Source organism: Trachemys scripta, chromosome 11 (assembly GCF_013100865.1).
Source record: "Trachemys scripta elegans isolate TJP31775 chromosome 11, CAS_Tse_1.0, whole genome shotgun sequence".
Lineage (NCBI taxonomy): Eukaryota > Metazoa > Chordata > Testudines > Emydidae > Trachemys > Trachemys scripta.
Window position 1 is genome coordinate 49,129,241 of NC_048308.1, and position 72,089 is coordinate 49,201,329.

The following is a 72,089-nucleotide window of genomic DNA, read 5'->3' on the forward strand; positions in this document are numbered from 1 at the left end:
CCCCAACAATTCACTTGAGTTCTCCATGTACAAGGACAAAAAAAAAAAAAGATTCCTTCTGTAACATGCTATGCTTACATTATTTGGGGTGTGTGTGTGTAAAACTATGCATAATTTAATTCTTTCATAAATGGAACGTAAGTGTCTTTCTGAATCAAGAACTCAGTACGATTCAAGCTACTTCTTATTCAACTTTCACTTACAATTGTATGTAGGTGGTCACTGAACCCTAAATTCTGGCTAACCTGTTTGATTGTTCATTCAAATAGAAATTTAATTCAGGAGAAAGCACTACTTTCATAATGATGCAGGCCTGATATACTTCTATTCCTGCATCAAAGTTTTAGTTGTTGAACTTGATTAAATAAAAAGGAGCTTTATGGAACCCCCATCCACATGCACCCTGACGGCTATTACTCTCAAGGTAAAATCTTGGCCTCACTGAAGTCAATGGCAAACTCCAGTTGACTTAAACGTGCTCAAGATTTCTCTCTCAGTATCTGCAGGCCAAGATCTTGCTACTGGAGACTAAAAACGCAAATACATATTAAGCGTAGCCTTCTCTTGGTTCCCTATGCCTGTACTACATTGTATGAAACATGGACATTACTCTTTAGTTTTTATTAATGCAAAAAAGTTTAAAAAGCAGTTTTGTCTTGTTTAGAAGATTCTGTAGCAGTAGCTTTGAGCAGTATCAGCAGTTTAGGAGTTCATTAACTGGGCAATTTCATCCATTGTGTTCACTCACAGTACTTTCATGCTACTCCACATTGTCTCAACTTCTCCAAAGCTAGCTGTTTTCAACAGCAGAAGCATACTGGTTTTTGTTTTGAGGTTGTATTTTTAAAATCAACTTAAGAAAAAAAAAAGTCAGAGATCAATTAATGGCACAGAACAACAGTGAATTGAAAATTAAGCAGCACAAACAGAAAGTAACAACCCAGTTATTCATTTTTAAACTACAGCCAGGACTCAGGGAATTTTGATAATAAATTTAGCCTTAATGCAGGGGTGCTGGAACAATTTTTATAGTGGGAGTGCTTGAGAGCCTTATTGAACCAAACTGTAAGCCCTGTATATAAGGGAAACCACTTCAAGTCAGGGAGTGCTGCAGCACCTCCCGCACCGCTAGTTCCAGGACCTATGCCTTACTGAAAAGGCAGAAGCACATAACAGGCTTAATCCTGCTATTCTTGAGATCTTCTAATCATTCATAGCATGGATATTAAACCCTATTTCTGTAGGAATGACAGCTATTATCCTAACCATTCCTCTTTTAATGGCAGTTCGATGATTTTAGCACCGTATTATACTAGTACTGTATACAGCTGATAAAATAAGGTTTAAGGCCCAGATCGCCAGAGGTATTTAGGTGCCTAACTTCCATGGATTTCAAAATACCTGTGGAGCTAGGCATAAGGCACCAGCTCAGTAGAGCACTTGGCTTGTCCTTGACTTCTACAGTACTTAAGCACATGTAGTTAAGAGCAGGTGCTTAACAACATGGAAGCTGATTACATTTTCCCAACTAGAGTGAAAGGTTTAGCTATACAAGATTATGTATTTTGAATACATATCACTGATATTTCAGAATGAAAACTATACAAAAGCCATTTCAGAGGTCTGGGTTGATGTGTTTCCATCCTGAGGGGCAGAGAAAGATCAAACAAAAATAACTTTCCTCTTCTCTCCTCCTCCCTTGCTCTATTATTGAAAGTAATATTTTAGGCTCCAAAGAGGAATTATTGTGGGTTAAAGAATTTTAGACAAGTGCAGGACTGAGCCTTAAAAGTTAGACTAAACATCTGTTGCTTAAATAGGAGTTTTCCTGATTAAAGACAGTGGATTTAGACCCTCAATTGGGTTTTTGAAATCAATAAAGATGTATAGTGTTTAATATTTCTATATGCTGACATTTTTCACTCAACTGTTTGCAGTAGTCCAGATTATTATCCTAAATTCCGAGTCAGTCACCCTTATTCATGTTGAATGATACCTTACCTTAATCTGCAAGTAGCCCCACTGATGGATTTCAGTGGGACCAATCACATAGTAAGGTGCCACTCTGTTAGTAGCAATAGCAGAATCAGGCTCAATGTGTGTTTTGTTGACTGAACATACTACTTCTCATAACAGTAGTAGCACCAACAAAGTCTTTGGACTAAAATAATTCATTGCTATATTGCACCTGTTTGAACCAAAAGTGGACTCTCTCTCCAGGCCTTCTTAGGAGGAAGACAACTGTAATCCTTTACATTAATGAAAGTGAGGCACAAACTTGTAGTCCTAGAACAGTGTGCTCACTGCTGTACAAAGTACATACCAAGCCAGTCCCTCCCTCAAAGATTTTACAAATTAGAACAGACATAGAAAGACAAGGCAGGTATTCAAGAGGAACAAGTTACTTTAAAAGAGTGCTTTTATTCATCTTCTTAATACTGGTCATTCAGTTGCAAGATACTGGATTAAAATTCTATTAAACAATGTAGCATTTCTCAGGCTAGATTTTGCCATTTCATATGATTTTAATGAACTGGGAGATACATTTCATCCAAATCAATTTCTAGATCTCCTTCATTCACCTTGAAGCACTGTAAATTGCTAACAAAGGTTGGTTTAGATACAGGTGAAATTGTTTCACTAGACAGACACTGTTACAGGTAAGGATGTTACAGTTTCAGAAAAACAGAGGTTTGTTAATAAGTACTGATGACTAGGAAATCTATTGTGCAACATTCAGTAATTTACATTGGTGAGCAGGTATACAAACCCTTCAAATTATAAAAAAAATCAAGGACAAAGCAGTACAAAATATACTTTGATCAGTAGGGCTCAGTTTTATTGTTATCCTCCACCCACTTTGAGTAGTATTTACTCTAACAAGCCTTACTGGTTTCAATGACATTCCTCACGCAGTAAGGTATCACTCAGTGTGAGTGAGGGTAGTGAATCAGGCCCTTAGACAATTGTGAGCACGGCACTTTTATTTATTAGAATATTAGCAAATATACTGTACCATATCATGTGAAGATTATGAAGACTTAGTGAGATCTCACCACAACACTTTGCAATTAAGTCTTTGCCAAAGACCACCTTCTGTATATAAATATACAGTGTGCAGTACAGACTAGTCAAAAGCAGATTAAGGAGGTTCCACTGCATGATGTTTGTTTGTGCATTAATATATACACACATACACACTTACCCACGTGGAGAGTGCATGTCCAAGATAAAGAAGAAACTTTGCAGATGTAAAATAATTGACACAGGATCCTAAAAATAAAAGTGAGAGAAATGCTAAAGAGGATTCAGATGCATTTTGCCTATTTATTTGGCATCTTCCTTGGTTGCTTTTAAGTTTTATTCATTTTAAAGTCAGCAATCTCTACACTGGAAAAGTCTTATCGCAAAAATAAGCTATGATTTTTGCTATACATGTTTTAATTCAACACACTGGAATAGCCACAGCATAGTAGTTGTGCAAGAGAAAAAACATTATACTAAATGAAGAAACACTGAATATATCTCAACATGTCTTACTAGCTAAATATGCAAAGTTTTGCAGCATATTTACATTATGCCACCTGATTGTATCCCATCCAACTCATCCCACATGCAATACCAGACAGTGTTTCTCAATGATCAGTCTGCAGACTAACACCAATCCCTGAGATCTCTCTGACAGAGTTTAGGAAGGCAGCAAGCCAGTCCCTGGTATCAAAAAGGTTGAGAAACACTGCACTACACCACCTATGTGTGCAATTTTTCCATACAACACTCCACACACACACACACACACACACCTAAGGCTAGGTCTACACTATGGGGGGGGGGAGAATCAACCTAAGATACGCAACTTCAGCTACATGAATAGCGTAGCTGAAGTTGCGTATTTTAGGTCGACTTTACTGGCTGTGAGGACGGCAGCGAGTCGACTGCTGCCACGCCGCCATCAACTCTGCTTCCGCCTCTTGCCACAGTGGATTTCCAGAGTCAGCGGCAGAGCCACTGGGGATCAATTTTATCGTGTCTTCACTATTGGGGATTGACTTATCACGTCTAGTGAAGACGTGCCCTTAGACTCTAGTTCAACCACAAGTCACTAGACTTGATGCAAGAAATACAGAATGTAATTCTATGGCCTGTGTTACAGAATCACAGAAAAGTAGGGTAGGAGCTCACACTACATGAGGGGTTCTCAAACTTCATTGCACCACAACCCCCTTTGGGCAATAAAAATTACTATGCAACCCCAGGAGGGGGGGACTGAAGCCTGAGCCAGCCCAAACCCCCTAGTGGGTTAGGGGGGCCAAAGCCCAAGGGCTTCAGCCTCAGGCAGGGGGCCTGTAACCCGACTCCCAATGCCCAGGTCTGAAGCCATTGGGCTCTGGTCACAGGCCCCAACAAGTCTAAGCCAGCCCTGGCAACCCCATTAAAATGGGGTCCTGACTCACTTTGGGGTCCCAACCCACAGTTTGAGAACCGCTGCACTACATGATCAATAGAAACCTTTCTGGCCTTAAAATCTCTGTATACCTACTGCACAGCCCACTGCAGCTGAACCGCACGATGCCATGCCATGCCCCCGTCCCCGTAACCCACACATGTAATGTCACACATCTGAGCGGCATGGGGTGAAGTGCTTGTCAGTGCCGCCCCCGTGCACACTCGCACTCCTTCCGAGGCAGCGTACCCCACAAACGTGCTGCGTCCCTTCTCTACCAGCCCCCTCCGGGTCAGCAGCCCCCCGGGCTCCCCGCACGATACTGACCACAGGATCCTCCGCCGCTTGTCTGCTCTGCTGCCCGAGTCATGTCCGCTTGCGCCCCGATTCCTGCTCGCTCTGCTGCGCTGCCAGTCCTGTACCCCAGCCGCGGGCGCAGAGGAGGGGACGCACGGGGAGCAGGGGGGGACACGGCTTCTCTGAATGTTTCTTTCCCAACTTAGCTATCACTGTAGCTGAAGTTGGGAAGCGATAGCCTTATGCGCAGGGGCTGGAGGGGCTGCGCTCCACCGGGAAGGGGGCCCAGCCAGGCACCCAGCTCCTGCGGCCGCTGCTACGGCTGCCTAGCGGCTCGCCACCCTTTATAGCCAGGCTGGGCCGAAGGCGGGGATGCGGCCCCAGGGTCAGCCTATCAGCGTCCGCCTGATCTGCATGTCTCCGCCCAGCACGTGTAGTACGGCGAACTGCTCCCTCTGGGACTATGCTGTTTATGGCGTACGGAGCATGCGCACAAGAACTGCGTATGCTCAGTAACCGCTGCTGAAGCCACTGCCCTCCGACGTGCCCTTATTAGCGGAAGGTTCTAGTGCCTGCTTTTTTACAGGGGCTAAAAAGGGGCAAAGGGGGCAAATCGGGGGAGGGGAATGGCCAGGGACTGAGCAGGAGGTGAAAAAGACCTGCCAAGCCTCGCCCAGTCTATGGCCGGGGGGCGCGGAGGGATAAAGGAGCGATGCAGCAGGGACGTTAGACGGTTGTGGAGGGGAGTTGAGCCGGCTGTGGGTGTCGCGCAGGATGGACGAGGAGGGGCTGGAGGGGCAACAGAGCAGGTGTAGGGATCTGGTGGGGCGCCTCACAGGCTCCAGGATCTGTGTCCCCGCCCGAGGGGCAAATCTTCACATCTTAAAATGTTGTAACCTGCTTCGCAGAGTCACACCCTGGGCTTTCCGCGTGTTAATGAAGTAGGTGGTGTCTCGGAACAGTCAGGCTTTGTCCCGTCCCTCGCCTAGACTCCTGAAGGTTGTAAGCAGGCAGTACTTTAACAACCTGTCTCATGTATTGACTGCTGCAGGGATCCCCAACGCAGTGCCCGCGGGCGCCATGGCGTCTAAGTGTGCCCGTGTACTGGCCGGCAGACAAGCATCCGCCTGTTGACGTCACTAGGCCTCACCCTAGGTAACTTGGGAGGGTGGAAGGCCACTAAGTGTCAATGAAGCCATCCTGCACTAGGCCTAAGTGAACCAAACTCTGTCCTTCCATGTTTAAACTCTAATCAACCTCAAAAGCCAGGTGTAATTGGAATATGTAAGCAACCAGTTATCTGTGTGCAACCCCCTGCTCAAGCGGTAATAATGAGGCCTGCATGTTTCTGGCTGAAGGGAAAAAGGACAAGATAACGGTTTAAAGAAGTTACTAACAAGGTAGGCTTATAGCTGCCAAGAATGATTTAACTGCTTAAATGTAATCGTTATTTGCTTAGTAACTATTACCAGGGACGGGAGGGGTAGAGGGAGGAATGGGGGGGGGAAGAAAGGGAGGGCTAGAGGAGAAAGGGGGGGGTGAGGCTTAACTGCAAAATGTATAAAAGAAGAAAAACTGTTCCTGTTAGTGTGCTTGATCTGAGACGTGCCTGTCTCCTAGCACCGCTTTGGGATCCCAAATAAACTTTGTTTGCTTCTCCCCCTGGTGTGTTTATTGGCGCAAAGCACACCGGGCAACGAACCCCTCTGTTGCTTTGCCTCGGGCACTCTGTGCTGGCAACATGCCGAAATGCCGCCAAGAAGCAGCAGCATCCAGAGGCTGGATTTTTGGTGGCATTTCGGCGGCGACGCCTCTGGATGACGCTGCTTGTCGGCGGCATTTCGGCGGCGACACCTCTGGATGATGCTGCTTGGCGGCATTTCGGCGGCGACGCCTATTGACGTTGCCGCTTGTCAGCGGCATTTCGGTGGATGCTTATCCACCGCCACGGTCCTCTATAGCTCGTCGTCTGGCGCCCGCCAGACAAAAAAGGTTGAAGACCACTGGACTCCTGCTTTCCCCCACTTGAAAACCTACTGACGTTTGAGATTAGGAAGCCTTTGCTGTAACTCACATTTATTAAGAGGGGACACTAATATTAAGTAATAAGGTAAAGGAAAAGAAAAAGGAAAAAGTTCTGCTACTACGCTGGTATATATATATAAATATGTAAGTCAGATCTCATAAGTCCGTGTTGCCAACCCCAAACAATCATGAGATTGATTTAGAAAAATCATCAATTAAAAAAATTATTTTGGGGTTCTTATTTCCCTTTTGGGTTTTAAGCCTTTAGGGTTCTCAAGCTTTTCTGAACCATGAGGTCTAAAAATTTATTTTAAAAATCAAGCTGAGATTATCGCGTAATCAAATGACTCAAGAAATTGGGACTTCAGAGAAAACACCAAATGTAAGACCCATGCTAAAATCACAAGGGTTGGCAGTACTGTGAGTCCTAGTTTTCAAAGTGCATATATAGTCAAAGCTCCTTTGGAGTATGAAGCAAGGGACCAACAAAAAATTGGTTGCTTAACGAAGTTGTAATTGTCTAATAAATATGGAGCAGAACTGTACTCAGCACATTCACAGATAGTTGAGGGCAATGGTTTTCAAACTTTTTTTCTGGAGACCCAGTTGAAGAAAATTGTTGATGCCTGCGACCCAACAGAGCTGGGGATGAGGGGTTTAGGGTGTGGGAGGGACTCAGAGCTGGGGAAGAGGGTGGGCGTGAGGGCTGTGGGGTGGGGCTGGAAATGAGGGGTTCAGGATGTGGGAGGGGGCTCTGGGCTGGGGCAGGGGAGTGGAGTGCAGGAGGGGCTCTGGGCTGGGAGTGCAGGCTCGGGGGTGGGGTCAGGGATGAGGGGTTTGGGGTGAAGGGGGGCTCAGGGCTGTGGCAGGGGGTTGGGGTGCAGAAGGGGGTCAGGGCTCTGGGATGGGGGTGCAGGATCTGGGGTGGGGCCAGGAATGAGGGACTTGGGGTGCAGGAAGAGGTTCTGGGTTTGCGGGGGCTCAGGGCTGCAGCAGGGGATGGGGGTGTGGGGTTGGGCGTGTGGATTTACCTCCGGTGGCTCCCAGTCAGTGGCACAGCTGGGGTGCAGAGGCAGGCTTCCTGCTTGTCCTGGCACCCCGGCCTGCGCTGCGCCTGAAGCGGCCAGCAGCAGGTCCAGCTCCTAGATGGAGGTGCACAAGCAGCTCTATGTGGCTCTCACCCGCAGGCACCGCCTTCTCCAGCTCCCATTGGCCGGGAACCGGCCAATGGGAGTTTGGAGCCAGTGCTTGGGCGGGGGGCGGCGTGCAGTGCCCTGTGGCCCCCCTGCCTAGAAGCCGGACCCACTGCTAGCCACTTCTGGGGAGCAGCGTGGTGTCAGAGCAGGTAGGCACTAGCCTGCCTTAGTTGGGCAGCATCACTAATGGGACTTTTAACGTCCCGGTCAGCAGTGCTGAACAGAGCAACCCAGTGCCTTACCTGCCGCAACCCAATCCCAACTTTGAAAAACGTTGTTTTAGTGTGATCTTTTAAGACCAGAGATAGCCCAGTAAAGATGGTCTCTAGTACAGGTTTCACTGTACTTCTTTCCGCTCCATATGGGCAATCTGCAGCATTCACCGTGAGTGGAAATTACAGAAACAAATAATTTTGTAGAATTTTTAAATGGTAGATACACCTCTACCCCGATATAACGCTGTCCTCGGGAGTCAAAAAATCTTACTGCGTTATAGGTGAAACCGCGTTATATCAAACTTGCTTTGATCTGCCGGAGTGTGTAGTCCTGCCCCCGGAGCACTGCTTTACCGCGTTATATCCAAATTCGTGTTATATCGGGTTTATATATGGAGTTTTTCTGGCTAGGATGTCATGCAGATATTTTAAGGTACATCAAATCTTGTGCTACATAGTTCATGGTGATTGCTCCTGATGGCACCATGTGGGAGATATATCTTCTCATTGCAGAGCAGCAGTTTTCAAACTGTGGGTTGGGACCCCAAAGTGGGTCATGACCCCGTTTTAATGGAGTCGCCAGAGCTGGCGTTAGACTTGCTGGGACTCAGGGCCGAAGCCGAAGCCCAAGCACCACAGGACTGTGGGCTCAAGCTTTGTCTTCAGCCCTGGGTAGCAGGGCTCAGGCTTCGGCTTCAGCCCAGGGTGGCGGGGCTCAAGCTACAGGACCCTCCTGGGGCTGACGCCCTTGGGCTTCGACTTCCCCCTGCCCAGGGCAGCAGGGCTGGTGGGGGGGCTTGGGCTTTGGCCCCCCCACCTGAGCTGCAGTGCTCGGGCAGGTTCGAGCTTGGGTGGGTTCAGGCTTTGGTCCCCTCTCCTGTGGACGTGTAGTAATTTTTGTCATCAGAATTGGGTCGTGGTGCAATGAAGTTTGAGAAACCCTGTGCATTGCAAAATTGGCCTGGTGAATTTATGGGAGAGGGTTTTCTTCCCCAGAAATATTAGGTATATAGGTCATTGTTGGAGGCAAGATACCAAACTCTATGGACCAGTAATCGATTCTGGTATGGTCACGCTTGTGATCCTGTTCAAAGTATTTCTCTATTAAAGAGGTGGCTACATTTTTTATCAATGAATCACAGTTTATTCTTTGTATAAAAAGAACACTCCCCTTGGAAAAAGTAATACACCTGCACATAAAAAAGGAGGGCTACAATTACTGTTTTTATGGGGAGACTGTATATCCTGAAATTAGTTTAGAAGTTTTTCCACAGTGTATATTAACTAGAAAATACACCAAATCTTTCTCTCAGGTTGGGATCAAAGACAGAGGAAGTTTGGGACTGCCCATATTACAAAGCCTAAGTGCCTTCATTGTACTGTACTTCATCAGCAGGTAAAATTTCTTTGTTACTATTATGATATATTAAATAAATATCATATATAAAAAATTAACCAATATTTAGTTGATGATTAGACCTATTTACTAAAGGCTTGATTCTGCATCCTTTACTCACAAAGAATAGTACTTTACTCTTTGAGTAGTCCCATTGATTTCATGGGGAGTACCTGTAGAGTAAGACATTACTCAAGGGATATTAAACCTTGTGCTTCAGTGTTTAAACCAATCTCTAGCTATATGATGCCAGGTCAGACCTATGTGAAAGGCAGATTATCCCACATCTGGTTTCTAACACTCTCACCTCTGCAGCATTTAGTTCTGACCACTGTCAGAGAGAGGATACTGTCCTCAAAGGAGGGTGGTTCTGATCCAGTATGTCAATTTCAATGTTTCTGTGTTTGAGAGGCAGAACTGGGCCCTAAATAGTTTTCTATTAAATTGCTATGATCCTTCAAATACCTTTGATGCCAAAGAACCATGTCAGGAAAACACTACTAAACCAGAGTTTTGTTCATGCTTTTTTTCTTTCCTGAGCTTCCCATGATGAAAGCTGGATGAATTAAAATACAAAAACACAAATACAATAAAAATACAAAATACAATATAAAGAATACAAATAACAACTGGAATGACTCCATACACATTACAAATGGTGCATTATATTGTAAGATTGAAAACAATGTCCTCGTTGTTTCTTCTGCACCTTTACTGCACTGATGACCCCCCCCCCTTCCCCTCTCAATTTTGTGGTGGTTAGAATATGAAATTTGGATTCAGAAAGCCTAGTTTCTGTTCCTGGATCATGTATATGTGTTTACCTGGGGCCCAGAGCCAGTGCAGAGATATGGGCCCTCCTTGCAGATGGCCCTGGCCTCCCACAGATCACCTGGCATATGTATATTTATGAGCAAACTCCACCCTCCAAGATAATAATCCAGATATTTCCTCCCCTTTACTCCATCATGTGGGTTTTCCCATAGGAAGGGTTGATCAGGCCCTTTCCTTTTAATTAAACCAAAACTGATACCATCATGTAGATATTTCTTCACCTGAAAAAAAAATCCTTTGGAGTCTCTGCTTAATACCTACATGTAGATTATGCAGGGGGAAATTTAAAATGCTGTCCTTTGTTTTGAAAGCTCTCTTAATTCTACACAGCTATCTCCTAACAGGCACAGGAATAAACACAAATAAATTGTGGACACATTATAATCTTCCTAGACAAATTGTTTATTGGATCAACAGTTCTAAAAGCTCTCAGGCTTTATTTAACAAACAGTTAAAGTTGTTTTCTCAGTTATAGCCTAAGTGAAGAAATACAACTATTGAAATGGTTTTGGATTTTTAAACTACAGATTAATAACTAAAACAATTTGCAGTTCACACAAGCTAGAAAGGACTTCTCTAATGAGCAGAAAGAGCAGATGATATAAAACAGGAAAAACTGTGGCATATCCAAACTGTCTCTGATTAACAGTTTGTTGTAACAATAACATTGCAAAGGTGCAACAGCAGAAAGTGTTTTAATTATTAGTATATGTGTAATTGTAACATAAACTGGATTAAAGGGATATTGAAATATATTTCCTGGAAAAATAATGACATAAAAAGTATTTGGGGATAGTATGTGCTTTTGAGCCATTGCCCACATCGGTGGCAGTATCTAGAAGCACTGAGGCTGTAGCAGAGATGCTGCAACCAGAGCCCTATCCATGCTAGGGAATTTTACAAAATTATTCCCACCAGTTCTACCACTGATTCAGAAGAAGTGTTAGTGTCAGCGTGAGACTTCATGTAGAATAAGATCCTCTGTCCAGATTACTTAAAGATTTTAGTAAATTTAATTAACATGATGGTAAAAAGCACCAGAGGCTGCTGGAGCCCTTCCTGTATTAGGGTTCCCATTCTGATGTGAGTTTTTCTGTGAGTGGGCAAATCTACGGTGGGGGCTGCTGTGATCCAAGTTGCCAGGGCAATGAAAGACCTGGTGATATCAAGGGTAGTGACTCTGGGCAACGTGCAGGCAATAGTGGATGGTTTTGCTGAAATGGGATTCCCAAACTGTGGTGGGGCCATAGACGGAACCCATATTCCTATCTTGGCACCGGAGCACCAAGCCACCGACTACATAAACCGCAAGGGGTACTTTTCAATGCTGCTGCAAGCCCTGGTGGATCACAAGGGACGTTTCACCAACATCAACGTGGGATGGCCGGGAAAGGTACATGATGCTCGTGTCTTCAGGAACTCTGGTCTGTCGAACGCTGGAGGAAGGGACTTTCTTCCCGGACCAGAAAGTAACCGTTGGGGATGTTGAAATGCCTATCGTGATCCTTGGGGACCCAGACTACCCCTTAATGCCATGGCTCATGAAGCCGTACACAGGCAGCCTGGACAGTAGTCAGGACCTGTTCAACTATAGGCTGAGCAAGTGCCGAATGGTGGTGGAATGTGCATTTGGACGTTTAAAAGCACGCTGGCGCAGCTTACTGACTCGCTCAGACCTCAGCGAAAAGAATATCCCCATTGTTATTGCTGCTTGCTGTGCGCTCCACAATATCTGTGAGAGTAAGGGGGAGACATTTATGGCGGGGTGGGAGGTTGAGGCAACTCGCCTGGCTGCTGATTACGCGCAGCCAGACACCAGGGCGGTTAGAGGAGCACAGCAGGGCGTGGTGCGCATCAGAGAAGCTTTGAAAACGAGTTTTGTGACTGGCCAGGCTACTGTGTGAAACTTCTGTTTGTTTCTCCTTGATGAACCCTCCAACCCCCCCCCCCCCGACCCGGTTCACTCTACTTCCCTGTAAACCAACCACCCCACCCCACCCTCCCCTCCCCACTTCAAGCACCGCTTGCAGAGGCAATAAAGTCATTGTTTTTTCACATTCATGCATTCTTTATTAATTCCTCACACAAGTAGGGGGATAATTGCCAAGGTAGCCTGGGATGGGTGGGGGAGGAGGGATGGAAAAGGACACACTGCATTTTAAAACTTTAACTCTTATTGAAGGCCAGCCTTCTGATGCTTGGGCGATCATCTGGGGTGGAGTGACTGGGTGGCCGGAGGCCCCCCCACCATGTTCTTGGGCGTCTGGGTGAGGAGGCTATGGAACTTGGGGAGGAGGGCTGTTGGTTAAACAGGGGCTGTAGCGGCGGTCTCTGCTCCTGCTGCCTTTCCTGCAGCTCAACCATACGCTGGAGCGTATCAGTTTGATGCTCCAGCAGACGGAGCATTGACTCTTGCCGTCTGTCTGCAAGCTGACGCCACCTATCATCTTCAGCCCGCCACTTGCTCTTTTCATCCCGCCATTCAGCCCGCCACCTCTCCTCTCGTTCATATTGTGCTTTTCTCATGTCTGACATTGACTGCCTCCACGCATTCTGCTGTGTTCTATCAGCGTGGGAGGACATCTGGAGCTCCGTGAACATATCGTCCCGCGTCCTCCGTTTTCTCTTTCTAATGTTCACTAGCCTCTGCGAAGGAGAAACATTTGCAGCTGGTGGAGGAGAAGGGAGAGGTGGTTAAAAAAGACACATTTTAGAGAACAATGGGTACACTCTTTCATTACAAGGTCGCATTTTTCCTCTGCCTGCTGGTTTGGTATGAGAGATCACTCATGCAGTGCCCCAGGCAACATATTTCGGCTTGCAGGCAGCCATAGTAAGCCACAGTCTTTTGGCTTTTTTAACCTTCTTAACATGTGGGAATGGTTTCAAACAGCAGCGCATTTCCCATATCAAGGATGAATTGGGTTGGCCATTTAAAATGGGTTTTCAATGTAAAAGGAGGGGCTGCAGTTTCCGGGTTAACATGCAGCACAAACCCAAGTAAACCTCCCACCCCCACACACACACGATTCCCTAGGATGATCACTTCACCCCTCCCCCCACCGCGTGGTTAACAGCGGGGAACATTTCTGTTCAGAAGAGCAGGAACGGGCACCTCTGAATGTCCCCTTAATAAAATCACCCCATTTCAACCAGGTGACCGTGAATGATATCACTCTCCTGAGGATAACAAAGAGAGATAAGGAATGGATATTGTCTGCATGCCAGCAAACACCGGGACCGTACGCTGCCATGCTTTGTTATGCAATGATTCCAGACTATTTGCTACTGGCCTGGCGTGGTAAAGTGTCCTACCATGGCGGACGGGATAAGGCAGCCCTCCCCAGAAACCTTTTGCAAAGGCTTTGGGAGTACATGAAGGAGAGCTTTCTGGAGATGTCCCTGGAGGATTTCCACTCCATCCTCATACACGTTAACAGACTTTTCCAGTAGATGTACTGGCCGCGATTGCCAGGGCAAATTAATCATTAATCATTAAAAACGCTTGCTTTTAAACCATGTGTAATATTTACAAAGGTATACTCACCAGAGGTCTCCTGTGTGCCCTGAGGGTCTTGGGTGAGTTCGGGGGTTACTGGTTCCAGGTCCAGGTTGACAAACATATCCTGGCTGTTGGGGAAACCGGTTTCTCCGCTTCCTTGCTGCTGTGAGCTACCTACAGTACCTCCATCCTCATCTTCCTCGTTCCCCGAACCGTCTTCCCTGTGTGTTTCTCCATTGATGGAGTCATAGCACACGGTTGGGGTAGTGGTGGCTGCACCCCCTAGAATGGCATGCAGCTCCGCGTAGAAGCGGCAAGTTTGCGGCTCTGCCCCGGACCTTCCGTTTGCTTCTCTGGCTTTGTGGTAGGCTTGCCGTAGCTCCTTAATTTTCACGCGGCACTGCTGTGTGTCCCTGTTATGGCCCCGGTCCTTCATGGCCTTGGAGACCTTTTCTAATGCTTTGCCATTTCTTTTACTGCTACGGAGTTCAGCTAGCACTGATTCATCTCCCCATATGGCGAGCAGATCCGTACCTCCCGTTCAGGCCATGCTGGAGCTCTTTTGCGATCCTGGGACTCCATCACGGTTACCTGTGCTGATGAGCTCTGCGTGGTCACCTGTGCTCTCCACGCTGGGCAAACAGGAAATGAAATTCAAACGTTCGCGGGTCTTTTCCTGTCTACCTGGTCAGTGCATCTGAGTTGAGATCTGCTGTCCAGAGCGGTCACAATGAAGCACTGTGGGATAGCTCCCGGAGGCCAATAACGTCGAATTCCGTCCACACTACCCCAATTTCGACCCGCAAAGGCCGATTTTATCGCTAATCCCCTCGTCGAAGGTGGTGTAAAGAAACCGGTTTAAAGGGCCCTTTAAGTCGAAAGAAAGGGCTTCGTCGTGTGAACGTGTCCAGACTTAATTCGATTTAACGCTGCTAAAGTCGACCTAAACCCGTAGTGTAGACCAGGCCTAAAACAGACGTTATAATGGGCATATTCAAGTTTGTCACCACCAAGATAGACTACAGTGATACACTCAATAGGAAGACCATTCAGAAGCTCCAGTAAGTGCAAAATACAATGGTTTGCCTGAATTGAGTAGACCTCTCCAAGCACCTATTAACCCTGTACTAATGTGTCTGCATTGGCTCCCTGTTTGCTTCTGTGTGCAGTTCAAGGTGTTGTTGGGTGAGAAGTGTTTAATGCTCAGATTGGAGTGAAATTTGATTACCTAAGACTGTCTCTATAGGTGGCTGTTCATATCAGCTGGAAGGCTCTTGCTGTCAGCTCCCGATACTGTACCTTCCAGGTCCTCCAGCAGGCTTTCTCAATTAAAAGTCTTTGACTTTGGAATTCACTCCCTTTGGTAGTCTGCCAAAGCACAGTACTAGCAGTCTTCAGAATATCAGGCAAGTTGCATTTATTTGGTATAACTTTGGGTTGATGTTCCTTTCCGTTAAAATATGGTTGCTACTATTCTGACTGCTGAAGCAGTGGTTTCTATGAATGCTACCACCACGAGTAGCTTTAGTTAATGTGTTTGAAAATGTTGTAAATAAGTGACTAGTTGTGCTGGCAACAGGTGCTCTAGAAACCATGAAAATAAATAAATAACAGAAGGGACAGGAGTAGCAGATGGTACAAAAAAATAGAAGGTACAGAATGTTTTGGAATGATATATAAGCATACAAAATACTGCTTATTAATTTAAAAATACACATTGTGAATAAAAAGAACACACTAGTGTCCAGTATAATGTAATGAACAAGGTTTTTCTTTGAAATTTCACGAAATTAAAGAATGGAATATACAAAGGGTGGCATCAGTGGCATAAATCTGTGTCCATGACAGTGTGTGACAACGGAGGATGCTTCTCTGAGGAAAAAATTATTGCAGGAAAAAGGATTTGGTTGCAATTTGACTACTGACCATATATTCATTCATAAAAAAAAGAAGGCACTGTGCATTAAACAGGTGCAATTTAAGATTCTTGTACCGAGCGTAAAAGAGTGAATAAAAAGAAAGTAAAATGTCACATTTTGTTAACAGTAATGAGTGGACATGCCATATACAAATGACAACAATGATATTTCTGCAAACAGCTCCCTACATCACACTGTAAACATTTGCTCTCCAGAGTCTGAAAGTAATTGCTTGAATTGGAACACTATGTTTGGAGGAAGCAATTAAAATCACTCTTCAGCATTCAATGACAGGCTACCTGTAATTCAAGCTTGTTTTGTTTAGTTTTCTTCTTTACTGCTTACAGCAATTTGTCCACTCCAGGGCATTACTGTTCCCTATGACTAAGCAATGCAAAATGTTTAATGATCAGGATTTTATTGACTGGATATATTTTGACCTGCAAAAAGAAAACATTTGGATTTATCACTCATTTCTCCCCACAACTTTTACCCCTCCCTCCTCCAAAAATACATTTTTCTACATTTATGTCTGAAACAGTTGTTCAGGAGTTTTACTGCAAATGATAACATCAAATACAAGTACAAACCAGACAAGATTTTTATTACTTTTGGAAAATGCCTTTCTTGCAAATAATGCATTCTACTTGCTTGAAGATCACCCAGAAGTTTAAATTAGTGCAAATCATGTCTGCCTGCTTACTCAGCCAGATTCTGATGTTCCCACTTAATCTCCAGTATTACCTTATTCTTACCTTGATTCAGGAAAACACTAAAGGATGTTCTTAACTTTAGTCTCATGTTAAATCCCACTGACTTCATTGAGGCTTAGGCACATGCCTGAAATTAAGCACATGCTAAAGGGTTTTTCTGAATAGAGATGGACTGCTGCTTTGGGGCCTCTGTACTTAGCCCCATTGGTTTGAATGGAACTTCTTGTAGTGTAAGGGACTACTCGACAGGAACAATGCAGTAAAATCTAGCCTTTAGAGGCGGCTCCTGTTTGGGGCGTAATTCAGCTGTGGTCTTTAGACTGCACTGGCTATCAGTTTGTTTCTGGGTCTAATTCAAGGTGTGGCTTTTTATCTATAAGGTTGATTTAGGGACTAAAAGTCCAATAAATTTAAATTAAATTAAAATTTAAAGGAACTTCTCAGAAGACTGTCTTGCTACATTTAAAGCCCATTTGTACTCGTGCACTTTTATGATAAAGAATTTGACTTCATAAGTGCTGTTTGTAAACCAAGTCCCTTTTTCTTACTACTAGCTAAATAGTGAGCGACAACAACACATAACCCAACATTAATGTTTGTGGTTGAACAGCAGCTCCATACCCTGCATTCCATGGTAACCACTCGCATTTCTTTTTATAGGAGCAGTAAATTTTCACCAATGATTCAAGCACAGCATAAAGCAACAGAGACGTAAATAAGCTTGTATAGAATTTCTAAAGGAAACAATGATATGTCAGCAAATATTCATCTTAATTTAAATTAAGCAATCACTTTCTGTGCCTATGAGGGCAACAATGTTAACCTCATTTTGGTGGCAGGATGCGCTTACAGGAATCAGACAACAGCAGCTTCAGTGCTGGTATCATTGGCACTGATTTTGCAAGCTGCTCAGTGTGGGTGAACCCCTGTGTTCATGCAGAGCCCCACTGAAGGTGATGGGGCTCCCCAGAAGAGCAGCTTGCAAGATCAAGGCCTTAGGTCTTCACAGCGTACAACTTCAGCAAGGCAGGTTCTGGAGCTGCTTGATGTTATGTTAGTTTATGGGTGTGAGTATGTCAGAAATAGTCTCTTTCTAGTCTCTTACTTTGTAAGAGACCAGACCATGTTCTGTATTCAATGATGACTGGTGATCATCTGTGCTGTACAGCTTCTCATCTTCCTCTGGGCTGGGCTGTGGCTGTCAGCCTTGCTTCAGGTCTGCTCAGTCATGTTATCTCTGCTTGTTTTTTATTAGGGTCTAGTCAGTCATGTCATCTCAAGAATTAACAAACCCCCTCCCCACTCTCCACTCCTTCCTTCGCTTGGGGCATCATTATTTGTAATCCTTTAGAGACAGGGATGGTTCCACTAGTATAGCCAATCTAGTCGCTAGCTCTTTCCCTATATTACTGAGTTCTCAGTTCTCATACTTAGCTGCCTAAGTCTTCAAAGAGCACTTCGCAGTTTTGCACATCAGTATCTGCCTGCCACTCTTCCCGCTTAAAGCTAGCAGACGGTAAATAACTATTTGTTGTTTCAGTCTTTATCTCTCTGACTTGAATTTCTCACTCTTAAAAATAAAAAATAACATGGAAATTATAAATACTGCTGCTATCAAATATGTTGTCTGTCTTTAGGCTACTTTCATTAAGTATTAGCAAGATTTAGGAAGATAACTACTAAGTTGTATATTTAGGAAGGAGCTTTTGTTTGCAAGCTTCTTCTAAAAAAGAATGCAAGTTAATACTTGTGTTAATATTGCAATTACTCTAAAAAAATAAAATAAAATTACTGTAAAGAAGGAAGCAATGGCTATTCCTTTCCCATTCTAATTACGTGTCAGTTAGTGATATCTGTGGCCTAGATGGTGCTATGAGGACAGTCCATATTAAAAGACAGTGCATAGCAATGTCACTCCAGAGGCATCCTGGGGAGTTGGCTGGAGTGTCCCTGTGTGCTGGTGATCTCCAGCTGCCAGAATGGCCTCCAGAGTCTTTTGGCAGCTGCCACAATTTAGAACTGCCTCTGAGCCGCTCCATTCTGTACCAGGAGATCAGCCTTGCTGGCTACATTTGCTTTCCCCTTCAGCACTGTGCCAAGCATAGTTCTGCAAAATAGAGAATCTGGCTTGTAAGGTTTGTAGTTTTCAGTGATTCACTGTATTATGTACAAACCTATTCACTACCTATAGTACAAAAAAACACAAATATGACTAATGGCTTCCTGCTTCCTTGCCATAATACTTATCCACCCTATCATTAGGGTAAATGCAAATAGAAGGCCTGAGCTGTGATCCTAACCTACGTAGCTAGACAAGGTAAAACTTTTGATGGAATAATTAATGTATGCGATGCTGTTTAATCATTCATTTAGGACGACTACATTTAAGCACAAGTACCCACCAAGGATTCCAAAAGAAGAGCTGACAGTGAAAGCTTTGTAATTTATAGCACTGGATCTTTCTTAATCTGTGGTCTATGGACCCAGGGCCGGTGCAAGGAAGTTTCGCGCCCTAGGCGAAACTTCCATCTTGTGCCCCCCCCCCCCCCAGCCCTGCGGCAGCTCCCCGCCCCCCTGAGGCACCCCCCGCCCCGCGGCAGCTCCCCACCCCCTGGCCCGGGGATCCTGCCAGCGGCTCAGACTCCCTCTCCCTTCCAGCGCAGCGGCTGCTGTGAAAAAAAAATTGGGGGCACCGCTTTTTGGCGCCCCCAAATCTTGGCGCCCTAGGCAACTGCCTAGTTGGCCTAAATGGTAGCACCGGCCCTGTACGGACCAGCCCTTCCTGGTGAGCTGCAAAATGAATTGTTTTGAGAGCCACTCAGTAAAGAACTGGGGTGCTTGAAGAGGAAATGATCTATGATAATTATCTTTCTTTCATGGAGAGGTCCAACAATGAAAAAGCACCTGTTTACAGTGTTTTATGATTATAGACTAGTCTTGTAAAAAAAAAAATCTAGCAAATTATCTAGTCCATCGTCCAAGTCTCTACATCAGGACAAGGCTGATTTAATATTTCCTGGACCATCCTTTAAAAATGGCCTTGCCACTTTCACCCCTCAATGAGCTGGATTTTTGAATTGGCCCAGGGATTAAAATAGCTAGTTTTGTCAATTAGAATACCTGAATTCTTTTCTTTGATCCTGGATTTTCGTGAAACTTCCCAAGCTAGTATGACAATGTGTTCTGAGAGACTTAGCATTCAATGAGATGGGTACTTGACTTTCAATCAGACTTAGGCTCTTCTGAAGTCCTTTTGAAAATGGGATTTAGCCATCTAAGTTACATAAACATTGCAATACTGAGCAAAGCAACACATAAATATCTTTACAAATCTGGACAAAAGTCCAGATACAGATGACAAGTTACATTTGTTTGTTTGTTTGTTTGTTTATTTCTGGAGGATCCTATGTTATCAGTGTTAGGAAAAATCAGCAACATCTTTATTTGTAACATCTTGCCTGGTATGATATAGGAGTAAAACCTTATGATCTAAGGTTCTGTGTCGCACACAAGTTGGAATGAATAGTTGTGTATTAGCAACATTCTTACAGAATGTGTCCATGGTTCTACCCTAGTGTAAGATCAGAATCAGGTCAATGGACTTTACATTGAGACCCAGTCCTGTTCCTATTAAAATCAATGATTGGTTTGCTACTGACTTTAATTGGGGCTGAAGCACGACCCTGCTTTGCTGTAAGTGTAATTTATTTCCATTGCTTTTTTGGATGAGTTTTTAAAAGACTCCTCTACATCTATGGACGGTTTACTAATTATGGGTTCAATCCTGCAAACACTTTTGCACATGCATAATTTTACATTGGGAATAGTCTTATATTGAAAGTATGTGCGTGTGCCCAAGTGTTTGCAGTCTCAGAGTCTATACCTATGCTAAATAGATGTGGGAAAGCCAAAAAATGTGACATTATATAGGATGAACAAGTAGAGAATGTTTATCAGATGAAATCGCAACCAGATATGTCAGATAGGCATTGTTGTGAGGTATTTAACCTCAAGCAAACTAAAAGTTCAAAGCAACATATAATTATAAAGGAAAATATTTATACAACTGATTCTCTTAAAGTTAATTCCTATTTACAGACTATTAAAACCCATTGTGAAGAATGAAGTTTTATTATTCATCAATTCCCACTTTCTCCTCCAGTTTGATCAGGTCTGTTACCATCAGTGATAGAGTCTATACCTGCTGTCTTGAAATAAATATTTAGTTTACTCCACTACCTATCACTAATTTCAAAATGATGTTTTCAATATGTTGCTTAGTGGCTGCAAATCATACAGAGTCTGCTAAAGGAATATCTCCTATATTTTACAGATATTAAAGTTGTTATATGTCACTACATATTTAATTATATAATCAATTGTGCTTCTATAGCACCATTACCCAAGAACCTCAGAGCACTTTGCAAACATTACTATTCTAAGCTTCACAACACGCTTTTGAGCTAGGCATTATACCTATGCTGTAGGTAGGGAAATTGAGGTTCAGAGGAATTAAGTGACTTGCCCAATATCACGTGAGGCTGTACAAACCATTCTAAGTCCGGGTTGAAATGGATTCAATTGTTTCACAATTGGTTTGCTTGGTGCAACACTCTGAATCTCAAAAAGGAAAGCGTTTTGAGTGTTTCACTCACTAATTCATGTTGTTGAATTCAGTCTTCTGTGTGTTTGGTCAGGAAGTTCAGTTTAATTAGTAAATCATTTAATTATGCTCTGATATATCAACTTAAACAATATATTATGCATTACAGTTGATTACTAATATTGAAATACACTGGCCAAGGACAGAACCATGGGGAGCAAAAACCTGGAAGAGGAGAAGGAAGAGTATCTACTGAAGGAAATGCTAAAGGAGCGATCAGCAAAGCTAGTGTCACAGAACCCTCAAGGAACACACTATCTCAGGGAGAAGTTAGGTTAGGTTAGGTTTATAGTGGCAAAGGCAGTGGAAAGACAGAGAATGAACATGGAGACAAGACCTTTACATCTGGGAAAGAAGATATAATTAGAGTTTTTGCCAGGGTGATTTCAGTGGAGTTGAGTGGGCAGAAATCGAACTGGAAGGAAATGAGGAGGGAGTTAGAGAAGAAAAAGTTAAGACACTGCTGAGAAAGAGGTGTGGTTTAGTGACTTAGCAGAGAGCTGGGAGTCAGGAAGTCTTGAATTCTAAGGCTAGATCTGTCACTATCTCACTGTGTAACCTTAAGCAAATCTTTTCATCTCTCTTTCTCTCTCTCAGTTTCTCAATCTATAAGCAGTCGATATTCACTTACCAATCTCATAGGGTGTTTACAAATATTAATTAATATTTGTAAAGTGCTTTGAAGATAGACTAATTTCATGATAATGGCTAGGCAGGTGCCAAGTTGATTTGCTTATTTCTGTCCATCAACAAACAATAAATGCTGTATACTTATAAAATGTGCACACAACTAATCCATGTCAAAACATGGTCCTGTTACTATTATCCCTTTTCTCCACTGCCTTGTTTCACCTTCCTGTCTTAGTCTTTAACTAAGCCCCAATCCTGCTCATACTTATGTATATAAGACTGTTTATATGCTTAAAGTTAACCACATGCATAACTGTCTGTATGATTGGACCTAAGATGGTAAACGCTATGGAGAAGGAGTAATTGTTTATTGCATGTCTGTACAGAGCTTAAAACAATGGGTCCCCCTCTTGGTTGAAGCTTCTACACATTACTCTAATACAAATAATAATGAGTGAGTGATTGAGTAGTGAATGAGTAAGAAAGTGCTACATAAATGTATTTTGTTGTAAGCTCTTTGGGGCATGGACCATCTTTTTGTTCTGTGTTTGGATGGCGCCTAGCACAATGAGCTCCTGCCCAATGCCTGGGACTTTTGTGTGGCACTGCAGTATTATTATTACTATTTTATTTATAATGTTTTTGTATTTATGCATTTATTATTTTAGCTCATATCAGAAGCCTAGTGCGTTGTGGTACAGTATGGCAGTGTTGTTTACTTGCTTAGAATTAGGCCAGAGTTGAACTAGTATGGAATTACTTATCTTCCCTTGTGATGCTTCTATTCTAGGCTGAGGTAATTCAGGAAGGCTAAATAGTGTAGTTAGCTACACCATCTGTGTCCTGTAGATAGCTAGACCACGTCAGCCTTGGGTTACGCCCAATTTAACAAGACTACCCATTGTAAGAGCATATTCTCATCTGGATATGTCAGGATTTACCCATATAACTGTGCAATCACGCAACTCGCTAGCAAGTCCATAATTCTGAAGAGCTGAATAAATACAGTACTCACTGCAGGCAGTTCACAGTAGTGTGTAGGCTGAAATTTGTTCATGATCCACTCGGCAAAAAACTCTGAATAGCAAACAAGTTTGTAAGAGCTATGAACTGTTTGTAGACGAAGAGAAAAAAGGGCTAATAATTTTACCAGCTCTCCTTGCATACATAAAAATCACAGAATCTTAGAGTTTAAGTCCAGATGGGACAACGAGATCACCTCCTGCATATTATAGGACATTAAACCCCACCCAGCAGTTATCCTTGTACTGAGCCCAATAACCCAGATTAGATGAAAATATTACAGCCCTAAGGAGACTAAACTATTGTGTGCAACAAGCAGAGAATAGAAGTGACTGAGGTGCACCAGTGCCTGCATGGCCTTTGAAATGGCAGGGAATTGATTTGGTGAGCTATACTCAGATGGATCTATGAATTCATTAATAACCCAACATGCTACAGTAGTCTTCAAAAATTAGCCTAATTTCTGCTTCTTTTAGCCTCTCCATCTAATTAATTTTCATTTCAGGGGAAAAACAAACACTACCTTATGAATCATAGCATCAAGAATGGTCATAATTAAAGACCAAAACTATTAGCGAATGCAAAGAACCAAGATTTGTTTTGTTCTGAAGGAAAACAGCTTACCTGTCTATACAAGCCAAGAGGCCTGTGGTGAGCATTATTAAATATGGCCAAGAGGCTGACCAACTGGAAAGCAAACCTGTGTTTATTGAGCCCATTTCCAAGCCAGGAAGTAAACGAGTGATTTTTTTCTACGCGCAGTATGTACACACTTCTTACAAAAGGACAGCATATTACAAATTATTTTAATTTTCAGAACTTGTTTTCTTAAACAAGAACCCTTCTCTGTTTATGCACTGCTGTTTTATTTTTATATATTAGACAAAGTAACATTTTGCTGGTTTTCATGGTTTGAATTTTGAATTGTGGCTGCTGATAATTCCATCTTTCTTTCTGCCTCGTGGATGCCAAAAGGGAGGGTGATTTAGAGTTTAGTAGTTTGGTACATAAGAGTCCTGGACTCTGCCCCTGGTTCTGCCACTGACACACTACGTTACTTTACCCTCTGTGTTTCATAAGCACCCTTGAATCACTGGATCATGCTGGACTGGAAATCTGGATACCTGAAGTCTATTTTTGGCTCTGCCACACACTTGTGTGATCTTGAGCAAGTCACTGAACCCGTGTGCCTCAGTTTTTCTCTCTGTAACAGGCAGATATTGACTTGTTATGCCTTTTGAAATCTGCAAGTGAGAAGTGTCACGTAAAGTGCATTCACAGTATTATTGTCATTAGTATTATTTATATTTATTTCAGTGTTCTCATCTGTAAAATGGGAATAATAATTACTTGTGAGTAACTACAGGGGTTTTCAGAGGTTAGATTCATTAATGTCTGTAAAGTGCTTTGAGACCCTGGGAAGGCAGGCACTATAAACATGCAAATAATTATTTATGTTTAATTTTATCACATGCATGTCACATAAAGCTCATCTCTAAAGGGTGGCCACAGAGCAGAAGGAAAAAGGAAGATAGTGATGTTATTGTATCCATGAGCGATGTTAGAACAACAGCCATTATAACCAGGCACAAGTATAATAACCAAATGGATCAACAGTTGAAACTCTGCATCATACAATACTGTACTGTATAAATTATCAAAGCCGTATTAGTCTGGATCTGTAAAAGCAGCAAAGAGTCCTGTGCCACAGGACTCTTTGCTGCTTTTACTGTATGAATGGTGACTATAAACCAGGGATGTTAAAATGAGGTTCGATTCTGTGTTAGTTCAAATGTCTACTTTCAGCATAAGCTCTGAAAGATACAGTCACTTGGTACTCCCTCCTAATTAAAAGGCAGATTGTGCCATTAGGTCATTAAGGTTGTTGTTTCTTTGTTTGCCTGTGTTTGTTTGGGAATTCCCCATCCAGATCAATGGGCAGTTCTGCTTAAAAATGGAGTGTGCTAAGCCTGGGAATTTTGAAAGTGCTCTATGTTGGACAGGGATGATATCCCTAGCCTCTGTTTGCCAGAAGCTGGGAATGGGTGACGGGATGGATCACTTGATGATTACCTGTTCTGTTCATTCCCAGAGGTGTAGCAAGCACCCTCCGAACCCTCCGACCGGAGGGGGCCCCACAAGGAAGGGGGCCCCTAAAAGTGGCAAAATAAATACCGCATTCCAGTTTCTGCATTGTAAGGGGCCCCGCCCGGACATATGTTTGGAGGGGGCCACTGTTCAGAGGGGACCACGCTCTTTGTTGCTACGGCCCTGTTCATTCCCTCTGGGGCACCTGGCATTGGCTAGGATACTGGGCTAGATGGACCTTTGGTTTGACCCAGTATGACCGTTCTTCTGTTCAGTGTTGGCTTAGCTTTGTCCCCATTTATGTCAAAAGGAGTTTTACCATTGATTTCAATAGGAGCAGAGTCAGACCAAGGCTGAGACCTTTCTAAAGTCCCCATCTAAACTGGTGCACACTCATGTTTTGTCCCTTATAAAGAAGAGCTACTAACATTGCTATTTACACAGTGCCCACAGAACAGGGAGCTCTCCTGTGCACAAAGTATCTAGGTTGGGTGTGGAAGATCTGGCCCTCTATGTTTAGCCTAAGCTATTCAGAAATATTAATTAATATTGGGTATTTAAGTACCAACATTTCTAATGGCTATTTATTATTTTTCAGCACCAGAGACCTCAGAGTATAAACGAGTCAGATGTGTTCTCCAAGGAGCTTGCTGCAATCTAATTTCAGACATGACACAAGATAGGGAGTTACAAAACTGAAGGGAAGAGTTGCAAGAGGAAGGACAGAGTGAAAGCACTAAGATTACGTGGTTACTCAACAAAGGTTAGTGCACATCACCAGGAAGCAAAATGTGTGTGTGGGGGGGCGGGGAATTAGTATAACTAAAGATTGAAATGTCGTTGCTGACTCATTTCTTGCAGACAAATGTGAGCTAAAAGGAAAGATTTGAATTTAAAAGGTCTTGGCAGACCAACTTAGAGAGAGCAATCCATAGAGGAAAGCATGGACAAAAACACAGCCATGGCTGTGGGAGAAGTCGATAAACGAGGTGTCACGTATGGCATCATTGTCAGACTGGAGTGGGCAGGAATTCTGTGATAGGAGACTAGATTCAATAATGGGCGACACTCAAGAACATTAAGAGTAAAATGTAATGGAAACACGTGAAAAAAAAACCTACATTTAATTTGGTAAAGATCCGTGGGTAAATTTGGAAAAGTAAAGACATATCCTGTGCGTGGAGTGTGATTCATACAGTATTCAGATCAGAGTGGGACGCAGGGCAGCGATTCCACAGGGCATTGTGGGGATTGAGCAGTCCTGCAGGAGGCAGGGGGTAATTCAGGGACCCCATAGAGGTATGTTTCAGGTGAATCAGTGAGGTGAAGTTCTGGGCCAGATCCTAGCAAGTTCTGAGCATCTCCTGCAAGGTGCTGCATACCCTCAAATACCATTTAACCTTGCAGAATCAAGCTTTCCAATTAGGCAATATGCTAGAGAAAACCTGCAAGCTGATCCATCTAACAACCCCCATCACCTCCATCTGCCAACCAAAACAAAAGTATAACTGTCTTAATTGTGTTAATACTTAATTTGTGTGAGTTTCCCTACACTAAACTTCCAGAAAGGTGATAGTCAAGAGCAGCACTGAGCAGTATTAGCCATGCTGTTTCTACATCTGTCTCACCTGCAAATACGTGCATTCTTCTTCGTGTTTGCTCATATCCATACCAATTAGGTGTGTGCATGCATCGTGCACAGTCATCAGAAAGTTTTCCCTTAGCAGCACCCATCGGGTCGGCTGTGGAGCCCCCTGGAGTGGCGCCTCCATGGCCGTGAATATAGGTCCCTGCTGACCTGCTGCCTCCTCAGTTCCTTCTTGCCGCCAGTGACGGTTGTTGGAACTGCGGTCGCTTGCTTCGCAAGTGCTTCCCTTAGCTTGTTATTTGTTATAGCTCATAGTTCTTAGTTTATAATTGTTAAGTAGTTAGTTGAATTAGTTAGTTAGTGATAGGAATAGTTGGAGTGTTGTGTTCCCACACACCTCCACCCACCCCCCATATCCTTCCTCTGGGCTACGGGGCATGCCTCTGTCCCACGGGTTTAAGCCCTGCGGAACCTGCCACAAGCCCATGCCAACGGGTGACCCCCACGACTCTTGCCTTAAATGTCTGTGGGAGGCACACCAGACAGAGAGGTGCAAAATTTGCAGGGTGTTCCACCCAAGGACAATGAAAGAGCGAGACTTCACTCTCAAGCAGATCCTGATGGAGGCAGCTCTTCGTCCTCAGCCAGCCCTGGGCCAATAGGATCCGGCACCGAGCACGTCTATGTGGAGTGCTCTGGCCTCTGTGCGTGATATGGGGCTGAGGAAGGATTCTGGCCAAAGAGACTGTTGACACCGGTGCTCCCTGGCATCGAAGTCCATGGAGGCAACTTGGCACCGCTCCCACTCCCCGGTGCTGCACAAGCAGTACAGGAAGACGGACAGGGGCTGCTCCCCTGCGCCAAAGACAGCAGTGCCGGCTGGTGCAACCAGAGTGCATCCAATGCAGGAGCACCCGGTGCCGGAGTTACAGGAGACGGCACCGTCAACTTCAGTCCCTCAAAAGAGTCCGTTGAGTCCGGTGCCCATAGACTCTCCTGATCAGGAGTGCCAGGTGGAGGAGTTGGAGCTCCCCTCCACCCAAGACACTTTTAAGACCATGACGGCACCTCAGTTCCTGACTGGCAGAAACAGGCCTCTGGCACCGCAGCAAGCGGCACTGTCTAGAATAAAACTTGCCATGATGAGGTGGTGACCTTCATCAACATGGCACTGCCCCCCATGGCACCTCTCCTTGACACCACCATCGTGGCACCATTCTCCGGCACCGGCTTCCAGATGGGGTTCCCCGGTTCTATTTAGGTATCGCTCCCCATCACTGGCACCGAAACACCGGTTCCCAGAGCAGATGGAGCAGCACCGGTCTCCAGCTCCGGCTGAGTGGCACCGGTTCCCAGCACCGGCCGAGCAGCGCTGATCCCTGGCACCTGCTGAGAGGATCGGCACCGAGAGCCACAGTGGCAAACAGGACAACACCAGAGAGCAGGAAGGACAGGAGGGCCTGGCGCCACCTCTGGCTTTGTCATCTTAATCGCCGGATGAAGCGCTGGCAGGGGCTTCAGCCTCAGGATCGCCCCCCATTGATAGCAGGGCCCATCAGGACCTGCTACGCAGGATGCCTGCAACATGGGGTTGGAGGCAGAGGAGGTGGTTGAATCTGAGGACCCCATTGTCAACATTTTGACACTGGAAGGGCCATCCAGGTTCGCTCTGCCCCTTATAAAAACAATCCAAAATAACATCAAAACTCTGTGGCAAACCCCTGCATCCATTCCCTCGACAGCCCTCGAAGGAGTACGAAGGGTACCCTGCTTGTTAGTGGTGTCTGCCGTGAACAAGAAGGAGAGACGGGGCAACAGGGACCGACTCCAAAGTCTAAGGAGTCGAAAAAGACGGACCTTTTTGGTCAAAAGGTCCATTCAACTGGGAGGCTGCAGCTGAGGATAGCTAACCAGCAAGCTATCCTCAGCAGGTACAACTTCAATTCATGGACCTCCATGTTGAAGTTTAAAGTATTGGTGCCACCGGACTCGAGATGAGAGTTTGTGGCAATAGTGGAGAAGGGCAAGGCAGTGGCATAGACCTCTTTACAGGCCTCACTGGATGCTGCGGACTCTGCCGAACGAACCCTGTCCTTGGGCATCACTATGAGAAGAAGCTCATGGCTTCAGGCATCCAGGCTTCCCCCGGAAGTGCAGCAAACACTATAGGACCTGCTGTTTGACAGTGCAGGCCTTTTCGCGGAGCGAACGGACTACAGGCTGCACAGCCTTAAAGCCTCCTGGGCTACTATGAAGTCATTGGGCATGCACACAGCAGCAACCCACGGTAAACATTTTAAACCCCAGCTGCAACAGTGCTCCTATCCCCGACGACTGAAGCAGGATTTCTACAGAAAGCGGGGCAGGAATAGCAGGCACAAGCCGTCCCATCCTCCGCCTGGCCAGGGCCAGGGCCAGGGCCCGACTACACCATTGTCGGGCTCAAAGCAGGCCTTTTGAAGGTGTGCCTGAGGACGGTGCATCAGCCACAGCACCAGATCCTTACCCTTGTTTTCTCAACCGTTTGTCCCACTTTTACCATGCTTGGTCCCAAAATAACATTGGACTGCTGGGTTCTCCACATGGTAGAAGTGCACAGACGCTCTTCACCTCGGGGGCAGTGGAGGAGGTTCCTCAGGAGCTATGGAGCAAGGGATTCTACTCCCGATATTTCCTAATTTCCAAAGCCAAGGGCGGGGGGGATCTCAGACCCCTTTTAGACCTGCGAGGCCTCAACAGATTCATGAAAAAGTTGAAGTCCTGCATGGTCTCCCTAAGTGCGATTATTCCCTTTCAGGATCCAGGAGACTGGTACACCACCCTCGAACTCAAGGATGCGTACTCCACATCCATACAGCCTGCTCACAGACAATTCCTCCGGTTTGTGGTCAACCACAACCATTACTAGTTCATGGTCCTCCCCTTCGGCCTGTCAACAGCCCCCTGAGTGTTCACCAAGTGCATGTCGGTCGCAGCAGCCTTCCTCCATCGGAGGCAGGTGCAGATATACCCATACCTTCATTACTGGCTGCTCAGGGGTCGTTCGAGGGAACAGGTGGAGTCTCAGCTATGCTTCGTCAGATCAGCCTTCAACAGGTTGGGTCTCCTTCTCAACATGAACAAGTCAACCCTGCTACCGACCCAAAGAATAGAGTTTATCGGTGCAGTGTTGGACTCAATCTGGCTGGGGCATTCCTGCCAGAGGCTCACTTCCAGTGATGACTGACATCATACAAGGCCTCAGACGGTACCCTCTCACTACAGCAAGGGGGTACCTGAGTCTTCTTGGCCACATGGCAGCATGCATATATGTGGTACAGGATGCCAGACTGAGACTCAGACCTCTCCAAGTTTGCCTTGCTGTCTGAGGTGCGACAGCCTAGACTCTGTGGTCACCATTCCAGTGCAAGTCCTCGAGTCCCTCTGATGGTGGCTTGACTCTCAAAAGGTGTACTAGGGAGTCCCCTTCAACAGACCTCAGCCCTCTCTGCAGGGCCGGCTTTAACTTTTTTGCCGCCCCAGGCAAAAAAGAAGAGCGCCACCCCGGCGTAACACCCCCCCAGCACCGCGCCGACGACCCCCCAGCGCTGCGCCACGCCGGGCTGCCCAAACCACTGGAGCGCCGGGCCGCTCAACGCCTCCTCCCCCCCGAGCTCCGGGCCACCGAAACCCCCTCCCCCCCACCGAGCGCCTCAACAGGCTGCCCAAACCCCAAGAGCGCCGTGCCGGCCAAACCCCGGCTCCGGCCCCGAGCGCCATGCCGGCAACCCCCCCCCCATGTGCGCCTTGCCGGCCAAACCTCCCGCCCCCCCCTCCCCCACGAGCGCTGCGCTGGCCCGGCCAAACCCCTGCCCCCCACCCGCCCGAGCGCGGCGCCGCCCAAACCCCTGCCCCCGCCGAGCGCGGCGCCGCCCAAACCCCAGCCCCCACCCGAGCGCAGCGCCGGGCTGCCCAAACCCCCGCCACCTGGAGCGCCACACCGGGCCGCCCAAACCCCCAAGCGCCGCGCCTTGCCGGGCCGCTCAAACCCCTGCCCCCGAAGCGCCACGCTGCCCAAACCCCCCGAGCGCCATGCCGCGCCGCTGAATCCCCCGCCCCTCACCCCCAGTGTCGCGCCGCCAAAACACCCCCCGCGCTGCCCAGCCGAAACAAAACAAAAAAAACCCCTCGAGCGCCGTTCTGCTGAACAACAAAAAAAAAACAACACCGCAAGCGCCCCATGCCACTCCAACATTGGCCGCCCCTTCTAAGGTGCCGCCCCAAGCACGTGCTTGGTCAGCTGGTGCCTGGAGGCGGCCCTGCCTCTCTGTCCCCGGTAACAGACATGTCAATGCTGGGATGGGGCGCGCACCTGGGAGATGTTCAGATATAGGGCTCTAGTCTAAGGACGGGCCCTCGCTTCATATCAACATCAAAGAGTTGAGGGTGGTCCGACTAGCGTGCCAAACCTTCCAGGCCCAGCTGTAAGGCCAGTGCGTGGCGGTTATGACGGACAATACAACTGCGGTGTTTTACATCAGCAAGCAGGGTGGAGCCCGTTCCTCTCCCCTGTGCAGGGAAGCCCTTCTGTTGTGGGAGTTCTGCCTAGCCATTCCATTCACCTGGAAGCGTCCTACCTCCCAGATGCCCAGAATGAGCTAGTGGACTGCCTCAGCAGATCCTTCCACAACCATGAATTGTCTATCCACCCGGACATCATACACAACATTTTCCAGAGGTGGGGAGCTCCCCAGGTCGATCTGTTCACCACACGAGGCAACAGAAAGTACCTGTAATTCTGCTCTTTTTAGAAGCGCAACGCGGGCTCACTTGCGGACATGTTCCTCCTCCCCTGGATGGGACGTCTGCTGTATGCATTCCCACCGTTCCCACTCGTACACTAGGTCCTGCTCAAGATTCGCAGAGACAAGGCGGCCGCTATACTGGTGGTACCAGTGTGGCCTCGCCAACACTGATACACCTCGCTCCTGGAGCTGTCAGTGGATGCCCCGATCACCCTGGCCCTGTTCCTTGATCACCCAAGACCATGGTTGCCTTCACCACCCCAACCTCCAGTCTCTCCATCTCACAGCCTGGAATTTTTTCATGGCTAAACCCAATAGAGCTCATGTGCTTGGAGCCAGGGAGGGAGATCTTACTTGGTAGCAGAAAACCCTCCACTAGGACTACCTACCTGGCTAAGTGGAAGAGGTTTACATTCTGGTGTACTCAGGGCCGCACACCCCCACTACAGGCGCCCATACCGCTCATCCTGGAGCACCTGAAACAGCAGGGTCTAGCACCATCATCCATCAACGTGCACCTGGAAGCCATTTTGACCTTCCACCCAGGAGCAGCCAGGCATTCCTTTGCCAACCCCATGGTTGGCCGTTTCCTTAAGGGTCTGGAAAATCTGTACCCGCAAGTTAGACAACTGGTTCCGGCATGGGACCTTAACCTGGTCCTCTCCAGACTAATGGGGCCCCCATTTGAACCACTGGCGACTTGTTCGCTCCTCTGCCTACCATGGAAGGTAGATTTCCTGGTCACCATTAGCTCAGCAAGGACAGTGTCTGAGTTAAAGGCCCTCACCTCTGACCCCCCCCCCCACACACACACACAGTTTTCTTTAAGGACAAGGTCAAACTCAGACCTCACCCGGCCTTTCTTCCAAATTGGTGTCCCAATTCCACACCACACAGGACATTTTTTTACCAGTATTCTATCCTAAGCCTCACAATAGCCTAGACCAGAGGCTCTACGCACTGGATGTTTGTCGAGCGCACAAAGCTATTTCGGAAGTCGAACCAGCTGTTCGTAGTGGTGGCAGACCAGATGAAAGGACTCCCGGTCTCATCACAGAGGATCTCATTGTGGCTCACGTCTTGCATCTAGATGCGTTATGAGTTAGCCAAGGTTCCAGCCCCAGCACTAATGACGCATTCCACAAGGGTGCAGGCCTCATCGATGGCGTTCCTGGCCCAGGTCCCTATTCAAGAGATTTGAAGGGCGACAACGTGGTTCTTGGTTCATACGTTCACCTCTCATTATGCCATCACCCAGCATGCCCGAGATGATGCAGCATTCGGCAGAGCAGTGCTTCACTCAGCGATTCCATAATTCCAACCCCACCTCCGGGGTAGGGTTTGGGAGTCACCTAATTGGGATCGATATGAGCAAACACTCAAAGAAGAAAAAACGGTTACTCACCTTCTCGTAACTGTTGTTCTTTGAGATGTATTGCTCATATCCATTCCAAACCCACCCTCCTTCCCCTCTGTCAGAGTAGCCAGCAAGAAGGAACTGGGGGAGGCAGCAGGTTGGTAGGTACCTATATTCACCGCCATGGAGGTGCCTCTCCAGGGGGCTCCACAGCCGACTCGACGGGTGCTGCTAAGGGAAAAACATTCTGACGACTGTGCACACGGCACACACACCTAATTGGAATGGATATGGCAAAATATCTCTAAGAACAACAGTTACAAGAAGGTGAGTAACCGTTTTTTCAACTTGGAAGCCAGTGGCAATGTCTGCTTCTCCACCCACTCGCAGTCATGTTAGTAGCCTGTGCCTGCTTTTCTGTCCTGTCAATGGGCTATAATTGGCTGAGATTGGCTGAGTGTTCAGATTCTGCATGTGATAGGTGGAATGGGATATAGCAATGTGACACATAAGAACAAAATGAAAGTATGAAGCAGCAACATTTTAAAGTGACTTTTAAAAACCTTTGTTCTTGAAATTGTAAAGCAATAGCATATGGCACTGCCACCCCACAAAGCTAAACCATTTCTGTGGAGTACATGACTCTTCAAGTCTCTTGGCTACCAATCACCTGGGTAGGGGCTGAGCTCATCACCCTCAGCTCCCCCTGACTCCACTGAGTAGGAATCAAAAGTATTCTGATCCTCTTGAAGAATCAGTACTTTGGTCTCCAGGGTCATTTGATGGATGGAGGGGAAGCAGCTGTGGGAGCATTCCTGCCAGAATAATAAGCACTAACAGGAACTCTGGAATAAGAGGTCATGTAAAGTAACGCACATTGGAAACCATAATCTCAACTACATCTATAAGATGGTGTGGTCTAAATTAGCTGTTACCACTCAAGAAAGAGATCTTGGAGTCATTGTGGATAGTTCTCTGAAAACATCCACTCAGTGTGCAGCAGCAGTCAAAAAAGCAAACAGAATGTTGGGGATCATTAAGAAAGGGATAGATAATAAGAGAGCAAATATCATATTGCCTCTCTATAAATCTATGGTACGCCCACCTCTTGAATACTGTATGCAGATCTGTTTGCCCCATCTCAAAAAAGATATATTGGAATTGGAAAGGGTACAGAAAAGGGCAACAAAAATGATTAGGGGTATGGAAAAGCTTCCATATGAGGAGAGCTTAGTAAGACTGGGACTTTTCAGCTTGGAAAAGAGACAACTAAGGGGGGATATGACAGATGTCTATAAAATCATGACTGGTGTGGAGAAAGTAAATAGGAAGTGTTATTACTCCTTATAACACAAGAACTAGAGGTCACCAAATGAAATTAATAGGCAGCAGGTTTAAAATAAACAAAAGGAAGTATTTCTTCACACAACACATAGTGAACCTGTGGAACTCTTTGCTAGGAGATGTTGTGAAGGCCAAGACTATAACAGGGTTCAAAAAAGAACTAGATAAATTCATGGAGGATAGGTCCATCATTGGCTTTTAGTCAGGATGGCAGGGATGCAAAACCATGCTCTGAAGTGTCCCTAGCCTCTGTTTGCCAGAATGTGCAACAGGGGATAGATCACTTGATTACCTGTTCTGTTTATTCCCTCTGAAACCCCTGGCACTGGCCACTGTTGGAAGACAGGATACTGGGCTAGATGGACCATTGGTCTGACCTAGTATGGCCATTCTTAGGTTTTTATGTCATGCATTTTGCTTTCTGAGCAGCAGGAGAAACTGAATAAAACAGGAGTAGCAGCTGGGGAAGGACTCAGGGAAATATATAAGGACTATAAGGAACTATACCATGTGTATTTTAATTAAATGTAGACAAAATTTTCCCCATAGTATAATTTACATAGCCTTTAACAAAATAACTCAAATACTTAAAGTTAAAAACTGCCCAAGTATTTTCTTGATTGTGGCCAGAGTTTCACCTCCCTTAAAAACTTCTTGCTTACAAAATCAGACATAAAAATACAAAAGTGTCACAGCACACTATTACTGAAAAATTGCTTGCTTTCTCATTTTTACCATATAATTATAACATAAATCAATTGGAATATAAATATTGTTCTTACATTTCAGTGTATAGAATATAGAGCAGTATAAACAAATCATTGTATGAAATTTTAGTTTGTATTGACTTTGCTAATACTTATTATGTGGCTTGTTGTAAAACTAGGCAAATATCTAGATGAACTGATGTACTCCCTGGAATACCTCTGCATATTCCCAGGGGTACATGTACCACTGGTTGAGAACCACCAGCTTACAGTTACTCCCTGGGAAGAGGGAGTTGTGAGGCTGGCAAACCCAGAGGTGGGGGGAGAGCTAGAAGGTAAGGAAAGGGCTCAGGGAAAGGTAATAAAGTCAAGGAGGGAACAGACATTGGCTGCTGATTAAAGGGTCCGAGCTGAAACCTGGAGTAGAGGGTGGGCCTGTGTTCCCCTGCCAACCACTGAGGGGATGGCATGGGGGCAGTGAATGGGAAGATGGCCAGAGACTGATAGTGAGGAAAGACTTTGATACCCCAGATTGAAGAAATATGTAGAGTGACCTGGCTGGAGGGTCAAGGCTCGAAGATGATGGAGTTGCTGTGAGAGATCATACAGCAAGAAGCGGAAGGGGGCATTGGAACTGAACAGAGCTGATTCCCAGACCGACCAGGAGGAGATACCACCTGCAGTGAGTGGACCCCATGACACTCACTTTTACTTCTTTTTCCAGGATTTCAAGCTCTCGGTCAGGACATATTGGAAATGTTACGAAGTATCTTGGTGCAATGCTGTGGTACCATTTTATATTGTAAGATTAGCTGCAAGAGAATAATCATATCATACCATTGTATTATACAGCATTACTAGATCTGAGGCTGACTGATTTTAGAGGAGTTCTCAATGCAGTGTCAGAATATGTCCTGTCCAAAAAAGGCAGATTCATGCTGTCCCCCTCTTCTGCCAGTGGTTTAAATAGTATGAAGGTATATGGGCTCAGCAGAGAGAGCCATCAAGATGTGTTCTCCTTCAGTGAATAGAAAAGAGTATTGAAGGCAGACAGTCCACATCCTTCTTTCTTGCCGTCACACCTATCTTGAGGTGAAAGCCACCACAAGGGAATTGTGCTCAGGAAAAAACCACCAAATAGTGTTTAAATTCAGTAGGTACCCTCGTTTGTTCAACCAGATGGGACAACAGAAAACAAGGAGCCTTTCCTGTAGCGAGCCTGGCACTGAAAGGAAGACTCTTAAAACACACACTTTGATAGAAGTGTTGTATATTTTCACTTTTAAGAAACTACCGTTCTAATTCCAACTCCATCAAAAGAGTGAGGAAAGAGGATGATCCTGTTTTACCAACACCTAATGATGCTGATCTCAGGGCATGGAAGTCAGTCTTAAGGACTTTGGTTGCCTCCTTCAAGAATTTTTATTACTTGGGCTTAAAAATATGTACAGTACATTGTGTTACAGCTAATACTGATTGCCATGTGACCACTTTTACTAAGAAAGATTTTTCAATCTAAGTTATTCTTGGCAATAATTTCACAGCTACTAGGATACTAAAGAGAACATAATACCATAGGTAAAAGAATTAATATAAGAATTAATAAATATGTACTATATGCTATACGCCAATTTTTCATATGTACCTATCTATAATATTTATATATTATATCCAAAAACACTGGGCTAAACAAACATTATTAAGGTTGCAAAATCACTCACTCAAAAGTTAGGAAAAGTCAGAATTCAGGTTGCCTGTGCAACCATAATTCAGTCTCTTTCTTCATATGCATTATGATAGTTTTTAATTATATGACCACAGGACCACTGCCTTATGCAGGTTTGGAGATTAAAAAGACTTTGTGTTGAAAATTTTTAACCAGCTATATTACCAACCTCATAAAGCCAAACATTCTTGGAATGACTTACCTCTGCTATCCTCTTATTCCATTAACTCAAGGCATATGCATATTGAAGTTACACAGAAGCACTAGCTCAAGAAGACTGCAGCTTTATGTAAATGGAAATCAATAGAAAATATGTGACTAAATATTTTGACTCGTCAGAATCACCCATAGGAAGACTGATTCATAACAGAGCCATTGATAGAAGATCATAAATCTTATAACAAAAAACTTCTAATGACAAACTTGTCCATGGCTATGTCCTCCCATATATGATTAGAGATACCACATGGGTGGGGGGAGTCCTGCACTTCATTGAGCATAATGCTGTGAGTGGTACAGACTGAAATAAACATATCCTATTACTCTGAATAAGGGTGGAGTATCATCTTACTGAGCAGAAATTTGATTACTCTTATACCACAGATCAATTAATTGTTGCTTGATTTCATGACTTACACTTGGAAGAGAAAGCATCTTCTAGCATTTTTTGCCTATGAAAATTAAAAATACTTGACAGTTTCCAACAAACTCCATGCAATTGGAACAGACCAGAGTAATCCCAGGAAGTTAGATCATGCTTTGCAACCAGAATGCCAAGAAAAGTGCAATATTATGCCACCTGGTGATTGAGTTATCTTCTTTGTCTAGTCTATTGCGTTAGGCAGTCTGGCTCTTCTCCACGCCCACATTGGCAGTAGTGCCACTTGACTCTGTGAAACATTATTGTACAGCAACACCTCTGTAGATTTTAGCAAATGATCCAAATCTAGCTTTATGAACCAGGGTGTTTCCTCAACTGTATCATAAGAGCTGTTTGGAGCTAGGCTTCTTTGGGTACCTTTTGTAGAGGTTTGTGATTGGATGGATATAGAATCATAGAAGATTAGGGTTAGAAGAGACCTCAGGAGGTCATCTAGTCCAATCCCCTGCTCAAAGCAGGACCAACACCAATTAAATCATCCCAGCCAGGGCTTTGTCAAGCCGGACCTTAAAAACCTCTAAGGATGGAGATTCCACCACTTCCCTAGGTAACCCATTCCAATGCTTCACCACTCTCCTAGTGAAATAGTTTTTCCTAATATCCACCCTAGACCTCCCCCACTGCAACTTGAGACCATTGCTCCTTGTTCTGTCATCTGCCACCACTGAGAACAGCCTAGCTCGATCCTCTTTGGAACCCCCCCTTCAGGTAGTTGAAGGCTACTATCAAAGCCTCATTCACTCTTCTCTTCTGCAGACTAAATAAGCCCAGTTCCCTCAGCCTCTCCTCATAAGTCACGTGCCCCAGCCCCCTAATAATTTTCGTTGACCTCTGCTGGACTTGCTCCAATTTGTCCACATCCTTTCTGTAGTGGGGAGCCCAAAACTGGACGCAATACTCCAGATGTGGCCTCACCAGTGCCGAATAGAGGGGAATAATCACTTCCCTCGATCTGCTGGCAGTGCTCCTACTAATGCAGCCCAATATGCCATTAGCCTTCTTGGCAACAAGGGCACAGTGTTGACTCAAATCCAGCTTCTCGTCCACTGTAATCCCCAGGTCCTTTTCTGCAGACTGTCACTTAGCCAGTTGGTCCCCAGCCTATAGCAGTGCATGGGATTCTTCCGTCCTAAGTGCAGGACTCTGCACTTGTCCTTGTTGAACCCCATCAGATTTCTTTTAGCCCAATCCTCCAATTTATCCAGGTCACTCTGGACTCTATCCCTACCCTTGAGCGTATCTACCTGTTCCCCCCGCTTAGTTCATCTGTGAACTTGCTGAGGGTGCAATCCATCCCATCATTCAGATAATTAATGAAGATGTTGAACAAACCCAGCCCCAGGACTGACCCCTGGGGCACTCCGCTTGATACCGGATGCAAACTAGACATGGAGCCATTGATCACTACCCGTTGAGCCTGACAATTTAGGCAGCTTTCTATCCACCTTTTAGTCCATTCATCCAATCCATACTTTTCTAACTTGCTGGCAAGAATACTGTGGGAGACCATATGAAAAGCTTAGCTAAAGTCAAGATGTAGCATGTCCACCGCTTTCCATATCCACAGAGCCAGTTATCTCATCATAGAAGGCAATCAGGTTGGTCAGGCATGACTTGCCCTTGGTGAATCCATGTGGACTGTTCCTGATCACCTTACTCTCCTTCAGGGCAGTGTACCCCAGGACAGAATTTAGCTCTATTTGCATATAGGAATCACTTCATCCACAAGCAAAATGCAGCCATTCTGGGATGGAATGTAGCAGCTGTTCAACAGTGCACATCAATACTACCCAATAGTTTAGGACAGGAAATGAAGATTTCTACATAAGAGATGCAGTGCTAGATTAAATTTTCCATTTAATTCTCTGGGATGAGGTTTTATTTCACAACTTAATAATGTAGAGCAGTAACTCCAATATCAAAAAATAAGAAGCCTGCTTAATATATGAAAAATATTTTTAAAAAATGAAATATTATATAAAATAACTTTAATACAACAGACCAAAATTCAACCCTGATATAACATTAAATTCAACCACTGAGTTCAACCATTTTCAATAGCGTTACACTAAAGATGAACCTGGCTCATGGAATCATTCATTTACCATACAGACTGATGAGTAAGCAATGATTTCATTAACAAAAAAATTACTGTCTGGATGAAAAAATGTAAGAATTATAGAATAAAATATCAGTGAATCACTTTTATTTCCAGATCACCTTTCCATACATGAGATAAGGCAAATGCCATTTCAAGCCAGCTTTACAGCTATTCCAAACACCAGAAATTAAGTAGGAAACTGCACCCCACTGCTCGTTTGAAAATTGAACTATTGTGTACAGTATGATAGAATCTTATTTCTGAATATGAATTAGTGAGGGATTCATGAGACATGTGAATGATTAAAACTCCTCCAGGCTTCATTTTTAATATCTCTGTTGCTAAAGAGTGCACATTAAATGTTTCAGTAACAAAAAAAGAAAAGAAACAAGGAAACTCTTTAACCTCAAAATTGGATTGCAAAAGAACACTGATTTGAATCCAGTTATTTTGTAATCACTCTGTTTAGTGCCAACAAGTGCCAATCTTTTTATGTGAAAAGAAAGAACTGTCATTTATTAAAATATTTCATTGCATTTACTTAAGAATTAGCTGTATGTAGGTCCAGCCCAAGTCCACAAGACACAATATAGGATTGTCCCCTTCTGTTTCCTTTGCTTTTTTGCCCTTTTAATAGAAACATTAGCTACTGGAGCATAGTGGATCAGAACACATGTACATAGAGTCTGGCATCCAGGCTCCAGACCGGCCCATAGCTGATGCTACAGAAGCAGACGGAAACTTCTGTTAGTGCCAACTATGAAATTCAATATTTTTACATGCATGTATCCGTGCAGAGGGAGGCCCAGGGGATTAAAAAATTCCTTCCTGACCCCCACAGCTGATCAGCTTATACTGTATCATGAAGCATTACATTATTTTATCCTTATTTTAGCCTACAGAATGAAAAAATGTTGGTAATGCTTATAAAATTAATTAGCTTATATATTTTTAATCCATGCCTCACCATCTTCTTTGCTACTTATACCCATGCTGGGGGGCAATGTGTGTATGCATGCTATGCGCTGCCAAAAAAAAAAACCCTGCAGTGTAGATGCACCCATAAAGTCATCTGCAGATTTTGCAATTTTTCTCCTTTAAATCATTAATAAATATTTTATATAATATTGGTCCTAATACCAACCTCAGGCTTATTTCATAAATAACTTCTAGATTCTTCACTCTGAAGACCAGCTATTCACAACAGTGGTTTCATATCATTAGGACCTGATCCTGCAAGGAGCATCACATAGACAGAGCCCCAATAACTTCAGTGTACTGTACTGTTAATGCAAAATTGTACACAGCCTTGCATTACTTTATGTTGTTTCAGTGTTGCAGGAAGAATGGGAAGAGAAACAAAGCTATCACATGGCGTGGTTCCTCAGATGTCTTGGGGCTGATAACATTGCTTATAACACCTACCTTTTTGCAGTAATCTCTTTATCAAGCTACTAGCACAAAATACAACATTGTTTAAGGATTTCCTTGAAACCCAGGAGTCAGAACTTCTCAATCCACCACTCCCAGGCGATGAAAAAAGATTCTTTTAAAGTGCTCTTCTGTGTGTCAGAAAACTTGTGGGTCTCATGGGGATATGGAAGGTAGGTTTTACAAGGTAGCTAAATATATTTAGGAATCTCCATACTCAAGTAAAAATACCCTCATATCAGATACAGATTTAGTTAGGGTTTGAACCACAGCCCATTCAAGTCAGAAGGTGTCTTTCTATTGGCTGCCCTGGTCTCTGGATCAGGACCTAACTGAAAGCACAAAAGGTTTGGAATAGGGTTGAGTTTGAAACATAGATTCTAATCTGTTCTGATTTTTATCTGAGCAGGTTTGTCCATCCTTAATCTAAATATTACGTAAATAGAGATGTTGCCCTACAATCAGGCTCAATATCTCTATCACATAATCAGCTATATTTTAATTCCTAATGATTCTCCTGGGGCTCTTCTTAATGTATAATTTTATTGCAAAATTTACAACTCCCACATTATCTTCCATCACTTTAATGTGCAGTGTTCTGTGTTGTCCTTGCTGCTGGATGTTCATTAATGATTTCATAGGGCAGAACACCGGAGTGATTTAAGGAAAATGAATGCATCTAAACCAGAGAAAAAAGAAGAACAGGAGTACTTGTGGCACCTTAGAGACTAACAAATTTATTAGAGCATAAGCTTTCGTGGACTACAGCCCACAATTTGTTAGTCTCTAAGGTGCCACAAGTACTCCTGTTCTTCTTTTTGCGGATACAGACTAACACGGCTGTTACTCTGAATCTAAACCAGAGCTCAGCCCTAACTCATTCCTGTTTTTCTGCTTCCCTGTAAGGTTAAACAACAGTTGACACCTTGTGAAAAAGATTGAAAAACAACCTACTGAGAAATGCTGCAGTCTACATATCTGGTATTTATCTTCCTCTGTGTTTCTCTTTACTAGTATGAGTGATATTAACCTGGAAATGGATCTTGTTTCTTTAGAGTTTAACTGTGGATACCTCACCTGAATCTGCAACAAACAAAACCCCCACTCCAGTGTATTCTGCAACAAAGATCCAAAATGCTACAGCTTCAAATAGTATTACTGCAGGGTCTGGGACAATTACTGTAGAATACAGCACTATGTTCTAAAACGGGGATCCATAGTTGCCCATATATTCTGTTGAAACCAGTGGGAGTTCTGCCTGCATGAGGCTTGCAGGATGGGGCTCTCTATGATCCTTATGGAAATCATACATTGAAACCAAAAAGTTCTTTTGGAGCTAAACCTTAATCCCTTTGCTCTTGTAAGCAGTAGTCACCAAAGACACTTCAATGAGATTACTGGCATGAGTAAGGATAGCAGAATTTGGACCCTGATGATTATTAGTCATTAGCAAAGCAAATGGGACACTGATTTCCAGGCTCTCACTGAGCTCTTGTACTGCTATGTCCTTAATTTACAAGAAGGCAGCAGCTTCCACTATGCTCGGAAATACCAAATGTGATTTCAAGTTATAAATAAAACTGATTTCTCAGTACATTCAGGGAAGTGTGTCTTAATTGTCACAATTCTGGTATGAGCAAAATAAGTGCAGTTGTTCATTAAAGTGTTTAGCTTTTATTAACTGTGAACTAATCTACCAAAACTGCAGAGGGTCTACTGCCAACTCCAAACTCAGCCAGCAAGTTTCTTATGAATCTGGCAGATGTTTCCTTGAAACTAATTTTGTCCAGTCCCCTTCAGACCTTCCAAAGAACTAATGAACACAAACTGTGATTTAGATTCTCAGTTAGAGCATGCTCCTGCAAACTGATTCATGCGAGTAGCTGTTACACAGGGCCAGTTTTATGAGTGGGTGAGCAGGGCAGTGGCCCTGGGTGCCAGCTTCCATGGGGTGCCATATTGCTGCACTTCTCTGTTTGTTTGTTTGTTTGTTGCACTTCTCTGATCAGGTGGCCATTTTTGCTCTGCTGATTGGCCAGCCTTCCCCCTACTCCTGGTTGCTCACGGGGGGAGGAGGAGAGCGTGAAAAACTTTTTCTGCCCTGGCTGGCAAAACAGCAAAGACAGCTGCAGTCCTTGTTTATGCATATAGACCCACTGAAGTCAATGGGACTACTCACATGAGTAAGGGTTCTCAAAATCTGGCCCATAGTTAACATCAAGAAAAATCTCATAGGAAAATGGAATACTGGTTCTTTAGGCATAAACTGAAGTTTCAAGATGTCTGAAAGATTAATTGCTAGATTTGAATTGCTTTATAATAATATATTGTATTTTATGTCAGTTGATCTTTGAAGCTGAATAATCCAGACCAATTTAATTTCCAAGGGTTTTTTCTGAATGCAGATAGTCAAGATTTGCAAAAGTGCCTACTAATTTGGGATACCTCATTTTTGGGTGTCCAACTTGAGACCCTCTTAAAGGGGACTGATTTTTCAGCAAGAACTGAGCATCCACCCACTGAGAATCAAGCCACTTTAAGGGGTATCAACTCAGACACCCAAAAATGAGGTACCCAAAATTACTAGTCACTTTTGAAAATCTTGCCCTACGTAGGCCTTACCTTTTAATTCCAGCTTCAGAAATGGATTATCATTACTCCAGTGTCAAACTATCGTAATGTATGTAGTGTCTCTCTCTCAAATTCATGTTCATTTGCCTAGCAATCCTTACCTCTTATACATCACGATTAGACACCTCTGAAGTTTTGTATATTTGAATGTAGGATATGCACTTGCCTGTGTGAAAGCTGCCACTCCATATTTCCCTGCTTTCTATAAATCACAATGACAAGTTCCTAATGACAAAACAACCTCTCAGAGAAGTGCTAAAATCATTCCAATATCACTTACAATACATTATTGTGGTAATTGGATTGGGGGGGTAGATAAGACATAAAATCAAGCTCCTTTTCAACTGAAAAGTTTCCATGACTCTTTGTGCGAGTGTAGGAGTGTTAACCCTGGTGTTCTGACCAAATACCAACTCAGGAGATTACATTCTGCCTTCCTAAATTCCCCTTAGTATGTTATGTTTTTTCCATACACAAAGAGCAACCATACATAGATACACTTTTTATATTACCTTTTCTTTTGTAGTAAAAGAACAAAAGTAAGTCCTCCAAGAGAGAATACACAGTGTGTGAGTTTCTTGTCTAGCAGACTGCATCTACACACACTAAATGACTGCAGCAAGGCAGGGTATTTCACTCCATTTAAAGTTATACCACACAAGACAAGTCAATAGGTACAGGTTACATACAGCACAAATTGGATATAGCATTCTTCTTCACTTCTTATCCTAAATTATTTTTAGTTTATTGTTAAATAGCTGTTGCACTCCACTCCAGAAGTGGATGCATTTTGGTAGTGGATGATCCACATATAGCTATATGTTTATGGAATATTGTGATACTTTGGAGATCGATGAATTGAGTTGCAATAAAAGTCCACTTATTAATGATCATCACCACTTAAAGTTTGAAAGGATCATGAAGCCTTCTGTTTAAGATATTGTTTTCTAAAATCATACTCTTCTATGCAATTCCTGCAGTAATTGTTCACTAATAGCTGCGTCAACAGTAGCTGTGGGGTTTTTTTGTTCTTTCTTTTTGTTTCAAACACAAGACACAACATGAGGTATTTGTTTGTCAGACGTGGTTATTTTGCCCATTAATCCTATTGTATGCTCTTCAGTTTCTTCAAGAAGGAGCATGACACATTTTTTACTGTAATTCTGTTCACCAGTAAACCCCTGAGTCAGTGACTGTGCTCTTTTGCGGTTTGGGTGTGTTTGTTTTTGTCTGGGACAAATAGCTAGAGAATCCTCAGAGGCTGAAGCTGATATTTGGAACGTCACTGGACATTTCAGATAGTGAGCCTGAAGTTCACTGAAGTTCAGGGTCAGTATTCAGAGGGGTCGCCGTGTTAGTCTGTATCAGTAAAAACAATGAGGAGTCCTTGTGGCACCTTAGAGACTAACGAATGTATTTGAGCATAAACTTTCGTGGGATATAACCCACTTCATCAGATGCATGGAGTGGAAAATACAGTAAGCAAGTATAAATATACAGCACATGAAAAGATGGGAGTTGCTTTACCAAGTGAGGGAGGGGGGGCGTCAGTGCTAACAAGGCCAATTCAATTGGGGTAGATGTAGCCCATTCCGAACAGTTGACAAGAAAGAATAAATATCAACAGAAGAAAAGTATCAGAGGGGTAGCTGATGAAGTGGGCATTCACCCACGAAAGCTTATGCTCTAATATGTCTGTTAGTCTTAAAGCTGCCACAGGACTCCCTGTTGCTTTTAACAGAGGGAAAATTACTTTTTGTAGTGCTAATGAGGCCAATTCAATCATGGTGGATGTGGCCCATTCCCGGCAGTTGACAAGAAGGTCTGAGTATCAACAGAGAGAAAATTATTTTTTGTAGTGACCCAGCCACTCCCAGTCTTTATTTAGGCCTAATTTGATGGTGTCAAGTTTGCAAATTAATTCCAGTTCTGCAGTTTCTCGTTGAAGTCTGTTTTTGAAGTTTTTTTGTTGAAGAATGGCGACTTTTAAGTCTGTTATTGAGTGTCCAGGGAGATTGAAGTGTTCTCCTACTGGTTTTTGAATGTTACAATTCTTGATGTCTGATTTGTGTCCATTTATTCTTTTGCATAGAGACTGTCCAGTTTGGCCAATGTACATGGCTGAGGGGCATTGCTGGCACATGATGGCATATATATCACATTAGTAGACGTGCAGGTGAACGAGCCCTTGATGGTGTGGCTGATGTGGTTGGGTCCTATGGGAGTGTCCCTTGAATAGATACGCAAACAGAGTTGGCAATGGGGTTTGTTGCAGGGTTGGTTCCTGGGTTAGTGTTTCTGTTGTGTGCTGGTGAGTATTTGTTTCAGGTTGGGGGGCTGTCTGTAAGTGAGGACTGGTCTGTGAGAGTGAAGGATCGTCCTTCAGGATAGGTTGTAAATCCTTGATGATGCACTGGAGAGGTTTTAGTTGGGGGATGTAGGTGATGGCTAGTGGTGTTCTGTTACTTTCTTTGTTGGGCCTGTCCTGTAGTAGGTGACTTCTGGGTACCCTTCTGACTCTGTCAATCTGTTTCTTCACTTCCCCAGGTGGGTATTGTAATTTTAAGAAAGCCTGATAGAGATCCTGTAGGTATTTGTCTCTGTCTGAGGGCAGTGATGAGCTCCCAAAATCCTAAGAACTGGTTCCCTTCCGGGTCCACTCGCTCCGGGTTTTCGGCAGCGAGTGAAGGAGCCGCCGCCGAAGTGTCGCCAAAGACCCGGTAGGGAACCGTGCAGTGAGTACAAGCCCCACGTGCCTGTCTCCTCCCCACCCACCCACCCATCTGACCCCAACCCATGTCCTGCCCCCGACTGCCCCCTTCAGAATCGGCAAGTTTCTCCTCCCCCCCTCCACCACCATGGTAGTTGCCGCAGCCCCAGGCTCGATTTAAAGGACCGGGGCGGCAGAGGCAGCTGGAGCCCCGGCCCTTTAAATAGTCACCGGAGCCCCCCGCTACCCTAGGGCTCTGGAGGCTATTTAAAGGGCTGGGGCTCCCCTGCTTCTACCGCCCCAGTCCTTTAAATAGCCGCCAGAGCCCTGGGGAAGCAGTGGGGCTCTGGCGGCTATTTAAAGGGCCGGGGTGGTAAAAGCAGCGGGAGCCCTGGACTTTTTAAATTGCCCCCAGAGGCCCGCAGCCCTACCCCAGGCTCCAGCAGTGGGGCTCTGGTGGCAATTTAAAGGGCCTGTGGCAGATGCATGCGGTCGGTGGCCCCTGTGCGCCTCCTGGCTCCCCCCTCGCCACGTTCGGGCTTTGCGGCTCCTGGGCATGTGAGCCGCCAGGGCATGGGGCCCTGAGCCTGCTCCGGGAGGGGCAGCGGCGGTGGTGGCTCACACTCCCGGGAGCCGCAGAGCCTGAGCATGGCGAGGGGGGCAGCCGAGAGGTCCATGGAGGGCCGACGCCAAAATGCATCCGCTGCAGCTTGCAGGAGCCCCAAGGAGCGGCCGTGCCGGGCCGCAGCCTGGGCAGGATGGTGGGGGGTGTGGCTGCTCCCCGCTAGCCGCACTGCCACCTTTGCAGGGCTGCTGCCCCCCTGCACCATGCTGGCTCCTCCATGGCTGGGGCTTGCCGCCACAAGCGGGACACTCTGGCTCTCTGGTGCCTCCGGAAGGCAGCTCCTCCCTGACAAGCTGCTGCAACGGCCCAAGCCCGGCAAAGCCAGTGAGTGGACTCAGGGTGGGAACCGCCGGAGTGAGGTGGGGAGGGGAGGGCTGCGGGGGGGCTGTGCACCTTCCAGGAGTTCAGGGGGCGGGGGGAAACCTGGTCTGAGGAGCAGCCCCTGGGCACGGCTGGTCCCTGGGCAGGCTGGCCCCTGGGGTCTATAAAGGCTCGTTGGGATTTGCCCCTCAATTAACTGATGTGCTGGGGGGGAGGGGGAGTGTGACATTATTGATATAATCTGGGACCATATAGAACATGATTGCAACCAAGTTCCTGTAGTGGCACCAAATTTTGTATAAAGGGGGTCAAATGAGGTGTCTTAGACAAGGTTAGGGTTTGCTGGTTATGATTATGCTGTCTATATGTGTGTATCAGTTTTGTAGTTGAAGTTATGAATATTGGCTCTATACTGTCTGTATTTCAAACTTATGCTATGCTTCTGGGAAACATCCCAGACAAGTTGGTGTTAGCTTTGCCTAGCCTGCTTGCTGGCCCATTAAGGACCATCAGCTATACAATTGACCCATGGAGAGAAGGCAGATACGCCTTGCAACTCAGCAAAGTATGCAGGGACTGGCCCATGTGACTCCAGACTCCATTTTGCTGTAATTTTCCACAGTAAGGACAAAGAGGTCTTCTTACACCTGGAAAAGACTATAAAAGGCTGATGCCTGATCTTCATTTTGTCTTCAATCCTGCTTCTTACCTTTGGAGGGACTTTGCTACAAACTGAAGCTCTGAACAAAGGACTGAGGACCCATCCCAGCGGGGGATGTACTCCAGAGACTTGATTTGAACCTGCAGTTTATTCTATCACTGCTACAAGCCTGAACTAAGAACTTTGCCATTACTGTATGTAATTGATTCCATTTAACCAATTCTAGCTCTCATCTCTCTTTTTCCTTTTATAAATAAACCTTTAGATTTTAGATTCTAAAGGATTGGCAACAGCGTGATTTGTGGGTAAGATCTGATTTGTATATTGACCTGGGTCTGGGGCTTAGTCCTTTGGGATCGAGAGAACCTTTTTTCTTTTATTGGGGTATTGGTTTTCATAACCATTTGTCCCCATAACGAGTGGCACTGGTGGTGATACTGGGAAACTGGAGTGTCTAAGGGAATTGCTTGTGTGACTTGTGGTTAGCCAGTGGGGTGAGACCAAAGTCCTCTTAGTCTAGCTGGTTTGGTTTATCTTAGAGGTGGAAAAACCCCAGCCTTGGGCTGTAATTGCCCTGTTTTAGCAATTTGTCCTAAATTGGTACTCTCAGTTGGGTCCCGCCAGAACCGCATCGTCACAGGGAGGGTGTTGTGTTTCGGAGGGGCTCGGGTGTGTGTGTTTCGGCGGCGCTGGAGGAGCGGGGTTTCGGCCCTCAGCTGTTTTCTTTGGAGTAATATGACCCTCGCCGCTTTATGAATTGTGCAGGCCTGGAATATAGTATTCTTGAAGGGGATGCAGCATTGTCTTGTGGACTCATCATGAGATTGGGAATTAGGAACTGCCAATATCCAATCCTGGCTCTGGCATTGACAATATGCCTTTGTGCAAATCAGTTAACCACTCTGTGCCTGTGTTTAAGCATCTATAAAATGGGAACAGTACTAAATTACATGCCTCTTAGGCGTGTTCTGAGAGTTAATTAGTTAATGTTTATTCCATGCTCTGAAGATATAATGTGCTATACATATTATTAATTTTAGTGGTGAACTTCCTCCAAAAAGAACCTTTTTTACAGAGCATAACTAAAGCCTTGAGGGAAGTATTGGGTGGAAACTGTGGCTTCCTTTCTGGCATGTTTTGGGGTTACAGAATTGCAGCAATACTAAATTCATGATAATAAGAAGGGCCAAGTTAAAATTAAACACTAGCATTTCTTGTTCAGGAGTACCTGGATAAAACTAAAGCAACAGTTATTCCTGAGAAAAATCCTCTCCTGTGCATCTGGGCTGCTTGAAACAAGTTCCAAAGGCAGATTCCAAACCACATTTGCACTCTCCACTCTGAAAAAAAGTACACACCCACCTCCTTCTTTATCAGCAACTGGAAAACAGTAGCAGACATGGTGAACTAAACAAACAAAAAACACTCTAGCTTGTTAAAGGAACCAATGGGATTTCAAAGTTAAAAAGCACTTGACATATTTTGACATTTTGGTAAATACATGAGCATTTAAAAACACAAAATATTTTTGCTTATCCTTCTTGTTTGCTATTACAGGGACATTTATTTCTGTTTTTCATGTGAAGTATATTAGAGTGGCAGGATTTTTATGGTATGGTAATTCAGTTATAAATTTAACTGAGATAGAGATAACACCATTACGGATTGCTTTTTGTCGGAAGTGTAAGGAGGCTCTAGGACTATACATACAATGTGACCTACACTAGAAAATCCTGCCACATGTGACAAATAAAAACCTCTCCCAGCTTCCCCAATAAGTGTTGAAAGTAACTGCCATTTACATCACTGGTTGTCAAAATGGAATAACTCCAATAATTTCAATGATGTTACTCCAAACTTACAACAATGTAAATAAAAGCAAAATTTCATCCAGTAATGACCAAGCATGTAGGACTAAGCTACGGACTGTGACCTTCTGGTAGTAAAACATAGAACAGCTGTTGTAGAGAGTTGAGAAATTTTATGAAGGAATTTGCTGAGAGGATACAGAGGTGGGGAAACTCAGCTGCCAAATATGGCAAGCACTTTTAATACAAACACAGCCTTCTTTTGAGAGACCTTGGTGTCCCTTTGAAATGGAATAATGCTAGAGATTTCTGCTCACCAGTTTGTTTCCCATATCTGTTCTCTGGGCTGGTACAGCCAAGAGCAAATTCCATCGCGTGTTTCTCAACTCTCTACAATAGTTGTTCTATGTTTACCAGCAGGTCACAGTCTGTAGCTTAGTTCTACATGCTGGGTCAGTACTTGGATAAATTCTCCTTTCATTGACACTGGTGTGAATTGGGAGAGTAACACCATTGAAATCATTGGCATTATTTTATTTTTACAGCACCATGAACAGAATGTGGCATAGTCAGATTGATTCTTCTACTTAGCACAGCTTTATGCCAGTGTAACTTTAATGGTGTTACTTCCACTGGTGAATGGGAGAATCAGGCCACTGCTGCTAAATATCTCTACCAACCAAGTTATATGGATATATTAGTACTCTTTAAACAAAAACAAGTGTGGCCTGACTGTTCTGATTGAGGTCATAATATGTACTAGGTGAGATTTTAAGCATATAGGAGCCTAAATGTAGGCACCTTTATGTTATTTCGGCACCTAAATAAATGGCCTGACTTTCAAAGGTGCTGAGCACCCAGGGGCTCTCATTAAAGTAATGAATATATATGTACAAGTGGTTTGCTGTTCCGTCTAATTTTAAATGTTGCAAAGTGATGAGGCCTCTATCACTCACATAGCATATGGAATAATCTTCTAAAGGACCTTACTGTCAAGAATCATAGGACTGGAAGGGACCACGGATGGAGGAGCCCCAGCCCACCTGTCCTAGCCACCCCAAGCTACCAGTTGGCCCACTCCAGTCACACCTACCAGCACCAGGCCCAGCACCAGGCCTGCCCAAGACGCTGGCCCCAGCGCCAAGCCAGCCTGAACCACTGGCCCAACCTCCAGGCCAGCTGTAGCACTTCCCTGGGCCGCCTCGAGCTCCCCAGGCAACGGGCTGGAGCTGAGCCCCTGCTGGCTTCAGGGACGAGAGGAGGGGTCTGGGGGTGAAACATGGGCAAGGCCACAGCCTGAGTCAGAGGAGGCTTCGCCTGCCCTGGGCTTTGATATCCGCCACCCATGCTCTCTAGGAACGGTTTTCCAACCAGTTATGCACCCACCTTATAGTAGCTCTATCTAGGTTGCATTTCCCTAGTTTGTTTATGAGAAGGTCATGTGAGACAGTATCAAAAGCTTTACTAAAGTCAAGATATACCACATCTACCACTTTCCTCCTATCCACAAAGCTTGTGACCCTGTCAAAGAAAGCTATCAAGTTGGTTTGACATGATTTGTTCTTGACAAATCCATGCTGACTGTTACTTATCACCTTATGATCTTCTAGATGTTTGCAAATTGATTGCTTAATTATTTGCTTCATTATCTTTCTGGATACAAAAGTTAAGATGACTGGTCTGTAATTCCCCGGGTTATCCTTATTTGCCTATTTATAGATTGGCACTATATTCACCCTTTTCCAGTGTCCCTTCTATTCAGATTAATTTTTCTATTTCCTAATTTCATTCTTTCTGTTTCAGAGATCTTAGCTGTTATGCTAAATAACTCTGTACTAAAATGCATTATAGGAATTATATGCTAAACAATTCTTCCTTTTGTGTGTTTGTGTCTTTGCTCTTTACACAACATTAAAAATATGTGGAAAGTATGTGACACAATTAGATTCCAAATAACCATGTTTGCTATCTATATAAAACAAAGAAAACACAGCTACCGCTATACACTGCTGCTGTGTTAGGTTCTAGTGGCTTCTGCCATAGAAGATGTAGAGGTTCATTAGAGGGCTCCCAAATTATTTAAAGGGATACTACCCAAATCATATACAATGCTTATAGCCTTCCATTATTTCTAATAGTATGTTCCTCCTTAGCTGTCACCATAAGTGCTGACTCCGTGGGTGCTCCGGGGCTGGAGCATCCATGGGGAAAATTAGCGGGTGCTCCGCACCCACTGGCAGCCAAGCTCCCGTCTCCTTGCCTCCTCCTCCCCCCACCCAGCACGCCACGTCCCTGCTCCTCCCCCTCCCTCCCAGCGCTTCCCGCCCCCCCCCCCTTGCCGCCTAACAGCTGTTTGGTGGCACTAAGGACTTTCCGGGATGGAGGGGGAGGAGCAGGGACGCGGTGCGCTCGGGGGAGGAGGTGGAGAAGAGGCAGGGCAGGGGCGGGAACTTGGGGGAAGGGGGTGGAATGGGAGCGGGAAGGGGGAGGTGTTGGGGTGGGAAAAGGCAAGGTGTGGCGGGGACTTTGGGCAACGGGTGGAATGGGGTAGAGGGCGGGAAGAGACGAGACGGGGACGGGGAGGGTCGAGCACCCACCGGGCAGAGGGGAAGTCAGCGCCTATGGCTGTCACTCTAAATCAGTGTAGTTGGCTCCAAAAGTTATAGTAAAATTTGGCAAAGTATGGTTAGAACTTCAAGCCACACTGACAGTGTGTCACAAGAGGGCAACACTGGAAATCAGTGAAGGCTTTCTGAATAGGTTTCAAACAAGAAGATAATGCTAGTAGTGAATAGAGAAAAATGTAATGAATTTTGCCATTTTGCTGGCTTGGTGACAGGGCAAAAGAATACCAGATTTTTTATCTTGTGCAGGCCCAACTCTTATTGCACACTCTGTGCAGTCTCTTGTACTCAGCATCTTACTTGCTGTGGAACCGCTTGCTGTCCTCCCTCAAGTGCTTACTCTGAATATTCTACTGCTGCTGGAACCATCACCACTGGTCATAGGACTTGATTATTTACAGGGCACTGATAGCCATAATACTGAACTAATATTTCTTATGTATAAAAAAAATTTTGGAGAAGATCCATGAGCTAAGTGAGGGAGGAGATAAGAATGTGGGGAAAAACAGGCGGACTCTTCAGTGCTGACTCGACATTTAAAAAGATTGGGAGTGAAAACTAAAAGTAGATAAAGCATGGGTTGGGCAACAGCTTATTTTGCTGTTCCTGTTCCGTGAAGGGAACTTGTTCAGGCTCAGTAGTTTCTTGATGATGGTCATAAATTAATAAAGCAAAAATAAGTCTCATCCATTAAAGTCAGTGTGGACTAGTGAATGGGGCCTGGGCAGGGAGCCAGAAGACTTGGGTTCTAGTCTCAGCTCGGCCACGAATGCCTGTGGGATCTTAGCCAAGTCACTTGACCACTCTGTGGCTCAGTTTCCCCTTATTTAAAATGCAGATAATATTATTTATCTGCGACCCAGGGAGTCACTCAATATCAACTGGCAGAGGGCACATCATACTGTAACTCACTTCAGGCCTGACACTCATTGTCCCAACACATTGTTGCCATCATCTGTATCTAAAAGGTGCTATGTAAGGTATCATATGCTAGCCAGTAACACACTGGTCAGTAATATTATTGTATGCTGTATGCAAAGGTGATGTATAAACAGATTTAGATGTGTTGCTGGAAATATGTTCTCAAAAGGTGTTTTGGAAGCAATTCACAACCCCAACCTGTCTTAGACAAAGGAATGTTGTTTCACCTGTTTTTCTGTGTCTCCAGTGTAAACTGAGCCAGGTAAGCATCAGGACAATGAAAAGTACATCTACATACAAGGAAAACAAAGCCATCAAGCTAAATGAGCGGGGCTAGGGGCAGACCACTTAACTATCATGACAGGGGATGGAGTCTGCATTCCCCAGGAAGCCTTCCTGGCTTTTGAAACAGCGACAATAGACGTTGGGAAATATAAGCAGAAGCAGAAAGCCATTTGGCATGCATCACTAGGGGATAAAGGGAGAGCAGCACCCTTTGAGTTCATGAAGAATGGATCCTCTTGGCCCGAAAACCAAGAGTAGCTAGAACTGACTGTGGGTGAGAAAATTGCTTAGATAAAGATTGTAACTTGCTAGAAAGTGTGTCTTGTTTTTGTTTTACTTGTAGCCATATCTATTTCTTCTGTTCTTTCTTCTCTGTTCTTTGTTAATAAACTTATTCTTGTTTGACTGCAAAACCATCTCAGTGCTGTTACTCTTGGGGGAATTCTGCACAATGCAGAATTTGCACAGAAATTAATGTTCTGCGCAGAATTTCCTTTTCACCCCACAGAAATGGGCTGCTGAGCTGCTGGCTGCGACTAGATTTGGCAGAGCCCAGCTCCAAAATAGAAGACACTGCGAAGAGAGTGGGAGGATGTGGCATGCAGGAAACTCCACACAAGCCTGGGACCCAGCATCAGGCTGTTTCTCCCTCTGGATCCCTGGGCTCTAGCAGGTAGGGGATGTGGGTGTTGGGCTGTGGGGGACCCAGCAGCTGGGCTCTGGGAGGTAAGGGTGTCTGGGCTGGGGGCACCATGCGGTTGGGCTCTGGGGGAGGGGGTGTGGATATCTGGCCCCGCAGCTGGGCTCGGGGTGGGGGGGGCAGAGGGCAGAGAAACAGGAACTGTTGCATAGGGGTTTCTGTAACTATCTACCTTTGGGGGAATTCTTTGTGTGTCTGTATTGTTACAGATATAGTTGCTGACAGGTATTTTGAAATAAATTACCAAAGTAATTAAAACTGGCGTGAATATATAGTGTTATTTTTACAAATAAAATATACAGAATTTTACAGAATTTTTATGTTTTGGCCCAGAATTCCCCCAGGAGTAGTGCCATGTATTAAACTGAAGGGTGAAGTGTTCAGCTAAACTAACAGGCTGGTGTGTGCTCTGTCTCTTTGGCAGCAGAAAACTTGATAACTTCTGTGAGTGTCCAGTGAGAGGGGCTGGAAACTGCAGAGGGGAGATGGTTTTGGGGAGACTAAGGACTGGAAAAGCTGTTGGTGTCATCCTGCAAGGAGTAACCAGGGTGGGGGAAGCTAGGATGAGGCCATTGTGCTGGTGGAAGGCTACATGCAGCAAGGCTCTCAGCCAAAGCTGCGCAGCGCAGAAGCACCCTGGGTTACAGGGCAGGCAGTGGTGAACTCCCAAAGCGTCACATTGGCATAATCAAACAGGATTTACTATTTACTGCTTGCTATTTGGCTCACACTCAAACCACAGTTGCCAACTTTCACGTGGTAAATAAGCACCCCAACTTTCACAATAAGCCAAAAATCAAGCTAATCCCATTTCAAAACAAGGCCAAAACAAGCCAATCCCTAAGAACCCCAACACTCTATGTGACTAGATCCCCCTAGTGTGCAGTCTGGGACTGTGGTAGGCCTGCTGTGCTCCCCTGACTCTCTCCCCCCCTTGCTCCTGCTTGCCGGGAGCCGATCAAAAAAACAGAAGCAACAAGCTACAACAAGCAACAAGCTACAAGCCAAAAACTAGCCAACAAAAAACTCACAAGCCAATTAAACCAAAAACAAGCCCAATTTCTGTGTTTTCCACAAGTTTGGCATGTCTGTCTCAAACCACTGATTTACTAGATTTTTAAGTGATTGTTCAAGTGAGAAGGCTGAGTGGAGTCAAAGAAAGTTTACAGATTTATTGTTTTTTGTTTGTTTATTTTGGGCAAGGAAATAGAACAAAAGGAATTTTAAAATGAGCAGCAGCGGAATAACCACAAAGTTAGAATTGGACAGATTGGTGGCCGACCAGAAAGAGAGAATGCGAAGCTGCAAAAGCAGCTCGTGATCACCAAAAATGGGAAGCCAAACAGCAAGATAAACAAAACCAAATATGAGAAGCAGACCAGAGAGCCAAAAAAGCTGACCTGAGAGATGAGGAGAGGGAGGCAGAAAAGCAACAGCAGGAAGAAGCACACCAGTGAACCATGGAACTAAAAATAGAAAGAAGCCCAAGAAAGGGGGAGAGAGAGGCTCTATAACCTGGATATGATGGATAATATGGACACAGCCCACAGGTACTCTCTCTTCCCCAGGAATAGCCAGATGGGACAAGCTATGCCCTGCATACAAAAAAAATCAGATTGCATTGAGGAATACCGTACTACTTTTGAAAGATTCTGTGTGTTGCATAAAGTCCCAGAAGACAAGAAATTCCCCATGCTGGTGAAAAGGCTTTTGGATAAAGCATTAAATGTATTTAATGAAATCCCAATTGAATAGGTTTGAAATACGATGAATTTAAAAAGGCCGTATTGCAAAGGTTTCAAATTACCCCTGAAGTGTACAGGGTCAGATTCAGAAACCTCAAAAAGGATGTTAATATGAGTTGTAGAGAATATATGTCTGACTTGATGAGGAAATGGGTCGAAGGGAAAGGGGTAGAGAATTACAACCAGTTATTTGAACTTTTTGCACAAGAGCATTTTCTAAGTGTATGTATCCTCTGATGAAATCAGAGCTGCTCTTCGGGATAAATCCCTAATGTCTGTGCAAGAGGCTGCTGATCTGGCTGATTCCTATGCACAAGACAGAGTTTCCAGTGAGCACAAGCCTCCAAGGAAAGAGCAGAAGGGAGGAAAGTGGGAGGGTGGAGCCCAGGCACTTACCTCCCCAGAACCAATGCTCACCTGGAAATCACATTTGCAGACCTGCATCAGGAGAATGGACCCAGAAAGTATTTCACATGTAATTCCACCAAGCACCTGAGGGACAATTGCTCTAAACAAAGGGAATCTAAGCCTACAACCATCCAGCCATGCCCAGATTAATGCAGCTGTTGTAAACACAGGACCCACTAGGGTAACCAGATGTCCCGATTTTATAGGGACAGTCCCGATATTTGGGGCTTTTTTATATATGGGCTCCTATTACTCCCCTCCCCCATCCTGATTTTTCACACTTGGTATCTGGTCACCCTAGGACCCACAGAGGTAACTGAAACATTTCTGATAATCTTTGTAAGGTCTGGCGGCCCATTGGACGTTGCTGCTGAGTTTATTAAAGTCGTCAAAGTGAATGGCAAAGAATGCCTAGGGTGGAGAGACATTGGTGCCCAGATCTCTCTGGTTAGCGAGAGCATGGTCAGGAAGACTGACAGGCTGCAGGAAGAAAGTGTAGAGCTCCTGGCATTGGGAAGCTGTAAAACCACTGAGCCTTTAGCTAAAGTGCACTTGGAGTTTGGAAGGTGTGGAAGCCATTTTAAATGTTGTTGCGTTGGATTGAATTCCAGCAGAAATACTCATAGGAAATGCTGTATTAACTATGTCTAAAGTTGTTTAATACAAACCTGCTCTTTTCTGAATGTTGGCAGAAACAGGGGTGGTGAGTTATATGGGCCCGTGCTGCCCCGGCCCCACCTGCTGCCCCCATGCATCTCCCCGAGTGTCCCCGGGCCCCCACTTGCTGTCCCCGCGCACCTCCCCCAGGCCTGGAGTGTCCCTGTCTCTCCCTGGAACTCCCAGCTGCCTCCGCTCTGCTGGCTCCCAGCATCAACTGCTGCTGCAGGGTCCTAGTGCCCCCCAACCACTAGTGCCAGCGCAAGCTGACCCTGACCCTGCCGGACCCTTCCCTTTTCCGGCAGGACCCTCCACCAGCACAGGGCCCCCCCCCGCCAGGAGTCACTGCTCCTGCCCCATGCTGGGCAAGGGTCAGCCCCATCCATCATCCCCAGTGAGGGGCAGCAGCAGGGGAGGAGGCGCACATGTGATGGCAGTCCCCCCCCCCCCCGGCACCCACCACAGGGGAAGCGAGGGGCTTCCTGGACCTGAGAGGGGCCCTAGGAGCACGTGCAGTGACAGTGGTGCAAGGTGAGTTTGCAGCTGGGAGGGAGAGGCCCTCTCCCCCCTTCCCCCGCTGGAACTCGCTGCTGCCCGCAGGAAGAGGGCTGGGGAGTGTCCTCCTCTCTGGCCTGCCTGCACCCCAAACTCCTCATCCCCATTCCCACCCCACAGCCCTCACCCCTGCACCCCAATCCTCTGCTTGAGCCCCTCCCATACCCCAAGCCCCTCATCACCAGCCCCATCCCAGAGCCTTCACATTTTTACATTATTTAAAAAAATATATATTGGCTTACAAGGCAGGTGTGGTGGGGGACAGGACTTGGACCTGTTCTGGGCACCACCAAAAATTATACAAACCTGCCACCCCTAGGCAGAAAGGCTGTCTTGGAAACACCTGAAACTGGGCTGCTTGGTAAAAAGGAGTAATTATGGGGCTGTAGTCCACGAAAGCTTATGCTCTAATAAATTTGTTAGTCTCTAAGGTGCCACAAGTACTCCTGTTCTTTTTACGGATACTGACTAACACGGCTGCTACTCTGAAACCTATATTATGATGTTTAGCCACTAGGTGGTACCATGAGTAACATACCTGTCCCAGGACTTCTTCTGGGGTAGAGCAGTTATATGCCACCTCTCACTCAGGGTCAGGGCTGAACCTCCAGGAAGAATCGAGCCCTCAGTGAGAGACTTTGGCTTGGACAACACAACTCTTTTCATTTGTTGATTTTTAAACTTAACAGTTACAGACAGCAAAAGTGCTCTTATCTTGGATGTGAAGGTGGGGTGATCTGTTAGATTTAATCATGCATTAGGAATGCATTTACTTTAAGAAGACTTGTCAATCACACATTCAATACTCAGAATTAGTGGGAATGTCAATAATTTCTGGTAAGGACAGAAGTTGAAAACACCCACTCTTCAGACCAGGAACCTTTATCTGCACTCTCACAAGCTAATCAATGAATCGCTCAAACACAGGGACATTGTGATGAATTAGTCATTAATAAACTTTAATTGTGTTTGTAACTGAACATAAAAAGAATAATCAGTGGGGAAATTATACTTTGACTACTCAGTTGTCAACCTTTGTACATATCTATAGCAAATAAATCACTGATGCAGTAGAGTGTTCAGAAGCATTCAGATTAAACCATTTACGTTGCAGACCAAACAAGTAGCGAACTATAGCAATAGCATCAAAGAATGCAAGTGAGTGTATAAAATTATTGTCCAGAATTTAAGTATATTCTATAGAAGAATTCAGGCACATGCCAGGACATGTAAATGTCTCAGTTGGATTCCAGTACACTTCTCAAATAGCTGTTTGTTGAAAAGCATTCTGCATGGAAGCATACAAATGAACAGTAACACTTAGCATCAGACACAACATTAGTCTTTCAATTATTCAAATAATTTAATTCCAAATGTCCTTAAAAATTAGAGCAAAAGTGATGTCTGCAGTGTAGTCAGCTACAAATTGTGAGTTTCCTGCTGTGACACTTGTGGGGTTTGGTGGGGTTTCTATAAATTTGGCCTAGCTGCAGCAGTTCATGTTAATTTTGAAATGACTGTCATTGGGTCTTACAATGCTATCTAGTATTAAAATAGAGGGAAAGGACAAGGTGAGACAAAAAGTAAAGGGGACATCCTCACAGTGATCTCACTGACTTTGGCTAAAAGCCCTGACAAAATCCCACAGATTTGTGGAAAAATTCTGTGCAAATGTTGCCTAAATTTCCCTCTGATTTCTGTTGACCCTCCCTATTGATAAAAATATGATCCAGTACCTATGAAAGTCAACGGACTTTCAGTCAATATCAATTGGCATTGGATTAATCCCCCTAAGTGTTGTGCATTATTTGCCTGATCCAAAGCCCATTTGCTTCGCTGGGTTTTGGATTATAACCTATTAGTTAAAGTCCGTTGTCTTCAGTGGGAGCGATGGATGCTCTGAAATTAGGCCATACGCCTTACTCAAAGTCACACAGGTCCTGATCCACAGTGGTACTTAGAGACCCATTCCAGTAGGCAGCCTCTGAGCACACCTAGTTGGTGGGACCCCACACATGAATCAAGTACAGGATTTTGCCTTCTATGTCTGTCTTCTGATAGTTGGCAACCAAGGACACAAGCAGCTTACACACAGTACTGGCTGGGTATATCAGGCCTCTGCAATTCTTAATGGGGGAACAAAAAGGTGCATGAACTCTGATAATGCTTTATTTCTTCCTTACTTTTTCACTTTTACATTTTTCCCATTAGACTTGTTTTTCAACCTTTGATTCCTAGCCTCATTTTCTTCTTGTTCAAGTGAATTAGCACAGAAAAGCACTGAGCCTTGGTATTGTGGAAAGGGAAATCCTGTTTTTTCCTGATTATTCATAACAGGCAATTTCATTTTTGATTCTGTGACCCAGCTCCAATGATAGCAGCGATGCGCTGTTGGACTTCCCTGCGGAGGTTCTAGGTAGCTGAATTTGAGCTTTTATGTAAAGGGGATTAGAACTATTAGCAACCCAAGAACTGCATTTGCAAGGTTTGGTGAATGAACCGCACACAAACTAAACTTGTCAGTGTTCACACACTTCTAGTTGTTACTTGATCACCAAGGCCTACAGGTAGCAGTTTCCATGTAACCAATTTATGATGGTGGCATCTAGTAGTTAAACTAGGAAACCAGGACTCATTGGTCCTGGCTTTGCCAATGACTTATCATCGAGTTACTTAAATTCTCTGTGCCTTGTTTCAGCCATCTGTGTTGTGAGACCTAATTAGATGTTTGTAAAGAAAACTGACCTACTCAGATGAAGCAAAGCGCTATAGAAATGCAAAACAATATTTAGTAATTATTAAAATAATAGGTTTAGCCAAGAAAAAGGAAGCCTTTAAAACCATGAACCCATATAACTCATTTAACAAATACCCTTCTATAGAGTTCACTGCTCCATTTCTGGTAAAGGGCTATGAAGTGAACAGTTTTTTTCTAGGTTTCAGAGTTACAGCCGTGTTAGTCTGTATCCGCAAAAAGAAGAACAGGAGTACTTGTGGCACCTTAGAGACTAACAAATTTATTAGAGCATAAGCTTTCGTGGACTACAGCCCACTTCTTCGGATGCATAGAATCTTTCCTTTAATTCATTTTTTTTTTACACTTGTGTGGTTCTTTCATTCTTAAGCTTTTGAGGCCTATCTGCTCAAATTATAGCACTAGTTCTAACCAATTTCTTTCCTTCTGGTTTTGCTTATACTAGGAAAAAAAGTTGTTGTTTTTTTTAAACCCTAGTGTAGGCACGTTATTATGTTCACAAATTAGCTAGTCTAGGTAGACACCAGGGATTTATTCAAAATGTCAAAACCATGCTTGGAAAGGCTTAACCATGTGTGCAAGTAAGGATATCACTGCCCTACAATCAGGGGAGTGATTGCAGTATGTGTAGACACATGGTTTGGTCTAGCTATCAGTGAAAGTGTGGCAGCATGGACTTCAGTTTGGTTTATACAAGCCCATCTGAAACCCCTGTGTAATTCAGCCCATACTGAAATCTGTGCCACTGAGCCTTCACTAGGTACTCATGATAGCTAAATTAAAGCTAGATCAGGTATGTCTATACATGCTACAGTTACACCTCTGATTGTGGTATAGACATCTCCTAAGACAGTCATTGAATCAAGGCTCTAGGGCAGGGGTGGGCAAACTACAGCCCAGGGGGCCACATTTGGCCCTTCAGATGTTTTAATCCGGTCCTCGAGCTCTCACCGGGGAGCAGGATCCAGGGCTTGCCCCGCTCCGCGCGTGCTGTGGCTCTGCGCGGCTCCTGGAAGCAGCGGGATGTCCACACTTTGGCTCCTACGTGTAGGGGCAGCTAAGGGGGCTCCGCACACTGTCCCCACCCCAAGCGCTGCTTGTGCAACTACCATTGGCCTGGGTTCCCGGCCAATGGGAGCTGCAGTGGCAGTGCCTGTGGACAGGGCAGTGCACAGAGCTGCCTGGCCACGCCTCCACGTAGGAGCTGGAGGGGGGACATGCCGCTGCTTCTGGGAGCTGCTTGAGGCCTGCACCCCTGACCCCCTCCTGCACTCCAACCCCCTGCTCTAGCCCTGATCTTCCTCCTGCCCTATGAGCCCCTTGGTCTCAGCCCAGAGCACTACCCCAACCCCTCATTCCTAGCCCCACCCCAGAACCCACACCCCCAACTGGAGCCCTCATCCCCCGCCACACACATTCCAACCCCCTTCCCCAGTCCAGAGCCCCCTCCCACACCTTGAACTGCTCATTTCTGGCCCCACCCCAGAGCCATCACCTCCTCCTGCACCTCAACCCCCAATTTTGTGAGCATTCATGACCCGCCATACAATTTCCATACTTAGATGTGGCCCTTGGACCAAAAGGTTTGCCCACTCCTGCTCTAGGAGGCAGCCGTTTACAGCTCCCTAGGGGCTTTTCTGATAAAACTGGATTCTCAAGGTGTGGGGTTCCCAAACTTTATTGTATTGCAGCTCCCTTCCAGGTATTTTAAAACTTGATGGCTCCTCACAACCAAATGACTTTTTTTAACCAACTCAAGACACTAGCTTCAAGGATATTGTCTTAAAGAGTTAAAACACATTTGCAACTACTTATAGTTTAGAAAAATAAGAAGCACCTATCCCTCCCTCCCTTCCCTTGTCTGCTGGTGCCGGTCAGCACTGGGAGCTTCACTTTGCCTTTACTCTAGCAGGGGGCTTTTCAATCAAGAGCTTTCAAGAGGGAGTCTCTCTGTTGAAGTCCCCACACTCCAGGGGGCACAGAGCAGTTCCAGTGCCCATAGATAAGGTGATTTTAAGCCTAGTTTAATGGTCTAATCATTAGGAAAGAACACAGACTGGCATATTAATTCACACACACACCCCCAACACTGGTGGGTTCCCCACGAGGCCTTGGTAGGGCCCCAGAGGGCCGTGGCTCAGTCTGGGAAACACAGAGCTAGGCAGTGGGCTAGATTGTGGCTTTCCTGCCACGCATGCACCACCCAAGGAGGAGCACAGGAGCGGCGTCTATTTACCCCCGTCCTCCTTAAGTCCCCTTTTTGCCCACGTCAGCCGGGCCCTTCCTGGGCCCTGCCCCATTTGTGGCCCACGGGCCCTATTTCCACCCCTGCAGATGGCAGGTAAGGGCAGACTAGTTAGGGCAACGGCTTCCAACGTTGCAATTGAGCATGCGCAAAAGACTCGCGCATGCTCAGTTACACCAAGGGGGGGCCAAACATATCACGGATGCTTGATTATTACTGATCATGCTCGGAAAGTTCGCACATGCTCCGTCGCTCCACCGGCCTAGTTGGGTGAGTGTCGTTAGGGGCTTTGCGTGTAGTGCGACTGCGCAGTTCGTGGGTTCGGGGCGTTTGAAGGAAGTAGTCGTCCCCCACCGCACGTGGCGGGATTAGGGAAGCGCGAGCCCGTGTGTGTGGGTTTCGCGCCTGTCACCGCTGGCAACGGGACACGTAAGGGGGGAATGTCGGGCCGGGAGCCGCGGAGAGAGGAGGAGGGGGCGAAGCCGCACCAGAAGGAGGAGCTGAACCGAAAGGTGGGGGTTGGCGCGAATGACACTCGCGCACACGGCCCTCGCGAGACCGGAGGTTCCGGCCTCTTCAGAAGAGAAACTGGTCCAGTTCCGGTTGGGGTCAGTGCGGGAGGAGTGGGGCCCCCTGTCGGCTGGGGGGGGCGGGGCACAATGGGGGGGAGGGGCACCAGCATGACGTCATATTGCTTATTTGGCTTCATCACTACAAGAGCGTTCGCAGTGATGTCACGCTGCAAGGTGTAACGTCATAGTGCCGCCACAGCGAATCAGGATGTTACATTGGCCCTGGAAATACTTTCAGGGAAATCGTGGGACATTGGGCGCTTGCTGTGAAAATGGGGGTGCAGGGCAGCAGGAATATAGGGGTGATGACTTTATTTTTACCCGCAGGAAAAAATGAGAGATTCAGTACCACTAAAAAGCAGAGATTTCTTTGGCTTTTTAAATTTTCACACTAGAAAAACTTCCACCATAATTTGGCCCTAATTAATGGCCTTAGTGGCAGTGTTAGTGAAGGGCTAAATGGACATATTGGTAGAACTACTTTGTCATGCCTACTGTTGATCATTCCAAGCTTGAGACACACATGGTCAGGGAATTGTGGGTTATCTTATGCTGCAGCTACTCGTCCCATACAAGCTCCATGGAGACATAAAATATTTTAGCCTCTGGAGTTGTCTTTCTGGCCTTCTTCACAAACACTAAATATTTACTGTAGAGACAGTAGTGTCATCAGTCTGTAGTCTGTTAAATCCCAAGGAACCTCCTTCACTTTCCTTTTGTAAATTTACTGCTTCTCCATAGAGTCCTCAGTGGAGGATATTGGTGCAAAATGTGTGCTATGGTTTGATCTCCTGAGAGACAGGAATGGGATCAAAAGGTGGATTTATGCCAACTTCGTGACTTCCAAATTCTGGAATCAGTTAAGGTACTGTTCAGTCCATGGCATAAACTAGAGGAGATGTTGTGCTGTTCTAGTTTATGTCCAGTTGCCTATGGCCCCAAGGGCCATTCTTGCAGCCTGTAATAGCTTGCAGCCTGTAAAAGTGTAGAGGTTCTTTGGTCTTTTTTCCAACAGTGACCCATATATCAGGGAAAGAAGGTGTGGACAGTTCTGCACCCCAAAGATTCCCCCTGCCCTAGAGGCATTTCCAGGAAATTGACAAAATTGGCTTCACAGTTCTTTGTACTGTTGCGTGCTTCAGAGTGACAAAGAAGTTAGAAAAATCATGAAGAAACCCATTTTTTCCCCTGAAAAGAAAATCCCACAAAACAGATTTTTCATATGGTGTTGTTGCATTAACCTCACTGAAATTCTCCTGATTTATACCAGAATAATTCAGAATCTAGTTCGTAGCCTGTTCTGTCATCCCCGTTGATTACAAAACATACCATATTTGCCTACATAGTAACCCCATCTACAAGAGTAGTAGGCTTTATTAGGGTCTGGTGCAAAGCTCATTGAAAACAATAGAAAGACTCCCATCAATTTCAGTAGGCTTTGGAATCAGGCCCTAGATGTGCAGTAGTGATCACATGCAATTGTGGAGAAAAAGATGCAGGTTGTATACAAATTACCTCCCTTCTAAAGCAGCTATTTGAAAATGTTATTTACTCCCTCCTGGTTTGCTGGCTCAGACTTCTACAGACACCTAGTTTTTGAGATCAAATTAATTTCAGAAAAATTGACTTCGGTTTCTATCAGTCGTATGCCCCAGAATATCTTACTGGTTATGTTTATATTGGCTATGGAAACAGCATCTTTCATGTCTCAGTTTACTTTCCATTCTTTACTCCATCACTTTTCTATCTAATTTTTCCTGGACCTGTCAGAGTAAGACAAACATTTGCATTTACCTATCTGAAAACATGGGTTGGAGTGTTAATAGTGGGTTCTAACATACTGATTTATTTGTCATAAATCTAGAGTTCTATTATGTTTTTCAGATTAAAGAGCAGAAAGTTGTAGTTGATGAGCTTTCCAACTTGAAGAAGAACCGGGTGAGTGATTACAAAGTGGTTTTTTAGCAATTCAATTTTTGCATTAGATAAATCGCCTTGTCCGGCTTGCCCTCGTCCGTCCCTCCACAAACGCAAGTCGATGCCACACCATTCTGTTTTATTACGAGCATGTTCTTTCCATTTCTGGCCAAAGAGTTTTGTCATGGGATCAGCCCAGCGCATTTCCGGTCTGCCCAGCAGTCACTTGTGGTCTCTGTGGTCTATTGTCTTGCCTGCGGACTACATGACCTGCCCATCTCCGCTTTGCGTCGTACATCGCCTGCACTACATCAGTCGCCTCTGTACGCCTTCTGATCTCATTCGGTATATGATCCCAGAGCAATATCTTGCACATTTGCCTTTCCATTGCTCTCTGGGTGACAGCGAATTTTTCTTCCTCCGCTTTTGTCATTGACCAGCTTTCCACTCCATATATCATTGCTAGCAGAACAGTGGATTTAAACAGTTTTTTCCTTTTCTTCATGGGCAGTTCATCATCAGTTAGAGATGTCTTTATTTTGTTGAAACTTTCCTGCCCCGCCTTTCTCCTCCTACTGCATTTCCCTTCAAATGAATTGTCTCTGTTCAGCTGCTGACCCAGATAAATATATCTGTCAACCTCCTCGATTACTTTCCCGTTTACAGTGATGATTCCTGCTTCAAATGCTCATTCCGCATCAACTTAGTCGTTGACATGTTCACTTCCAACCCAATATCGTGCAAAAGTGTGTGCAGTTGCTGCAGTTTGTTCTCTAAGAACATAAGAATGGCCATACTGGCTCAGATCAAAGGTCCATCCAGCCCAATATCCTGTCTACCGACAGTGGCCAATGCCAGGTGCCCCAGAGGGAGTGAACCTAACAGGTAATGATCAAGTGATCTCTCTCCCATCCATCTCCACCCTCTGACAAACAGAGGCTAAGGACAGCATTCCTTACCCATCCTGGCTAATAGCCATTAATGGACTTAACCTCATGAATTTATCTAGTTCTCTTTTAAACCCTGTTATGGTCTTAGCCTTCACAACCTCCTCAGGCAAGGAGTTCCACAGGTTGACTGTGCGCTGTGTGAAGAAGAACTTCCTTTTATTTGTTTTAAACCTGCTGCCCATTAATTTCATTTGGTGGCCCCTAGTTCTTATATTATGGGAACAAGTAAATAACTTTTCCTTATTCACTTTCTCCACACCACTCATAATTTTATATACCTCTATCACATCCCCCCTTAGTCTCCTTTTTTCCAAGCTGAAAAATCCTAGCCTCTTTAGTCTCTTCTCACATGGGACCCGTTCCAAACCCCTAATCATTTTAGTTGTCCTTTTTTGAACTTTTTCTAATGCCAGAATATCTTTTTTGAGATGAGGAGATCACATCTGTACACAGTAGTCAAGATGTGGACGTACCATGGATTTATATAAGGGCAGTAAGATATTCTCCGTCTTATTCTCTATCCCTTTTTTAATGATTCCTAACATCCTGTTTGCTTTTTTGACTGCCGCTGCAGATTGCGTGGATGTCTTCAAAGAACTATCCACGATGACTCCAAGATCTCTTTCCTGATTAGTTGTTGCTAAATTAGCCCCCATCATATTGAATGTATAGTTGGGGTTATTTTTTCCAATGTGCATTACTTTACATTTATCCACATTAAATTTCATTTGCCATTTTGTTGCCCAATCACTTAATTTTGTGCGATCTTTTTGAAGTTCTTCACAGTCTGCTTTGGTCTTAACTATCTTTAGCAGTTTAGTATCATCTGCAAACTTTTCCACATCACTGTTAACCCCTTTCTCCAGATCATTTATGAATAAGTTGAATAGGATTGGTCCTAGGACTGACCCTTGGGGAACACCACTAGTTACCCCTCTCCATTCTGAAAATTTACCATTATTCCTACCCTTTGTTTCCTGTCTTTTAACCAGTTCTCAAAAGGATCTTCCCTTTTATCCCATGACAACTTAATTTACATAAGAACCTTTGATGAGGGACCTTGTCAAAGGCTTTCTGGAAATCGAAGTACACTGTCTCCACTGGATCCCCCTTGTCCACATGTTTGTTGACCCCTTCAAAGAACCCTAAAAGATTAGTAAGACGTGATTTCCCTTTACAGAAACCATGTTGACTTTTGCCCAACAAGTTATGTTTTTCTATGTGTCTGACAATTTTATTCTTTACTATTGTTTCAACGAATGTGCCCGGTACTGACATTAGACTTACCGGTCTATAATTGCTGGGATCACCTCTGGAGTCCTTTTTAAATATTGGCGTTACATTAGCTATCTTCCAGTCATTAGGTACAGAAGCCGATTTAAAGGACAGGTTACAAACCATAGTTCATAGTTCCGCAATTTCACGTTTGAGTTCTTTCAGAACTCTTGGGTGAATTTCATCTGGTCTTGGTGACTTGTTACTGTTAAGTTTATCAATTAATTCCAAAACCACCTCTAGTGACACTTCAATCTGTGACAATTCCTCAGATTTATCATCTACAAAGGACGGCTCAGATTTGGGAATCTCCCTAACATCCTCAGCCGTGAAGACTGTGAAACAAAGAATTCATTTAGTTTCTCCGCAATGACTTTATTGTCTTTAAGTGCTCCTTTTGTATCTCAATCATCCAGGGGCCCCACTGATTGTTTAGCAGGTAGATAAACGAAGGTGGGAAAACATGAGAAAACAAACACTTCAAAATAGCTGATGCTCACTGTGAGTCTGACATTTTTTAAGACAGCATTTAGTTATTGTTATATTGATATTATTAACCTAGTTTACACTCCTTGTCAAAGAAGATTTATTTTCCAGGAAGTGATCACATCCAGTTTTGTGGTAGTGATGAAGTGTAGCACATCCTAGATCAAAGTAAAACACTTGAGTACCCCTTCCAACACATCTCAGTGCTTCAAGCCAAAAAGAAGACAACTCTTACTGTACATTTTCTAAGTGGTGAGGGAATTATTCTCCATGTTACATTCAGAACTAAGCTGTGCCGGAATTGGTTTTTATCAGGGGAAATACCAAATTTTTATGTCAAACCCATAATATTTGTCACAGATTTTCTCAGATTTTGAAGGCAAAAGTTGTTTAAAGTTGCTTTTAAAAATAGAAAAGAAGACCTTCTCCGCTGTTATCCTCCTCTATAAACCCCTTGAGTTGTATGACCATTATGCAAGAATTGGTTGGTGAAGGGCTGTAGATAGAAATGAGAAAACAGATGTTATGTGCACTGATAAGCAAATAAATACTTTACTTTTCTTTAAGTATAACTTTTATATTGGCTAAAACTCCCAGAAAGATGTATAACCTACATGAAGGAGAAATATCTGCTCCTGTTTTAATATCTAAGAAAAGCAGGATAGTTTTTCCATGACTTCTTCAAAATGATTGTGTTCTGATATTTATCAGTTTTTCTGTATAGCTATCAGTCTGATTAATCAGTGTCTAAAGTTCGTAAAAGAAAAATTAATTTAGTTTCTCTTTGGATCAGCACAATTTGTTTTGCTATTAATCATGTCCATCATGTTTGAGATTTTCAGAAGTCCTTATCATTGGCCTAGCTCCTTTCTTTGAAATAAGAGATTTACCATTAATTTTGAGGGGAGCAGAGTTAAGCCAATACTGAGCATGTGTGAAAATCCTACCCTATATGCACAAGTTAAAACCTTTTTAAAAATAAAGATAGGGTTAACTATTTACAAATGTCATCTACAAAACATATGTAAATGACGACACTTTATTTTCAGAGATATCTTATGCATTACCTACCAACTATCTAATTTCAACAGTGTACAGAAAAATTGACAATCAATGTAAATGGATTTACGTGTTCTTAAAAATAAATCCTTCAAGGTGCAGGTAAATTATGCAGAAACATGTAAACAATTCCTGACAAAAGCAGAATTAGTTTGAGCCGTGGATAGCTCAGGATTGATAATGGGTCTATGTCAAATAAGATCAATTTTTTTCTTGGTACAGTTATTAGTGGACATGTTCACATCAGAGTTGGCACCACTGGCTGACTCATTGGCAGTTTCAACAGAGAGTATGGAAGAGATGGAGGATGGATACTGAAGCACATTGGAGGGGGAGTGTAAGAAAGCAAATACCTGCCACTTCTGGTCCGTTTGTTCTGTGGATAGAGGACTTCAGTCTCCAGGGCTCTCCATCTGAAGTTTCACAAACACACTTCACCCCCCCCCCCTTTTGTGTGTGTGTGTGTGTGTCTATAGTATGCCAATTGAGACTGCTATCTCGTGTTTTGGTTAACTGTTCAGGATTAAATGCACAGTAGGTATGATATGAAATCACAAGTTTTGTTCCCTATCACCATGACTGAATAGTTCAGTGTGGCTTTGTGTACTTGATGAATATCATGGATACAACTTGATAAAGAATTGTCTTTATGGTATAGTAGAACCTCGTTTTTACAAACCGAGATTTTACAAACCACCAGTTACATGAACCATTTTTCTTGATGGGACAAAGGATCACAACAAAAGAGATGTCAGTGAAGAACAAGTCAACATCCCTTTATTGATGTCTTCAGTGTGTTGGAAATTGCTTTGCAGTTGTTTGAAAGACAAGAAAATGATGCAGTACATCATACTGCAACTTAGGCACTGTACTGACTAATTTTTTTATGTTCAATTTTATGAACTTCTTGACTTTCTACACTCAGTCTCCAGTTAGTTTGTAACATAGAGGCTCTACTGTATATACAATGTATGTTGGGTCAAATCCTGTAGTTTTAATCAATGTATTTTAAACTCTCGCTGAAGTTTTGAGTGAGTAGAGATTCCAGGACACTGTCAGTGTAAATGGTAACCATGTTCTGTTATACATTTTACAACTATAATATGTGTTGCAAAGAATTAACTTTTTAATATTTTTATCTTTTATTCTACATTTTTTTTGTATCACATACATCTATTTTTAGTACAGTGCCTTTTAATGTAGTAAATTGATGGACACTTGCCATTTAAAAGGATGAGAATTTGTGTGTCCTTTTGGCATCAATACTTTCAGTAATGTCTTATCTAAATTGTTGATTAAAATGTCTAACTTGGCCTGATATTTGCCAATATCATGTTAGCCATTCATACGCTTTAAGTATTCATAAATATGTTTACTTTCAATTTAATTTATATTTGAAATAGTGGCACTTCACTCATCATATGTGAGGGAAGAAGAATATAAAATAGCAGTAGGTAACAATGCTGTGGATGGTAAAACCATTGTCTTGATAACACATTAGGCTTCTGCAATGGATTTGTTATTAACATTAACCTATCCCAATTTCCTTCTTTTTCAGAAAGTTTATAAACAGCAACCCAATAGCAACATATTCTTTCTTGTAGACAGAACAGAAACGCTATCTGAATGCAAAAGTAAGTTCTTAACATACACTGCCTACCAATATTTAAAGGTGGTGTTCGTAACGGAGTAGGATTTCCCATGCAGCTCAAAATGAACAATTATAATTTGTTTATTCAAAGCTGTATGATTGCTGTGTTTAATTTGTCTGGATAGGACAGAAGATTAAAGTAATCACAGTATTATATATATGCATGATAAAGTACTTAAAATGAAAAGCTGCCATCCTAAAAAAGTAGGAAGGGATGCCAGTAAAAATTATAGTAGACCTAGTGCACAGTCCTCTGAAGTACAGAGCATCCTCAACTCCTTTCAGGAAGCAATCAGCATCTTGCAGCATTTGGTCCCATATAGTAAGAATAAACCTGTTTGAAAGTAGCATGGGATAGGGAAGAAAGAAAACTGAAGTTGAACTGGATACCTTAGGGGGCTAGAGGAATGGGCTTTGGGATTATGGAAGTGTGGAGGGTTGAGGATCTAGGACAGAAGCATCTGGAGATAAGGGAGAATGAGAGAGAGACTTGATGGTTAAATAGAGACCAAGAAGCATCAATTAGATGAGAAATCTAGGGTCAGGTGTGGAATGAATTCCAGGATGTAAATGAACTTGTTAATTTCTGGACAGAACAAATGGTGCTTGCTCTTCATTTCTTAGTGTTTTCAGACAGTTTACACTGAGAAGGCTTTAGTTACCATAGTTCATTGCAGTTTGTTATGATAGTAAAGTGCAAATCTGATATTGACAGTAGCTAGGAGTTACCAGGTTCTGATACTGGTAAAAGTATTGTATTTAAAAATGCAGTACAATAATAATGACTTCGATTAGAGGGATAGGTTGTAAACTCTTTGGGGCAGGGACTGTCTTTTTGTTCTGTGCCTGTAGAGTGCCCAGCATAATAGCGTCCTAGTCCATGATTGAGGCTCTTAGGCTTAGGCACTACAATAATACCAATAATAAAGAATAATTTTGTTACCTGATAAGTCAGTAGTTACAACTAATAGTCCAATCAATGCAAACTTAATGACGCACAATTTTAAAGTTCATGTAAACTACAATGTGCATAAACAATAAGAATATATATCTAAATTTGATTATTTTTAAGGGGGAAAAAGCTGCAATGGGCTGATTTGTGCTATGGTACTGATGTAAACACTTTCATATTTTCTTGTTATGTGTCTTTAAATTTGTGTTGATTGGACTATTAGCTATAATTACTGACTTTTCAGGAACCATTATTATTTGTATTATTGTAGTGCCTAAGAGGTCCAGTCATAGAATCATAGGACTGGAAGGGACCTCAAGAGGTCATCTAGTCCAGTCCCCTGGACTCATGGCCTGATTAAATATTATCTAGACCATCCCTGACAGGTGTTTGTCTAACCTGCTCTTAAAAATCTCCAATGATGAAGATTCCACAACCTTCCTCGGCAATTTATTCCAGTGCTTAACTACCCTGACACTTAGGAAGTTTTTCCTAATGTCCAACCTAAACCTCCCTTGCTGCAATTTAAGCCCATTGCTTCTTGTCCTATAATTAGCAGTTAAGAAGAACAATTTTTCTCCCTCTTCCTTGAAACAATATTTTATGTATTTGAAAACTGTTATCATGTCCCCTCTCAGTCTTCTCTTTTCCAGACTAAACAAACCCAATTTTTTCAATCTACCCTCATAGGCCATGTTTTCTAGACCTTTAATCATTTTTGTTGCTCTTCTTATCACCTTATTATTTTCTCAGTGTTTGCAAATTGATTGCTTTATTATTTGCTCCATTTCTTTCCAGGTACAGAAGTTAAGCTGACTGGTCTGTAATTCCCTGGGTTGTCCTTATTTCCCTTTTTATAGACTGGCACTATATTTGCCCCTTTCCAGTCTTCTGGAATCTCTCCCGTCTTGCATGACTTTTCAAAGATAATT

General features: G+C 44.3%; 2 protein-coding genes and 1 long non-coding RNA gene across 5 annotated transcripts in view; 2 read left to right on the forward strand and 1 right to left on the reverse strand.

The window, feature by feature from the left end:
• The window catches only part of SLC40A1 (solute carrier family 40 member 1), an 18,021-nt gene extending 12,945 nt beyond the window's left edge, over positions 1–5,076 (reverse strand). Inside the window, exons 1-2 of one of the 2 annotated variants that reach the window (XM_034785329.1) lie at positions 4,772–5,076; positions 3,206–3,273 (exon numbers count right to left, since the gene is read on the reverse strand). In XM_034785329.1, coding sequence (XP_034641220.1) covers positions 3,206–3,273; positions 4,772–4,814 — 111 coding nt within the window. In that variant the 5' untranslated portion in view covers positions 4,815–5,076. Of the gene's footprint in view, positions 1–748; positions 854–3,205; positions 3,274–4,771 lie in introns of those variants that run through there. The other variant, XM_034785330.1, reaches the window with a different exon arrangement.
• A 4,418-nt stretch (positions 5,077–9,494) lies between these two features.
• LOC117884594 lies at positions 9,495–42,227 on the forward strand. Its single transcript, XR_004647599.1, has 3 exons — positions 9,495–9,573; positions 25,544–25,708; positions 41,551–42,227. It is a non-coding gene; the product is annotated as an uncharacterized LOC117884594 (long non-coding RNA).
• A 20,306-nt stretch (positions 42,228–62,533) lies between these two features.
• ASNSD1 (asparagine synthetase domain containing 1) overlaps positions 62,534–72,089 on the forward strand; it is a 21,697-nt gene continuing 12,141 nt past the window's right edge. The window contains exons 1-3 of one of the 2 annotated variants that reach the window (XM_034786493.1): positions 62,535–62,807; positions 64,752–64,805; positions 70,113–70,188. The gene's annotated coding sequence lies outside the window, so the exon portion shown is untranslated. Of the gene's footprint in view, positions 62,808–64,751; positions 64,806–70,112; positions 70,189–72,089 lie in introns of both variants that reach the window. The other variant, XM_034786494.1, reaches the window with a different exon arrangement.